Source organism: Engraulis encrasicolus, chromosome 2, assembly GCF_034702125.1.
Source record: "Engraulis encrasicolus isolate BLACKSEA-1 chromosome 2, IST_EnEncr_1.0, whole genome shotgun sequence".
Lineage (NCBI taxonomy): Eukaryota > Metazoa > Chordata > Actinopteri > Clupeiformes > Engraulidae > Engraulis > Engraulis encrasicolus.
Window position 1 is genome coordinate 12,029,357 of NC_085858.1, and position 71,184 is coordinate 12,100,540.

Sequence of the window (71,184 nt, forward strand, 5' to 3'; positions counted from 1 at the left end):
GTTTGGGAAAAGGAATAATGTCTACAAAGACATCTTCATCTGAATACACTCTCAAGACATCTTGCAAACAAACACACACACACACGCACACACATGCATGCACACACACACACACACACACACACACACACACACACACACACACACACACACACACACACACACACACACACACACACACACACACACACACACACACACACACACACACTGTAACAGGTTTCGTAGAAAATCTCTCTCTTTGGGTATTCTGCACATGATTTGAATGGGTAATATAGCACACTTGTATTTGCATTCTCTTAGTGGGATCCAGCCGCAGATGGGTTGAATTCCAACGTAGTCGTGTTCACACAGATACCAACCTTTCCAATGTCATTTTTTCCTTTAAAGGAAAGAGACCACATTTGCCTTCACTTCTTGCCTTACACATGCAGTTACATGTTCCTGCACCTCTCATTCCCACTGACCTTTAAAATAATCGTCTCCCCAAGACACTGACTTTGAAGCCCTGTGGTTCATATCTTGCAGCCCCCAGCAATATACCCAGTACTGTAAATTTACACACACGTTCACACACACGCACACATATTCACACACATACATATGCACACACACGCACATACGCACACACACGCACACACACACAGACACGCATATAAATACGCACACGCATACGCACACGCACACACACATGCACGTACACACACGCACACACCCATATTTTTTGAAACAAAGGACCATTGGATTAAGTGAAGGATTATTGGAAAGACTTTCTCTGACAAGAATTTCTGGCTTCAAAGAAGACAAACATGACCCCATGTGACTTTTTTTTAATGTGGGTGACCTTTATATGAATGCAATATGACTAATGAGAATAAGTGGAGTTAAACAGCTGTTGTTACAGCTGTTGTCTCTGAAATCTGCATATGAAATCTGTACAATACAAATAGTTAGTTATCTCATGCCACAGAATTGAGCTATTGGTCCAGCGACTGCTGAGGTTGCTGGGAGCTGACAATAACATTACATAAAACAAGTCAAGTCAGGTCAAGTCAAATCGGGTCAGCTTGTATTGTCAGTTCTTCACATTGACTAGAAACAAAGCAAGTGAAATAATGTTTTTCACTATACCATGCAAAGACAAAACAGAACTGGGTCAATTTAAGGGCTCAAGCAAAACAAATAACAGTTTGTCCAATACACTGAATTAAAAAAACAAATTAATTGAACGTGCAAACTAATGTGTAAAAGTATTAGCATCATACTGTATGCTTATTTAAAGGTTTCGTTTTGGTCTTTTCTGACTTAATTTAGCCTATGATAGGACAGTGAGAGAGTGACAGGAAACCAGCAGGGAGAGAGAGATGGGGAGGGATTAGCAAAGGACCTGGGCTGGAATCAAACCCAGGTCGCTGGCATAGTAGCCCAGCCTGTGCTCTACCCTTAGAGGGCCACAGCATACTGTAGTATTCTAATGTAATGGCATAGTGTAATATACAAAGGAAGTCATTTATGTGGGTCAGAGGATGCAAGTCACACTACTGTCTCCCATCCTTTCCTGGTCCTCCTGTCCTCTTGTCCTGAGAAAAACAAAACAATGAAGACACCAGGGCAGAGTACCTTTAGGGATGCTTTCCCCCATTCAACATCTTGATTGGAAACAAGAGAATGACCTTCAGAACATGTTTTTGCAAGACATTGACTAAAAACGTTGAACAGTGGGGTGGCACTGTGGCGCGGGGCACTAAGCCCCCTGCATGTGGGCTTGCAGACAGAGTTCCGAGGACTTCGAGTTCTGACTTTGCTCATTTCCCAACCCTAGCCCATTTCTCTGTCCCACTCTCTTTCTGTCATGCTCTCAATGGTCCTATCAGTAATACAGATATATACAGTATATATTTGTCTTTGATGACCAATGACGTCAAGCCTGTTACGTCACAAAGCCGGAGGCCACGGGAAAGAATGGAAGGAAGTAGTTTGAGTTTCAGTCAGTGCGTTTTAATATGCCACCTTGCCTCCTCCACTTGTGCTTGTGGCCTCGCCCCACCTCCTGGCCCCTCCTCCATGGAGAAAACAATAAAGTTTCCCAGCTGTCAGCCTAGCCACAACAACTTTTGAGGGACTGTTTTTCATTCACCATCCCAATTGCAAACGAGAAAAAGACTCTACAATTGAGCTTTTGCAAGATATTGAAATATAATTCTGTTGTCAGTGATGTCATCATGACGAGAAGCGAGTGGAGGAGGCAAGTGGAGGAGGCAAGGTCCCATATTAAGATGCACTCAGTCCGTGTTTTTTGCTTTTGTGGAGGGAGGGGCTGATTGAGCTGTGGGGAGCAAAGAAACTCAACAGAAGAACAATCTCTCGGGGGGAAATGCATTGGCCACGGTGTAGTACGGGGGCGTTGCCTGAGGACACGAGTGGATGGAAAATGAACTCCCTTGCGCATGGTCATTGGTCAGTGGGTGCGATGGATACAATTTCCATACTCCCTTGCGCATGGTCAGTGGGGGCGACACCATGATGGATAATTTGTGGCCAAATTAACGGCAGCTGTTGGTCAGCAGTAATTGCTGGGGGTGATTAAGGACAGCTGACAAACATTCACGATGTCCTATGACGTGTTCCACACTCCGACCCTCGCGGAAGTGTCATTGCATGCTTCCCTGATGCTTCCAATACTGACCGTATAAGAAAAATAAAATTTCCGTACTCCCCTCGCCATCATTTTGTACTACGGTGTTATGACGTGAGTAAGCCCTCTTGTCTCGAGCCTCTTTGGTGGGGAGGAGGAAATGAGATCAAGTGGAGAGGAACCAATTACCTGGCTGATCAGATGTTTATCGTTTTGCTGATTATTGGTTGAAATGCCACCAGGTTATGCTGTTTAAATTGCTTGAGAGCATGTTTACACTGTAGCCCTCCTTGCCAAGCCTTGTTTGCTATCCCACCTCCCACGTGCATGGCAGACAGAACCCCTCCCCCTTTACTTGAGATGGTCCCATATCACATAAAAATACATTATAAAAATCGACTGTCCATGAGAACGTCAAGATTCGAAATTCATCCAAAATAACGCAAAATCGAGTCACATACGCAAAAACGCTATTTTTAGACAACCTAACCCTCACTTAAAGTGGGTTACCTTCGTATTGGTAGAAGCTAGAAACATACAGTCTTATGGACCACATGTGGAAAGCTGAGATGAATACAGAGACCTGTACTGTGTATATAGGTTTAACACAAAATATTCTGTGGCTGTTAAAAAAAAACAAGAAAAAAACTTTTCACTGGGTATCAATGGCTCCAATCCCAGGTAGCCCACCAGCAGCGGTAGATGAAAGAGATTTCAAGCGTGTGACGTCAAATGAAACCCAAGAATTCTCCTTCAGGATGCAAATTCATTGCCTCACTCAACTGCCACCATACTTCTGCCATTGAAGGTCCCATATTTAATCCCTGGAGTCACAGGGTGAGCTTTGGTCCCCTCCATAGCACACAGTGGGTGCACCTGAAATGGGCTCCTAGTAGGTCAGTGGTCTCCATTTATTATTCCCCAACAGCCAAATTATGTGATATATACGACAGTGATTCTTAACCTTTTTTTCTCAAAGCACCCCGTTACCTGTGCCCAAGACAAGCCGCGCACCCCTAATCCAAACCTCTATATGTGCATAGACTCTAAAAAATGATTTAAGTGATTAATTACAATGATTTTTGCTTGAGACATTACCTTTATGTCTTGACATGGGGATCAAAACAGGTTTTAATTTGGTTTTGATTTGGCCTAATTATAATGTTCACTGGTCACAACCTCAACACAAACAAAATTCTGCGCACCCCCTGAAATCTCTGGCGCACCCCCAGGGGGTGCCCGCACCCCAGGTTAAGAACCACTGATATACGATACGATATATACGATAATGAGGCTGAGGGCCAAACACATCATCTGCTCATATGGCTTCAGATAGCACACATCCCGGTATCCGGTATGTTTTCCTTTGTACCAACCTCATGGCGGGCCAAGTGTTTGCCATGCCCGGGCCAGATTTGGCCCACGGGCCGCCATTTGGAGAGCACTGCAGTAAGTCATCTCACTTCACGCACCATATGTCGTGATGGGAGCAAGGCCAGTTATGATTATGGTATTATGAGCTTAGGCAAATACACTTCTTGTATATTATAATTATAAATCATAATAATATTATAAAAACACAGCTATGGCATTATTACAGAGTCTAACATGATAAGATATACTTTATTGTCTGTTTACACTGAAATTCATTTTGTATCCCTGAGCAACTCGTTAAGACAAGACATACAGCATCCACATCACAACTGACAAAAACAGAGGACACTGGCATATATACAGACATGCATACATACAGTACATACAACCTACATAACTTGAATATATTATCAATGTGGAGTGATAACACTATGCAGTCTAACAGTGTTTGTTCAGAGTGCACAGCCTGTGCAGGTGTGTTTATTTGGCACTTAAGTGGCTCTTATCAGGGGCCTGTCGCACCTTTAATTTGGCCTGCCCCAAATTTGGGAAGATTAGATTAGATTAGATTACTTTATTGGTACCCAAGGGTAGATTTGATCTTTCTGCCGGTCGCAGCGTGCGCATGCGCCCTTCGAAGCCAAGGCACAGAAACACAGGAGAGAAATGTTGAACTTTTGCTGCAATGAAGTAGTTGCTGCAAATGCCCCCACCATCAACACAAACCAACTGTTTGGCTGTCATCAACCACCATTTTGTTTAGCAAAATGTCGCGTTGTGTTCAGTGCCATTGGCTGTTTCTGTCTGCACACACACACACACACACACACACACACACACACACACACACACACACACACACACACAGACGCTACCAGATGGATTAGAACTCAAGAGCTGTTGATAGATACAATGACATCAAAACATTAAAAGTGACTCATAACCTTTTCTTTTTATTAGGCCTACTGTAATGACCTGTCTGACCTTCATACCTCTCTCAAGAGAATTGGCATCAGATACAGTCAGATGAGGACATCTTAATGGCACTTGTTGAAATAATCCAGTCACGAAATGTCACTGCGAAGAGTCACAGTGTCAACTTCTGGTTTCTTGTCATTCAGTGGCATTCACTTTTCAAAGAGTAAACAACAGACTGTTTTGGCCTCATCCTAAATAACACATTGCCAATTTTCTGTTCAAGCAAATCAGAATTTTCGGGCCACTCTTTCCTTCACCAATTGAATATAATTCAGTTTCAATTAATATTACTCAAGTTAATTCCGACGTAATCTTCAATAAAGTCACTATACTGAAAAATGTCAGTTACAGAAGAAAATAAAAGCAAAACAAAAAAAGCATCTAAATACAGACTGGTGGTGGTTGATTGACGATAAAAACAGTCAAAGTCTATGAGAAGGTTGGCTATTGATCGGTTTTATTGTACTTATATTTCAAAACAAACATCTTATTTGATGACTCACTAGTCATTTGTGATAAGTGTAGCTGTAACAAGAGAAAACAGGGTGGAAGGGAACAGCCCAGTACACGTGTTGTGAGTATGAGAAGTATCTGTGAGCGTTTTATTCTTTGAAATATGACCATAAAAAGGGAGACATTATCCCATTACAGGTCTTCATGGCATGTTAAGACAGGACAATTATTTCAAATCATTTACTCCTAGAATTACCGGTACATCCAGATGACTAACATGATCAGATACAAGTCTTTTGAATCCTGTTTGAACACAGAGAGAATTCGTGTGATAGTAAGAGAGTAAGCATTAATAAGACTTAGTAAATAATGAACAAATGATGAACAAAACAGTACCAAATGTTTGTTAATGATTTGGAAATGTTATGTTAATATTTAATTTTGTATCAAATATTTACGAATTGCTTGTAAATGAATAAATATACTCTGTTAAAAGGTTTCTAAAAGCTTGAACATATAATTTGTAGATACTGTATATAGCATGAATACAATGTAGTTAATAATAAAACATTTGTTAATGTTTTGTTTATCATTAGTCAATTATTTACTAACTCTTTACATGCAGACATTATTATAAAGTGTTATCACAAATGCTCACTCGATCCTAACCCTTTTGTTTTTGTTCTTGTCATAGGGTGGTTTTCTTTTCTCCTTCATTTTCAAATGTGCTGCCACATCTGTGTGTACTGTACATTTAGCTGAGGCGAGGAATGTAAGATGAATTGGAAGCTGAGGATGACACAACCTTCCCATCAACCAATTCCTCCGTAACGGTGACGAACTTGGTCCTGGTGCTGGATGATGATGATGCGGCCGCGGCAGCACTGTTTGGAAAAGAGTCATATTGATTAGTGTTGCACCGATACCAGTATCGGTGGATCGGTGGATCGGTGCTAAAATGGTGGTATTGGTATCGGCGAGTACCAACAAATAGGGCATCGATACCATTTACAGATGCTTGTATGACACTTAAACAGCCTTGAAATTACTTATTTCATAGAGATATTTAAAAAGTATAAAAAGTTTTGCTGGATTCACTTTGTATTAGTCTTTTTCCTGTTTCACAAAGGTAGGCAGCAGCCTGAAAAAAGCCATGCAATGATTTTACATCCAAGTAGTATGCACTGCAGCCCTTCATATATAGGCCTATACATTTCATATAGGGTGGTATCGGTATGGTATCGGTATCAAACAGGATTTTTAAAAAAGGGGCACAATGTAGGAGTATGCCGCTTGCGTGGTCCCCGTGGCATGTCTGTCTCCAAATCTACACCGTCATGCTTTTTAACTAAGCTCGCGGTGAGAATGGTTTTCATCACAGAATGCCAGCAGTTGATACAAATGTGAATACAGGTATGTATCTGGTGGTATGTAAAGCAAATTTTCCATATGAGAAGTGCTTCCCACGACACTTGTTCGGGTCGCTTTGTCAAAAGTTACACTTGGGTTTCTCTGACAGCCGACTGTCAAAGTGGTCGCGAGAGTCACTGTTCACTTACTATTGACTCAGTGATTAATTCAACTTTTAATTCTACATACTGCCCCTTTTAAATGTGTAAGTTTTTAAAAAACAGTTTTTAATCATCCAGAACATTATTCACCTACCTGAAATTTCCTTCCAGCAGTCTGCTGTACTGTGCGATCTCCATCTCTAGTTTGGTCTTGATGTCCAGGAGGAGCTGGTAGTCAGCGCTCTGGGTCTCCAGGCCTGCGCGCAGCTGAGCCAGCTGGGCCTCAAGGCTGGTCACCTGAGACTGGAAACCGGCCAGCATGGCGGCAAAACGCATCTTTTTCTCAGCCAGCGAGGTCTCCAGGGAAGCTTTCTGTGAACAGGCACAGATAAAGGTGAGATGATTGAATGCGTACCGTACATGTGCTCATATAGCCAATTGTATGTATGTTCTTTTTCTTCCACTCTCTCAATCTTTCTATCTCTCACACTCTTTCTCTAGAACACACATGCAGGCATATAGACACATGCTCACAGTGTAATACCATGACGTGTTTAAAAAAAAAGTAAATCATATGTTTGCCCAATACAGTTATACGCCTGTGTCTATGGACTTACCTGGCCAGTGATGGCCATGAGTTCGATCTGGAGAGTCTGAAGAGTGCTCTTCATGGTGGTCATCTCAGAGCTGCTGACTTGCAGGGTTGCAGTGCTGGTGGTCACCGCCGTCTTCAGGCTTTCCGTCTATTAAAATACAATGGTCCGTCCGCTGCTGATCATTGCGAGCAATACAGGATATTTCATCCAGAGCCATTATTCTAGTGTGATGAAGGAGTTTCTGCATTCTTTATGTAACTGGTATGAAGCAGACACATCCTACGTAACACCAAACGTAAGGCCTACGTAGGCCTACATCAAGGCTCTAAATTAACACCAGCCAACCAGACAAATGCTGGCGAAAATTCAGTTTGGTTGGTAGGAAAGAAAGCTAGCCACTTTGATAGTGAGTGTATGTTTGGCAAGTACAAATAACATTGACTAGCCTAATTGGCTAGAGATGACAAAAGGTGATTTATACAGTAGCCCTGCCAACATCACAACCAGTATTTTCTATATAAGTGGAGCTCATGCAATTTTCCACATGCCAAATAACTCACCTTAGCATGGAACCATGCCTCCAGTTCCTTCCTGTTTTTGGCAGCCACAGCCTCGTAGTGCTCCCGAACTCCAGCCAGGACTGCCATGAGGTCCCCTTGGGGTGCGGCATCCACCTCAACATTCACCTTGTGGCCAATCTGTGCACGCAGGGCAAGCAGGTCCTGGCAAAAAGAAAGGGAAGTCGTCCTTGTCAACATCAACATCAACAGGTCAATCAAAAGTTGAATTCTGTGCCAACAAGACATTTTTCAGCTAAACCTACTGCTAATTATACTGCAGAGTGACACTTCAAAACAGCATCTTACTGTGTTCTCCACCTTACTATGTAAATCATGTAGGCTACTGTATTGTCAACTAGATTTGAAATCTGAATCATTTCTGTGTTTGGTGAAATTTAATTTAAATTGTGTTTCCTGTTATGGTAAAATGATACAGAATAAGATAAAACTTGAAATTCCTTCATTCTCTTCTCCCACTTTCTCTTTCTCTTTCTCTCTCTCTCTCTCTCTCATATATATCTGTGATTGCTCACTCCTGCGTGGTCCTTCTTGAGAACGGCCAGGTCCTCCTGATACCCGGCCATACGTGCTGTCAGATCATTATTGGCACTGACTAGGTCCCCAAGGACTGCTTTGAGGCCCGCAACATCAGCCTCCACCGTCTGACGAATAGAGAGCTCATTCTCATACCTGCAATACAAACACAGCATTCCGCTTACTGTAGTTAAGATCAGTGGTTCTCAAACATTTTTTGAATAAACACCTCATCATAAGCCTCCCTGACCAACACAATTCCCTATTTATTTTTAAATTGAGACAATATATTTATATCCAGTCAAGTGTGTGAAAGCGCTCACTTGAGTTTGAAGTCGTCCAGAGCCAGTTGAGCATTGTCAATGGTCAGGTGAACGCTGCCCTTGATGGTCAGGAGGGCTTGGATCTACACAAACCACCAAATATTTTAACAGAAGTCAAACAGTCAATACCATTTTAGACATAACTCTTAAGACTTAGTATACCTAAGCCCACAAGTAGCCCACCCACCTTTGCCTGCAGTTCAGAAATGACCGTCATATAGGCCCTGTAGTCGTGGGCCTCGACAGTGGTCTTGCTGTCCAGGAACTGTCTGATCTTCAGCTCCAGCCCAGCGTTGGCCTTCTCCAGGGTCGACACCTTCACCAGGTAGGCGGCCAGACGGTCGTTCAGGTTCTGCATGGCGAACTTCCCACTGACAGCAGCTGCTCCACTCAAGGCCAGCAGGCCAAAACCAGCTCCACCGCCAGCAGCCAGGCCAAAACCTGCTCCACCTCCAGCGGCCAGGCCGAAGCCAGCTCCACCTCCAGCGCCACCACCCAAGGTGAGCATGCGGGACGCACCCGAGATGCGGACCCCAGCACCACCTGCTCCTCCGTACACGCTGCCGGCCCTCAGGATGCTGGCGCGAACACTGCCCCCAGACAGGGAAGCGGCAGAGGAGGACCCTTTGCTCACGGATGAGGCGCTGAAGGCAGCCCCAGAACGTCCCAACATGGACATGGACAGAGTGGCCATGGCAAGTACAGTAGGTACAGTGTGCGGCTGAGAGATGCCAGGTGAAGGCTGCGTAAGGAACCCAACCGGGCCACCCTTTTAAGTAGTCGGGCCTGAGCTCTGATGCTCTCCGACCGAAATGAATTTGCATACATTAGACATCCTCATAGGAATGTTTTTAGATTGTTTTCCTAGCAACTATTTCAAGAAAAGGGCATTTTTAATAAGCATTAAGGATACTTGTTTAACGACTGTTTAAGTTAAATGTCATTTCTTAAAGCGGATCAATTTTATCATGTTCCTCAAGGCAGGGATTTAGGTGAGAAGCGTTTACAGGTACTTTACGTAGTGTGACTGTAATAGAGAAAAACAAGTTCACTAATGATGAAGATGAGGAGACTATTAGAAGCAAGTAAGACTATCTGGGGGTGCTAGGGGGACAGTGACAAATTAGAGGCAAATTTAGCAAAATAAAATAAATGAAATTGTATATCAAATAACAGGAAGGCCCCGAGGACGCATCAAGTTTTGGACGTTTGTAAGGTTAATAAGCATGTTATGAGCACGCTATAACGATATAACTACCTGCTTACTAGTGACTATAAGCGCTTATTACAAGAACCTTAATATAAAGCGCTACCTTATTTTCCATTCAACGCTGTGAAGCCAATTTTGAGTCCTTAGCAACGCTTTCTATGGCCTGAACCCTTTGAAAATGGCTGAATTGTGTATTATTGTGATTGTGAATTCCTGTGGTGCTTGTAATTAATACGCTGTAAGCAGGGTGCGATTTGTTGAAGAACCAGAAGGGGGGATATGTTTCAGATTTTAAGCATTATCAATGGAGTTACATACAGCCACTATTAAAATCCTGCAGGAAAAGTGAAGATATCAATACCAGAAGGGGGGACAATCCCTCCCATCCCCCCCTACAAATCACACCCTGGCTGTAAGTCTGGCATAGCCACAATGACTATATAGAATGCCTTAGATTGCATTATTAAATGTATGTAATGTACTTCTGTAATGTACTTGTGAGTATACATTAAGTGTACTTAAATTATAGGCCTATTTTAGTGAGCATACTTACAGTATACTTAATATGAACTACATAGTATGATTATATGTAGCCTACTTAAAATATTCCAATTTAATCCAAAGAAGTATGAATTAGTATACTTACTAGGACACTGCAAGTACATGGTCTGAAGTAGTTTTATTATACAGAAGTATACAGTAGTTACAGTATAAAAATGAACTTGATGTATGTAGACAGTGGTAGGCAGTGCAATGTAGACCTAATTTTACTTTCAACAGGGGCCTTCTATGTAAGGCAGTCGTTAACAGCTAGTTTGAATGGTCATTGACATCGATTAAAAAAATCCCCAAGACAAGGCTCCGGTTCTCACTTTCTTCAGTGGGAACACATGGCTACTGTGGGCATGACTGTGCGAAGGCTGTGACCCACGCGGCGTGGATGTATACAGACTGTGAAAGGCGGCAGAGTGGACCATAGGTATGTACACATATCTACTCACTGAAGATCTGGGAAGAACCTTTATCAGTATGGACCAACAGTGGTGTGATCCTGTAGTTTGTTATATAGTCAGATAATCACCGTCTAGCCAGCAGAAATGCTCCTCCCAGCAAATTACCTGTCTGCAGTGAAAAAACCTGCAGGAGACAGCTTGGCAGAGGATTGCTGGGTCAGGAATGTCTTCAGGGAACTACTGACTTTTGGAATGGTTTAGTACAATATAAATCCTTCCATTTCAATGCTACTGTCAAGATATAAACGCATACCTGCATTGGCATTTACATATGTGACCGAAACACAATCATGCTACTTCACTTCACACTGTATATGCATCCAAGTAGAACAGGCAACATACTGTAAGTAACATAGCAGTGGTGACTGGTGCGTAAATGATTATGGACAGCAGGAATTTACTAATTCAGGCCTACCAGGGTGGTCTAGGACATGCTGCATCAGTAGACCTTTTTGACCAAAAAAAAAACCTCAAAATGGGAAAATGTCAGAAAACGTATGCCATCCCATGGTGATCCCATGGTATAGTAATCTTCAGAAGCTGGGAGAAACTGGGCCATACACCAGCGGTGTCGGAGTGGCTCAGCTGTCTTTTCAACAGTAAGATGAGGGGGCACATGGAGGTGAGGAGGCATCTTGGCATCGAGTACCCATGGAGTGGTAATGGTGCTACAATAAGCTTCCAACGATTGATTTATTTCACAATATCCTGCCTGTGTATTGTTGTGTATTTTATGACCCATATCGCTAAATAAAGTATCATTTGGGCTAATTATAAAATAACACAAAACATTAATAAAATGATAATGGGCTAATTGCCAGTGCACAATGGATAAACTACTATCTGACTTACGTATGTATTTATTATTCATTAATTATTTAGGGAGAATTGCCTATAGTACGACAGAAAATCTCCTCTGAATTTGAATTCAGTCATTTTACACATTAAGACATTATATTAATTACAGATTAATAATTGTAAAAATATTTAAGAAAAATCTTCCTCAGTATCTACGGTGTATGTGTGTACCTGTGTGAAGCATACGTCATCAGCATGTCAGTTTATTATTGTCTGTAGATACTATCGTCTAGCCTGCTGGTGGTGATATTGTATGCCTGGAGGTTTTCTTGCATGAATGTCAAGTGGAATTCTTTTCTTTTATCTACATGAAACCATAGACCTGAGACATTGGGCCTCCCAAAAAGCCTCTAAGCTTAAAGAATAAGATGTGTGAAGCAGAGTGAAATTAGTAGTCGATTCCTTCCTCACAAAATTCAGGATAGGCTATATATTTTTTTATTACATGCGTTAAAATTGTCCCTGTTTTGAGAAATGATTTGTCCATACGTGTAGTCATGTGTTAAGCTCATGTAAGGTTTTCTAGATGCCCTTTTACATTAAATTGTATTGCAATACATTGAGCGGACACTTTTAGCGGCTGTTTCACACCAAAATCCTCTGCCGGGATGGCATGCAAGCAATGAGATTAAAAATAGCGCATCGGTTTTACATACCGTCGAGAGGGTCTACACTGTAACAAATAACTGTTAATTTAGGGCAATTCTGCAACAGCATTCTACTGTTTTTCGAAAAAACAGACAACTACTGTGAAAATACTACTTTTGAGTCACATATTGAGCATAAATAGTAAGTACTGCACAATAGCAGCATTCACCGTTGTGGAAACTAGAGATGCACCGGATCCTGATTTTTAGGATCCTGCCGGATACCGGATCCACTGCTTAAGATCCTGCCGGATCCAGAACCGGATACCGGATCCTACGAAAGGGTTGAAACACATAGCCTACTCACACATGTGGGCCCTTTTTTATCACGTTGGCTCAAACTATTTTGACTGAAAGCCTCGGCTACCGGATCCTGGATCCTGGAACCGGATCCTGTGAAAAACCCTATTATCCTGCCGGATCCGGAACCGGATCTTGGATCCTGTACATCTCTAGTGGAAACAACCAAGTTATTTTAGGCAGCACCATTGAAACCCATTCATCCTCCACTTGTCCGTGATCACCATCAAGCTTCAATACCACCTGAAGAACTTAAGTAATTCTCACTGGTTAAAGATTCTCTGATACTATCAATCATGATGAAACTATTTCTAAAGAAACTACAATACTTAAAAAGTGCTTGATGCAGCAAAGTATGAGTAGCACATGCATTTTGATAGTGATGAAAGTGTGAATGGCTGAAACATTTTAAGAACTTGTAACACTTGCAACAAGCAGTCCCATCTAAACCAATCTGCTAATCAGTGCCTGGCCTCACCTGAGTACTAAGGGCTGTTATGCCATTATTCAATTACGACCCTTCACCTGCAAATCCCTGATGACTCTGGTCACATGGTACCCTTGCACCTGTATATAAATCTGGACTATCAACACTTCAGTTGCTTGCCTGCCTGCTGGCTGGCCTGCATGGCACAGCATAGCACTTGCTTGCCTACAAGCTTGCTTACAGGCTTGCATACTTTCCTCTTTGTGAAAGCTTGCTTTGTGGCACTTGCTGTGTGTGGCATAATTTGTCACATCGCTGCATATAATGTGCCTGCTGCAAGTTAGGCATTGCTTTGAGAGCTAGCTTGTAGTGCTGTTTTTTTGCTGTGCTACTTGGTGCAAATTACGTTTTTACAGACTGACCAATGCTATTTTCATCATTGGCTCATCAAGAGCTGATACATTAAAAAGCCCCCCTCACACACTCCCATTGTCATTGTAACATAGCACTGCGTAGGCCTGCAATGAAATTGTATTCAAGCCCTTCATATTCAAAGGACCACCGCAAACCAGCATCTCAATATAGCATAGTGGCGACATGGTATCATGCTCAAGTCACTTCAGTCATGGTGACCGATGGGACGGTGGGGCGGTAACATGGCCAGGGTATGGGTGGGAGGGAAGTTGCAAGGCTATATTCATGAATGGAACTATGACCCAGTAATTGCCTGCTATCTCACAGTACATCTTCAACTTTTTAACTGTAGTGTACCGTTATCTTACCTATACTACTGTATAAATATTGTAGAGCACTTTCAGTTTAACAATACTAATACTGTGAACGTTCTGTAGAGTACTGTTATTTAACAGTTTCATTGCTGCTGAAAAAATGTTATATACTGTGATACATTAAACAGCAATGAGCTGTATTTGATTTTTGGTGTGAAATAACAGTAGAATTACAGGTAAATATAATTGCCAGTAACTGCCGTTATTTTGCAGGGAAATTTTCTTAGAGTGTACGTCTCATAGTCCTCGCTTTTGCTCAATGACTTAATTTGACTACAATGCACAGCCAGAGAAGCCCAAGACATGGGAGCCCCAGTCCACATGAGCAAACCCTGCTGTAAGCAGAGCTTTTTGAGTGCATGCTTATACACTAAACAAACATACAGTACATATGCTCAAAGTCGTCGAAAGCCGTGGATATGTGTTCTCTGGAATGATAAATCACACCTTTCCATCTGGTAATCTGATGGACGAGACTGGGGTTGGAGGTGGCCAAGGAAATTTTACATTTCAGACTGCATTGTGCTGAGTGTGACATTTGGTATAGGAGGAATTACCTATATTGTGGGGTTGCTTTTTCAGGAGTTGGGCTTGGCCCCTTAGTTCCAGCGAAGGGAACTTTGAATGATTCAGGATACCACAACTTCTTCTTGGCCAATCAGCAGTTAGCTAAGTGTAATTGTGTTTGTCCTGGGCTCAGAGGAGTAAAGGTATGTTTGGTTGCCCTTTTCACCACATCCCTACACTTAGTATCTTACATACTGACTAACACACACAATGCACACACTAATGCACACACAATGTTAGGAGAGTTAACAGGGAGAGAGTTAACTACCTAATAAGTGGAATAATGTGTAATGTAACGATGCTCCCAACTGTGTGGGAACAGTTTGGAGCGGGCCCCCTCCTCTTCCAACATGAATATGTGCAATGGGGGACCCTGTCAAAGTGTGAGAGCAGTGCTTTAATCATCTGTGGCACATAGGCTATTGTAAACACTATGGTGTCTTAGTGTGTGTAGTGCTCACGAAAATACTGATTTGTAATTGCAGTGGTGTTGCAGTGAAAGAACAATCATAGTTTTCACCTGCGTGACTTGTCAAGGCGTGGGGACAGAATGTATGTGGCCCTCCCGGCCCCCAGCTGTTCCCTTTTCTGCAGTCTTGGGGGTCAGTGCCCCCACTCTTTAACTTTCCTTTTGCCCCTTCATTCTCCTAACAGGCCCCGGTGCCACCTATGCATGCACCACCCCAAGCTTGGCCCCATTGACAAGGACCCCATCGGAGGCCTCATGTGGACATGTGGGGGGGTGCCAATCAGGAATGCATCTTACTCTCCTCATGCCATCCTTCACAGTGCGTGTGCGTGTGTGTGCATGTGTGTGCAACCTGGTGTGTCTTGTATTAAACAGTGCCCCCTTGGGGCTGGCATAGTTGGTAACCTACTGTCCTTGATCCTTAATTAAACGGGGGCTACATTATGCACTACTAGTGCACAAAGCAAGGGCCATAAAGACTTTTCCCATAATGGGAATCCAATAGAACACCCTTGGGATGAATAAGAGCGGAGACAGAGGCCTTCTTGACTAACATCAGTGTGTGACCTCACCCATGTGCTTTTGGAAGAATGGTCAAAAATAATAAACACACCCCTCAAAGTTGTGGACTGCCTTCCCAGATGAGTTAAAGCTGCAATAGCAGCAAAAGGTGGACAAATCCTATGGATTATGAATGGGATGGCTGTTCATATGAGTGAAGGCAGGTGAGCAAATATTTTTTGGTAATGTAGTGTTATCTCACATTTACATGCATAGTTTCACTTATCAGCCTATGTAAATCTGAATTTACTGCATAATAGATATCTTTAGCTCTAGAATGGTGTCATCGTATGGGGGTGAGGTCATACAGTAGAATACTTGGAAATTGCTTTGTGGCCGTCATTACATTACGTCATTATCCCTCAATATTCACCAACATCTGAGATATGCCCCAGTCAGAAGGACAGTAAAACATATACAGCTAGCACATGCAATTTAAAGGGAGAGTAGAAAAGTTTTAAAAAAATAAAAAGTTAAAAATAGTTGTTCTTTCCATCCAACCTCTGTACGAGGGATTGGCAGAGGTGTGTTTTTCTTTACACCCCCTTGTATTTTGAATGCTGGTCTCCCTGCGGGCTTTGCTCATGTATGCATACCAACCCTTGTGAAAAAAAAACTGCCTAATATCACAGAATGCCGTGGAATGGACAGAGATCTTTGGGACACAAAATCTGTGTCAGTTTCGTGGATTTTGCCCAAATTCTATGCCCCTGTGGCTGTGAATGAAATATTGTGCTGAATGTTGAACACAAACATAGCCTATAACAAATCTACTACAAAATGTATCAATTTTTTATACAAAATACTGCCTGTATCTACAGTAATACTGTAGTATCACTGTAGTTAAAAAGGGGTGGGTGTTTCTTTTTCAATCTGTTCCATCATACTGCCACTGGTTGGTGCTCAACACTCGTACTTGCTCGTACAGTATTTGCTCAGGATGCCCAAACCGGTTATATCCACCTGCCATGTCATACTGGTGTCAGGCAGAAAACCATGGCATGTGAGTTTATGTCTGGATGTAGCTTCGAATGCATAGACTATAAGGTGTCGACACGAGAAGAAAGGGCTCTTTGAGCTGCATGTGGCTCATAATTCAATTATAGTTAACACAGTTCCCTTTGTGGTTATGTCAATGCCTACAGGAGTACAACACTTGTCACTTTAAGAAAACTGGTAGAATGCAAATGTTACACACCTACCGGCTATTTTCATGGGTTTATTCAAGTACAGTAGATGTTGTGGAAACTGCCAATAGAATGAACTGAGCTGTTATAAGTAGGGATTTTACAGTGCTATAAATGAAAGAGGAGACATGAGTCATTTCTTTTTTCACAATCTAATTAGAAAAAAAGGATCTTAGAGAATTTTTATCAAAAACTAATAGTTGTAACATCAAATCATTACTTGAAAGCCCAAAGGAGATTGGGCTAGCTATTTCAATGACTTTGTCAGTCTATTTGTCTAGTCTGTCTGTATGTCTGTCCATGGGTGCCACGAGGGGGGGTAAGGTGTTACAGATTCTAAGGGCCCGACAGCTCTGACAGGGCCCTGGAAGGATGCTGATGACATAATTTGTCATTTTGGGGGCCCAAAATTTGAATCTTTCATGGGGCCCACAATTTTTATCAGCGCCCCTGTGTCTGTCTGTCGGTCTGGTTATATGTGTGTCCATCTGCAGTGTTTTGGGTTGCCTGTGAGTTGGCAAGGGGTCCAAGGTCCCATCTGATTGGTCTTTTAAATCATTTGGTCGTTCACAATAAAAACACACGGATGTCAGGTTTACTGGTGTGGAGTTTTGTTAACTTTATTATGTCATTCAGGAGCTAAACAGTGGTTTCCTTTTCAGCCTCATTGCAGGAAGTGTTGCTTCATCAGAATCTCCGAAGTGATGATGAAGATGAGGATGACACCACCCTGCCGTCCACCACCTCCTCCACAACAGTGGTATACTTGGTAGACGAGGAGGAGGATGAGGATGACACTGCTGATACACTGTTGGATGAAAGATATTGAGTTGGTTATAGTTCAGAGATTCATGAAGGACTATTGTGTTGTAGTATGTAAGTGTGAAGGTGTGATTGAAAGGCAATACAGAGGTGCAAGTGTGGCTTGAAATGACTGCAGGCAGCTGCCATGATAACCTAGATTAAACTACAAGAATTACACCCGAGAGTGCGACTTGTTTACTAAATTTGAAATGATTCCAGGCTCACATACCCAGGTCATTAGAAACCCTTGGTTCTGAAACCATTTTTGGCATGGATAATCAGACACTAGACAGACAGTTATACTTAATTCATTCCATGGAAAGGACGGAGAGTACACTTTTGGACCCAGACCTACCTGACTCCGCCGTCCAGCAGTCGCTTGTACTCTGCGATCTCCATCTCCAGCCTGGTCTTGATGTCCAGGAGCATCTTGTACTCGTAACTCTGGTTCTCCAGGTCCGCGCGCAGCTGGGAGAGCTGGGCCTCTAGGCTGCTGACCTGCGCTTGGTACCCGACCATGATGCCAGCGTACCGGCTCTGTGTCTCTGCCAGCGTGGCCTCCATGGTTCCTTTCTGGTTTTGGAAATAAAGAAAGAGAGCAAGAATGAGGATGAAGTTAGTGGATGCCCAGGAATAGACAGCAGAAAGATTATCTCCGTTGACAAAAAAAATTGTGCCTGGGTCTGGGTTGATCATGTTATTATTATCTTTTGTAGGGACTTTTAAAAATGAGTGCTATCAAGTTATCAGAGCTCGGGAAATTATATAATTGTAGTGGTGTAGTACTACCAGTTTTCTGAGAAAACATTGTATACCATCTCTATAGCTTCAATGCTGACTACTTGGTGCGTGCTGGTATATGATGCTCACTTCTGAAAGCAAACTTGTTCTGTAATACAGTGTGGCTATGCAGTGTGTCTTGCTGCAGCTAGGCTGGATGTAAATCTATGTTAGAAGCATAAAGCTTAAATGATGATTAGTGATTGTTTGCCGTAGATCACAGCATACTGCATTGTAGGGATGCAAACGATTAATCGATTAATTGACTTTAATCGATCAATGCATTAATCGATTAAAAAATATTCATCGCAATTAATCGACAATTCAACTGACAAGAGACCCAGGTGAAATGGGAATTTTGAAGAGTGTGTGTGAAGAGTGGTGTGAATAGTGGGAATATTTAAATCACCTTGGGATTAAGTAATTGAAATAGAATTAATTTAAATGTGGTATTTTATCTCAATTTTTAATTAATTTTTTTAGATTTAGTAGGTTTTTTTTCGAGAAACATTGAGATTTCGGGGGAAAACGCCACTTATCAATTAATCGTAAGTCGATCGATAAGGCTATCAACTAATGATTAATGAATTAATCGATAATTTGCATCCCTACTGCATTGTCATTGTTGAAATATATATGTAATTGTAAGAAAATTACCATGCTGAGTAGTCCCTGCAGCTCGATCTCTAGGGACTGGAGTGTGGATTTGGTGGTGGTGATCTCTGTTCTCGACGTCTGCAGGACTTCTGTGTGTGTCACCACCTCTTTTTTCAGGGTCTCTGTCTGTAAGATTGCAAAAAAACCAAAAACAAATAGAAAAAAATTAACTCATAAGTCACAATTCAGTTCAGTACAGGGGTCCATGGCGTTTTAGTCACTACAGCTAATGCCACTATTGTGCAGATTAAATGTTAAATGTTTTTTTTTGTTCTTAGTGGATTATCTAAGAAGCATATTCATTCCTGTGCATCAATTAACAATTACAAATTAATTCATGGGTACCCCCCCCAAAAGTCATTGACCCACAGACATTGCTTCCTGTCTAAATGCCACTGCCTCATCTGACAAACATAATTATACTAATTCATTTGCAGAGAAAAAATATCAGTCAGGAGGAGCAGGTAGTCATCTCACCTTTGCCTGGAACCACACTTCCAGATCTTTCCTGTTCTTGGCGGCGACTCCTTCGTAGTGTTCCCGGATCTCGGCCATGACCCTGGTCAGGTCCTCCTGAGGCGCGGCGTCCACCTCCACGTGGACTTGGCCAGTCATCTGGGCACGTGCGCCTACCAGATCCTGAAACATGACATGACATGACATTACATTATATTGCATATTGAAAAGTCAGTGCTCTGGGAGGCACTTAAGATCCTAGAGGACACCACACGTGTTCTCCGTCATGAATTCACTCTGCTTCCCTCAGGCCGACGCTTCAGGACATTAAACTGCAGACTAGTCAAATATTAGAACTCCTTTGTCCCAACTGCCATAAGATTGCTTAATGACAGATAGACACATCATACTCACGCAGTGCAGTGCACAGTTCAGTGTTTCTCTATGTTCTCTATGTTTTTATGTTATGTTGTATGAATGCATGTTGTATATGTCAGTACTGTATTCAATGCAGTGGGTGAAACCCAAGACAAATTTCCCCCTGGGGACAATAAAGTAGGCTACACTCTGACTCTGATTACGTTTAGCTGACGCTTTTCACTAAAGTGACTTACAGTTATTTATGTACAGGATATTGGTCACAGTCCCTGAAGCAATGTGGAGTAAGGAGCCTTGCTATAAAGGGCACTTCAGCTGTGGATGGAGGTAATGTAAGGGTGGGATTTGAACCTGCAACCCTCTGATCTTAAGACCACATCCCTAACCATGAAGCCATGGCTGCCCAATGGAAAAGTAGTCAGTCATATGACGCACTTCAGTACAGGATACCCGCAAATTGTTTGAGTTTGAATACAAGGTTGTTCTTGTAATTGGAAATTATACTGACATTTCTACTAATATACTGTACAGTCTTTATAGACACCACAACTCTACTCAGACAGCTAATAATGGAAAAAGGTCTCAAGGCCTATGTTGCTAAAAAAAACTGCTTTGAATGATTTCACTTCACTTCACATTACTACCCTATTGGAATTCATGCAAAGTGTATGGTGTTATAGGCCTACTGTTGTAGAATTGGGTGGAGTAGGCTGCAGAAAGTGAAAGGCCATACCAGATAATTGTTCTGCAGTATTTGGCACAGCACCTCAGCTAAGTACAGGAGGTGAGGTAATGTAATGCTCTGTAAGCAATGTTAGCAGACAACTACATATTCTCATTTTCAGATGCACTGCAAAAAGTTATAATATGATCTCATAATAATAATAATAATAATAATAATAATAATAATAATAATAATAATAATAATAATGTTTCCTTAACAGTGTCCCACAATGCCTGCTAAAAATGCTGCCATTGCTAAAAGCTAGCTGCTACATCTTGATCTTCTTAGCACATGTGCAGGTAGTGTAGGTAATGCACAGTATACTGTGTAGATCAATAGTAAAGTCTACTTCACCTCCTGGTGGGTCTTGTTGATGTAAGCCAGTTCGTCCTGCAGACCGGTGATCTGCATGGCCATGTCGTTCTTGGCCATGGTCAGGTCATCCAGCACTCTCCTCAGACCCACGATGTCTGCCTCCACTGACTGGCGCATGTTCAGCTCAGCTTCATACCTTTAATCAAGCAATCAAAACAAACAGCCATTACAAACTGTATTAACACTATGACTGGCTTAGCTACAGTATGTGATTGTGTTTTATTTATTTTAACATGTCCAGACAAAAATAGACCTATTCATGCTGTTTAAATGATCTTTGTCTTCAATGTTTTAGTCTCATATAAGATTCTGTATGACCTTTAACATCTTCATCACCAGAAGTCCCATTGGACTTAACATAACTCAATGCTTTTATATTTTATGTTAGGGTGTGAACTTGCTTGACTCTGAAGTCATCCACTGCCAGAGTTGCGTTGTCAATGTTGAGATGCACACTTCCTTTAGTCAGAAGAGCTCCCTGGATCTGAGGGCATCAATAGAACAGCAAAGTCAATAAACAAACTCTGACACATCAACACACGTGCTCATTACTGTCATTTTCAGCATATAGGCTATGTAGGCACTGTACATTTAAAGTGACATACTTGTCATACAATCTCATACTACTGTTGGATCACCATTATGACACCATGTATATAATGTACGTATGTATATCATTATGTATATCATTGTATATCATGTATGTATATCATTATAACTGTAAAGGCAATGCAGAAATAATGAATGCATACTGTATGAGAAACTTTGCATATTCTCCATCAGCCATGCATAAACATGTAATACATACATAATGCATGCATTTAAGAAACATTATATATTCTGAGTCATGCATTGCTTGTTGACATTGATTCCCTTCTGGTATTTACCTTAGCTCTGAGATCCCCGATGACTGCAAAGTGGCCTTTGAAGTCGTGAGCTGCAGGAGTGGTCTTCTTCTCCAGGAACTGCCTGATCTTCATCTCAAACTCTGCGTTGGCCCTCTCCAGGGTCTGCACCTTCACCAGGTAGGAGGCCAAACGGTCATTGAGGTTCTGCATGCAGAACTTCTCATTGCCAATGACGCCCCCCTGTGAGGCAAACGACATGCCGTATCCTCCGCCGCCGCCGGAGGAGAAGCCGTAGCCGCCACCGCCGCCGCCACCCATGGACAGCATGCGCGAGGAGCCAGAGATGCGGACCCCAGCGCCGCCTGCACCCCCGTATACGCTTCCGGCCCTCATGACGCTCATGCGGGCGCTGCCCCCGGACATGGAGAGGCCCGAGGAGCCCATGGATGCTCCACCACCCATGGACATCCCCCCGCCCATGGAGCTCCCTGAGGACATGGACACGCGGCTGTAGGACATGGTGGCCATTGCGAAAGGCTGATGCAGATGCTGGCTGGTCTCTGGCAGGCGAGAACTGAGTGCCGCCCAGCCATCGCACCCTTGTTTTTATAAGGTGCCAGTGCGGAAGAAAGACACACCAACTCTTTCAAAAAATCTGGGTAGATGTCAAATAGGTGTGAGGGAGGAAATTAAATGATAGTTTACTGACTGCATCAGAGTGAACTAGCCCGACGGGTCAAGGCATGTTTGAGAGTGGTTGAAGCCAAGCTTTGTTACTGTAATACTTTGACATTTCACTGTAATTACAAACAAAAAAAGTGAAGGTCAACCACGCCCTTGGGCATTGTGTGTAAGTCTGCATGCTGGAGGTAAAATAAGGTCAAAAGCCTGCAACCGTGCAAAAAGTCTTGCTCATAAACCAAATATTTTCCTATCTGATGTTCACAGTGAAAGCATGTACCGGTATGCACCACACACACACACACAGACTCACAACCTAGCTCACTCAGACACCTCACATAAGTCTATTATTTTGTAATGAAATATGCTGTACGTCTGCAGGTGATGGTTTCTGATGTGTGTTTTGGTTCTGCATACATATGGTTATCTGCCTTCTTGCAAATATGCCCTCCAAAAACATCTGCATACCTTTGCTCCAACATACTATATTACATGTACTACTTTAAACATACAGTCCATTCCAAAAGTTTTGGAACAGAAAGGCAACTTTCCCTGTTTTTGTTGTTGACTGAAGACTGTCTTCAATTTCCTGCTAAAATTATATGTGATGTATGAAACAACTCAGGGGTCCGTGTATCATCCGATCATTCAATTATTCCATTAAATTTGGCAAACTGAAAAACAAAAAAAATATGCAATATTTCGTTTTCCTGTTTTTTAGTATGAGCAAAACATTGGGGATTGATGTTTGTTTTCATTTTTCAACCTAAAACAGAACAAATAATAAACAGGGAAACCAAAACGAAATTCCAACAGTAATTTCCGTTTTTTTTGCTTTCTTTATTCTTCACGGTACATTAGCCTTCCCATGGTCTCGTGGAGGCGCTAGAGCCTCGTGATGTCACAAGGCGTCATTTCAATTGGGATGTTGAATGAAGAAATGTCCACCAACATTGTTCTGCCTAGGCTGGCAGGGTGGAAACTGTTTTCTCCACGGAAGCGTCTGCGAAGGGCCATTCCACAAGCGCAAGTCGAGGAAGAGAGTTTAGATAATGGCGTGTATTACAGGCTGCACTCTGTCTCTCACGGCACGTCAGTCCGTGTGTGACCTCGGGCACAAACGCGAGATGCAAGTTGACCATGGTGCCATTTGGGGCAAATTGCGCGCAGTCTGGGTTGACAGACAGCACATGTAACATGTAACTCACCCGACTCGCTTGGGTAGGTTAGTGGTCAGAGCGAGGGACAGTAGCCTATCATCTTAATGGAAGACACTTCAGGTCCACGCTTAAATGGACATGCGTAACGCATCCAAAACCAGGGAGGTGTTCCATGGTGTTATGACAGATAGAGGTAGCCTAGAGGTTGGTCGGATGGAGACGTCTAGCACCTTTCAAAAATGTTAACCTACAGTAGCTTAAGTAGTAGCCTTATGCTGATGTGGCATGCAGAAATAGCAACCAGATACGCCTAAACTGTGGAGGAGACCTCACTGGCAGTTCCCAGGAATAGGCTATCAGTAGACAGTACCACGCAGTTGAAGAAACGTTTCTTCCGATTCACGCACCAATGGTCAAAACCGGTCAAAACATTCCACCTGTAATAATAATAAAATGATCTAGTGGAAGAAGCCTTAGCCCATTGGATAGTCACAATTATTAATGAGGTTATGGGCTAGACATACTGGACCAGACACAGTACAGTGCGTAAAAGGAGTTAGGCTATCTTTACCACCCACAGGCACCAACATAATTGGGATACCAGTAGGACAGAAAGATGTTCTGTGGAGTAGGAGCATCAGCAGGCTGATTATACTTTATAGGCCTCGGGGAAATGCGTAAAGCAGCGCGTTAGGCGAGCAATAGAAAAGCACCACGGGAAATGGGACCAATAATCGTAAATTAGAGTTGTTATTTCGTTTTGGTTTTCTCGTTTATTACTTGTTCTGTTTTGAGTTGGGAAAAGGAAAATCAACATAACTCCCCATTTTTTGGCCATATGGAAAAACGGGAAAACAAAACATGGAGTCGTTATTTCGTTTTCCATTTGCCAGATTGAATGGAATAATTGAATGATCGGATGATACACGGACCCTCAGGGCATATCATCATTTCTTTGAGCTCACCAAATTTCTCAGGTAAGCAAAAGTATTACAACATCTGACTTTTAAGTGTTTCTTGATGGAGCCCATTCTCGTGAAAATGAACTACAAGCTTCGTGGTGCCGCTACGATATAGCCTCATTTTTCGTAGTTGGGCAACGCGCGCTGTCGTCGAGAGTGGTTGAGAGAGAGGGTGTGAGAGAGAGTGAGAGATAGAGACCACCCGAGCAGAGTGTGTGCATTCCGGGAGGGGAGCGCTGTCGTTGTGTCAGCTTCATGCCATGTCTCCCTTCCTCCAACATTATCCCTAACCTTAACCCTAAACCTAACCTTAACCCTAACCCTAACCTTAACCCTAACCCTAAACTTAACCCTAATCTTGTTTGAAATGTTTGATTAAAGTCGTTTCCAGTTAGCCTTCAGTCGCGCTTGATTGTTGAAGTCCGTCCGCATTATTCTTCCCCCCAGAACCAAACTACCCCAATTGTCAGTTCCCCCTTTCGTCGCCCAACCACGAGAAACGAGGCTATACGTAAAGGCACCACAAGGCTTAAAGTTGATTTTGTCTGTTTTTCTCGTAAAGACTTCACTTATGGCACGAGTTACTGTTGCTTGATGACCAGCTGTTGAATACAAGGATTACTGAGTGTAAAATCTAATGCATGACTTTTTGGCCTAGATTTTGCGCTAGGAAGGAAAATTAATCAAATCTGTTGGACAGTGGCCTAACGGTAGGGCACCAGTTTACTATGATCAGTTCCTGCCTGGGTCATTTCTGGATCCTTCCCCCTTTCTCTCTTCCTGCTCATTTCCTGTTACTATCCTGTATCAAACAAAGCAACAAAAACTTTTAAAAATCTGTTGGACAAACATTGGCCATAGTTAATACAACTATTTATGTCTTTGGTGATTTAAATTTCTTATTGAGTGGTTGTCAGGTTTCAGCCTTTCTTGGCCATGTCTGAACATCTGCACTCTCAATGTTGGTTTCAGTTCTGGAATATGACAGCACTGCTGGGTAATGGTTTTCCAATTTCTGGTTTAATCTTTAATTCTTCTCAATCTTTGGCAGTTACTTTGTGAACAGGTTTCTTGCCACCCTGTTTGCTTTGTAACGCATTTGACAGTTCTGTGATCTTGTGACCAATATTTTGGGAATTTCAAGACAGCCACACCCCTTCGGAAGACTTAAAAAATGATAGTTTTCAGAGTATATAATATTTCTTTAGTGACCCATCAACAAAGTTGCCAAATTATGTACACCTGATTTAAGGTGTTGGGTTCCTTAGATCACATCATATCTCCTTACACAAATGTGCATTACCTGGAGTACTTAAATCCAATAGCTTTTCATGCCTATACATACATACTTTGGAGTTGGAAAATGTGCTTTAAAGAGACTAAACGATTAAATGTTGCCTAATAATTCTGCACACAGTGTATGGTATGGGGGTTACCTGGCCAAATCAATCACTTGACCTTAAGTGTAAGCTTGTAAGCCCATTGGGAAACTCCAACTCCCATTGTCATTGTCATTGTGACACAGCACTCCACAGCACACAAGTGAACACTGCACACAACGAAATTGCATTTATGCCTCACCCGTGCAAGGGGGCAGCCATTAGTGGCGCCGCATGGGGAGCAGTGCAGTGGGACGGTACCATGCTCCGGGTACCTCAGTCATGGAGGAGGATGGGGGAGAGCACTGGTTGATTACTCCCCCCACCAACCTGGCGGGTCGGGAGTCGAACCGGCAACCTCTGGGATGCAAGTCTGACGCCCTAACCGCTCACCCATGACTGCCCTTAACCTATGTAACCTATGTACAAAGTATGCATTTCACATCCTGAAGAAGAAAGTGAAGGGAGAAACACCATCAAAACAAACATGAACTGAAAGCGGGTACAGCAAAAGCCTGCAATAGCATCAACAATACACCATTTGGTGATGTCCATGGGTAACAGGCTTGAGGAAGTTATTACAAACAAGGGTTATGCTACCAAGCATTCCTTTTTATTATCGCCAAGGAGGTTATGTTTTCGGTCGCGTTGGTTTGTCTGTCTGTCTGTCTGTCTGTCTGTCTGTCTGTCTGTCTGTCTGTCAACAGGATAAATCAAAAACTCATACACAGATTTGGATGAAACTTTGTGGACTTGCTGGAAATGACCAAAGGTACAAGTGAGTACATTTTGGCGGTGATCCGGATCACGAACCGGAATCAGGATTCTTTTAAAGATTCTTCACCATTGCTAGCTTAGAAATCTAGACGCCCTTAGTGGCCGCAAATTGAATTGTGGAGGATTTTTTTTCCAAAGATTCTTCATTATTGCTAGCTTAGAAATCTAGACACCCTTAATGACCGCATATCGAATTGCGGGACAGGGTGAACACCACAAAAAGAAGGCAGAAAGACTTCAAATAAAAATAGGGTGTAACATAGTCAAATGTTCTATCAAACAGTTTCCTTGTCGGAGGTCTGCACTGTCTGAGTGCATTTCTAGTTTCCTTTAAGATTATCTGTTCCAATATTTCCGTCGACCTGAAAAAAATGCTGTGGTGTAATGCAAATGGTGATGAATCCAAAACGATTTAACAAATCTAGATCGAAATGCCAGGAAATGGAAGCTGACATTCTGAACTTTTGTTTCATTGTCATCTTTTGGTCTTAAATCCAAATGTCTTCAATGGACAAGACTTTTGGAGGGCACTGTATGTAGGTTTTAGGGGACACAGAGAAATCCAAAGACATTGTAATTTCAGAACAGTTTGTTACCTCCACCAAGGAGGTTATGTTATCGGTCGAAATTCCAGTTTCTAACTCCACAAAAAGAGGGCAGAATGACTCGTAAACAATAGGGTGTAAAACATAGTCAAATGCTCTATCAAGCAGCTTCCTTGGCAGAGGTCTGAACTCTCTGAGTGGAATGGAGCGAAGAGTAGTTGGGTTGCTTCACAACGAGACCTTCTGTGCAGGACTGGATTAATGTACAGGATAGATATGTTATTCGTCAATGGCCTACGTTCCTATTGGAATTTATAGGCCTAAGTAAGTAAGTAGATATGGTTGCAGCCTAAGGGCCCCCACCTGCCAGGGGCCCTGTGATTGGTCAAAAGTAAAAAATTGTAGAATTGTGACAAGACGCAATATTGAAAAACTCATCTGTCGTGTTGAGTACAGTTGTAAATCCTGACAATAGTCCTCTTCACAGTTGAACAGACATGTTATCCTTAATCCTTACTGACACTATGTAATGTTGTCGCAACATATGCTGTAGGGGTTGCGGGGGCAGAGCAACCTGTAGCCTAGGGGTTCAGGGCCATCTTAATCCGGCCCTGTCTGGGTTACCAAACTGGGACTCTGACTGCTACAGCTAACAAGCTACACTTGGTGGTGTGACGGAGCAATCCAGGGCTGAACTAAAGAATTTTTGTCTAAAACCAGCCACACAGATTCCCCTGCAATACTACTATCAGTGTTGGGAGGTAATGCATTACAAAGATAATGAATTACTGTAATGCATTACTTTTTGCTGTAATTCATTAATGTAATGCATTACTTGGCAAAAAACTGTAATATTACTTAGTTACAATGCTTAATAACTTAAGTTACAATGCATTACAATGACCTGGATTTTTGTGCTATTCAGAGTGGTGGATCTGGAAGAAGCTACTCCTGAACCTGGTAGTTTTTAGTCTATATGCTGCCAAAAACACCTCCTGCACGGGAGGTGAAATAAGCATGACTCATGAGCTTAATTGACTATAATAAATTGCCAGATCCATATTTAGGCTTACAGTTTTTTTGGCGAACTAAAGTAATGCAAAAGTAGTGTAATGCCTTACATTTTAAATATAGTAATATTGTAGTGTAAGAGATTATTTTGAAAATACCGTAATATGTAATCAGTAATGCATTACAATTTTTGAGTAACTTTCCCAACACTGACTACTATATATAATGATGGGTTGACTCCATTGTCAAAATTAACTATGGACTAATGGGACACCACGTTTAAACTGAGGGGGAAAAACTAAATGAAGGCATTGGCCCCTGAGGAATGTCAGGCCATGGGGAAAATGCCCTGTATGGCAGATTGCCAGTCAAGCACTGGAGCAATCATAGTGATGGTGTACGTGCACAAACTAGTTCCTTTCATCCTTTCCTCATGCTTTTAATAAAGTTCGCCTGCTGTCAGCCTAGCCACGACAACTTTTGGGAAACTTTTCCCTATTCAACATCCCAATTGCAAATGAGAAAAAGACCTTTCAATTGCGCTTTTACAAGATATTGAATTAAACTTCTGTCATCGATGATGTCATCACAAGGCCATAAGCACAAGGGAGGACAAGAGTTAGGATAATGGAAAGGAACCATGGTGTCCCTCACATGACAGTCACCCCCTGCACCCGTTTCTGGCCACTCAGACGAGTCTGTTCAATTACAGATTCCATGCCATCCCCTGCCGGACAGACAGACTGCGTAAGTGCTTTGTCCCCAGGGCCATTCAGCTCTTCAACACCACACCGAAGAATAAGAAGGATGCACTGGAGGAGATCATCATTGGTGACTGGACTACAAGAACCAACGCAACCCTTCTCAGACTCTCTCTACAGGATTTTACCTGGGGTGAATTCACTTTTGTTGCACGTTGGCAAATGTTTTTTGTGAGTGAACAACAAATTTAAGCGGTTATATACTGTATGCTGTTAACAGGTCACCAATCATTTTGTAGAAATTAAATTTCTTTAATGCTGTCCTATAAAAAGATATACTTTCAAATCTGTGAGAGGTGTACTCACTTCTGTGACATACTGTACAGGTTTGTGTGTTTTAATATATGTTAGGCAGTGGTTTTTAATCTAGTTTTGTGACAATATAACTTACATTGTTTAAACCTTCAATGTGATCTCGGTGGACATAACAATAAACAGTGAGTGTTCTGAAGAATTGTTTTGTTTTGAACGGAGCCAATCAGACATCCCATTTCCAGACGCATACATGTTTTGTTCTACTGTAAACCTCTGCCTCATGTGCCCTTTTTCAGGTCAAAAGAGGGCTCTTGTAAGAGACGGAGTGAGGGTGAATCCAAAACCAGTAAAACAAGTCCCAATCTGTGGCAAGTTTTTTTGTGGCTTAGTAGAAATATTTGACATTTGAAGATAATCCCTGCTTTGGGGTGGGAAAGGCTTGAGGCTCCAGCGTAGCATTCCAAAGCGTCATTCAAGAACCATAAAACAATCAAAAGACAGAAGCAGAAGCCATACTGCATCTCAACTCTATCATCAGCTGATGAAAAGTCAGAATGAGTCTAATGGCCCACAAGCATATGGGACCAGGGCTGCACTGAAATCAGAAAGATTTTTGAATGGCCACCCACATACCCAAATACAGATAACAGCATCGACCCCTGAGGACTGTCGGTCTACTGGGAAATGCCCTGTTCGCCTCTACCTTGCATAGGAAATAAAGCCCTCGTCCTGCTTTATTCTATGATACCAACAAAGACATTTTGATATACAGAATTTGAGTGCCAGTTGCATTTGGGCCTTCCTTTTATTTTCACTTAGCAAGTGCCAGTGTGTACAACTGAATAGAATATCTGCATCAGGGCTTGACTCTGGCATCTGCCCACTGGCCAAATGCTGGTAAAACTTGGCAGCGGCTAGTAATAATTTCACTGTCACTAGCCAATTTGGCTGGCAGCTTATTCATTGGTACTGTATGACATATCAGCATATATTCTGTTGTTTGCCCCTTGTGTATCAATTGTTTGTATTTAAGTTCTGGAAAAAGCTCAATAACTCAATAACTAAGTTTATATTTGCTTGCTATACCTCCTTGAAGAAAGTTATACACTCATCTGGCTTTAGCACCTCATCTTCTGAGTATAGACGTACACTGAGCAAGTGCCAGTGTGTACTGAATAGAATATTTGCATATGATATGTAATGCTTCCTTAACCTTATAATGTAGACGCAGGAGGTGGCCTACACTAGAGGTGTAAGTGGCATTGGCATGGGATTCAACAGACATTGTAATTACAGTGACGGATGGTGAATTTGGCTTCAGCTTGAAAGCGGTGCTTTAGTCTTGATGACATTTTGATTGTTCTCAGAATTGTGCTCTGCCACACCCACCAAAACTATTGACATTTGTGACCAATAATAACAGCCATTGTACATCCCGTGATTAAATGTGCAGTATATGACTGAATTTATATAGGCCTATCGATAGAAGACTATCAGTGTATAAAAAACTTGGAGTATGATGCAAATCTTTGCAATCCAATGACAAAGTCTGAATGTGTGCTTGGGTGGGAGACGTGACACCTTGTTTTTTCGTAACATTGGTTAAAAACCAACAAAACTGTTATTTTTCCTCTTAAAACAAATGTCAATAAAGAAGATGTGGTACATTATGTTTCATATTAGTCTTAGATGAGAAGAAACATTTTTGTTAAGATTTATGTAAAGGTTTATATGTCAAATATCCTGCGGTGTGACTGTAACATTAATGAAACCTGAAATATAATATATATATAAATTAACCAACAACATTTTGAATAATATATAAAGCATTTGGCATGATTGCATAAATATTAACTTTATATTAAGATATGTGAATGTGAAAAAACTCAAGACAGTAATATTAACTACAAGTTCAATTTCGTAACACAAATTGCGTCCTGTGGGGTGACATGTATGTCAATGTTTGTGAATGGGCAGCTGCAAGGCCAACTACAAGGGTCTTAAAGACTGGCTCCTAACCAGTCAGTACCTCAGTTATTGGAGAGTGCTGTGGAAGTTTAAGGTGACTATTAACCTCTTAATATGTCTTCATATTGCAATGTTTCTGTCACGCAATGCTTAGGTTCATTTTATGGTGTCCTGTGGTGTGACTGCTCTTATAGAAGGAAAAAAAGTTTTTTTTATATAAATGAAAACATATATTAAGATTAAACACAATATCATTATCAAGTTAGCATGAGCTCAGATGTCAGTCATGTATACAAAAGGATTAAAATGGCCATAATGCAGTGAATTTCCTGTGATGCGACTTCATTTTCCTGCGGTGTGACATGCCTATGCAATGTGTTGATGCAGGACACATTTTCCCAAAAATGGCAAAAATTAGGCGAAATTCCACGGACCACTAAGTGCTTTATTTTTTCTATTTTTTTCCAATTTTTTCCATCATTTTTTTTCAGGAATTGGAAAAACTTTTTTTTTTTTGCGTTACGCCATTAAACGTCAACCACCTGTTTACAGCCATGCAGAACTAACCTCAAGTGTTTTGTTATATTTTTGGAAATCGCTGTGTTTAGGTGCAGCATTGCCCCATTGTGTGTGTGTGACAGGAAGGGGTGTAATTCCCAGCATTTATGCCATATGCAGTGCCAGTAGAAACTAGCATAGTTTCAGTGTTAGGGGTGGAGATAGGATCAGCCGCTCCCTTTAACTGGTTCCAAGTGTCTGCTTTAAATGTCTCTAATCCCCTCCGGGCTTGGCTTGCTGCAACAAGATGTGTGACCTGTGTTACAGATGATTTTTTAAATGCAGATTTTTAAAGATGTTGCATAGACCAAATTGCATATGATATAATACATGCAGGGCAGTCAACAGGGGATGGACAAACGGATCAATTGTTCCAGACCCAGGAGGGGCCCAGAATTGGGGGCCATTCAAGAGCATTTTGTCCCGGGCATGGCCAAAGCTGTCGGTGACCCTGAATGTACATTGAGCTATGTGAAGGAAATGTGAGGGCTGGTTGTTATACAAAATAAAAGACTGATAGTGATTTTGCCTTTTTGTTCTCAGCAATCATAGCTTCAGACCTAAACCAAGCTTCCCATCTCAACCAAACTTTGGTTTGTGACATGAGGTATATATGTGATGATGATACAGTACACTGTTCAGTGTATGTATCTTTTGAGCCAACCAGGCTTCAGTAAATGAAACACACTCAGCTGTTTGTATCCACGTCCTTTGTATACTGTTTTGCTTCATGCCATACCTTTATATTTCCATATTTGTGTTTGCTGTATACATAGACAAAAAAACCACACACTGTATTCTTAGAATGCATGTCCTTTTTATTGTCGCAAACACTGAGGGAGGCTCTCAGTGCACAGGACATTTCACAGCAATAGGGATGTGGTGTTGTGTCTGTCTCCCGTCAGACGTGCTTGTTGTTGTCGTGGCCTCCACTGAGACTGGAACAGACGTTTGACTGGTTGGCTCGCAGGGCAGTCAGACCATCTGCCAGGCCTCACAGGCGTTGAGGTGCAGTGGGGGGTGGCTTCTAGTGAAGGTAGGTCGCAGAGGAGTTAGAAGAGGAGGACACCACCTTCCCGTCAACCACCTCCTCTACAACTGTGATGACCTTTGTGGTGGTGGTGGTGGAGGTGGAGGAGGAGGCTGAGGACAGGCCACTGCAGACAGAGGACAGGAAGAGCATATTAATAAAGCTGGCTATTATGACTGCAACAATATCACTATCATTTTTATTTTGTTGTTGTTCAGATTTGTTGTTGTTTGACTTTCTTTATTGTTTCATGTCATGGTCTAACAACTGTTTGGTTGCAGCTGGCATCAGATTTGCTTGACTGGACTGATTGCAGCTAGATTCAGATGTGCTTGCCAGACTGTCTGGACTGCTTGCACCTACCTTAACTTCAGATTCGCTTGACTGTTTGGCTTGCATCTAGACAGTTAGCTTGAGATATGCTATAGCTTGCTTGCTTACCCTCCTACTGCGCTCGAGACGGTCTGGCTGCTGGAGATAACTGCTGCGCCGCCTGCGACCACGCCGCCGTCCATCAGCCTTCTGTACTCTGCGATCTCCATCTCCAGCCTGGTCTTGATGTCCAGGAGCATGGAGTACTCGCCGCCCTGCCTCTCCAGGTCGCCGCGCAGCTGCACCAGCTGGCCCTCCAGGCTGCTCACCTGCATCTGGAAACCGGACAGCATGCCGGAGTAGCGCGACTGCGTCTCGGACAGCGTGGCTTCCAACGACGCTTTCTGCGTGGGACAAAAGAGAGAGACAGAGAGAGAGACAGACAGATAGAGAGAGAGAGAATGGTGGGAAGAAGAGAGATGTGTGGCATTAGACTTGCAGGAGCACTGGTCATTGTTTTGGCTTAATGTGTTAGGCTACGACACGACCCTTGTTATAAGTTTGTTGTTATGAGAATGGCAATGACCAAGACGTAATGTGCTATTAAACAGTCGTTGTAATCTCGTAGTAGCGAAGTTCTATGCTAGTAAAGCTTTTTCAAGGAATAGGGCGATCCACTGGTGCACAGTAGGCCACTTGCTAATATTTGGGGTGAACAAAATGGCCAGCAACATCACAGAGACTGTGTTGATCCAAGGCGATTGAACCATGTTATCGTTTTAACAATTATATTTATGAGTGAAGTGACTGTGTGTTAGGGGTGACGTTAGACTCCACCGAACTATCCATTATTTATCATATGACCATAACTCAGAGCATGACTTTTTCATTTGACACCTGACATTTCACCTCTTGTCACAAAGCAGGTGAGCAGTGCTGGCTGGCATGTTGTTGCATGAAAGGCCCGAGGGCTATTATGTGTTCTGGAGCTGAGACGTGACCGGGGCCACTGACAGATTTGGCTGGGCCCAGGACAAAGTCCTCTGAAAGGGCTCCCCACCCAATATATAGAATGTTATCAGAACCCAATTCTGGGCCCCCCTCTGTGCCTGGGCCCAGGACAACTGTCCCCCTTTGTCCCCACCCCCCTTGTCGGCCTCCCTGGGTGTGACCTCACCATGCTCATGAGCGACTGGAGTTCGATTTCCAGAGACTGCATGGTGCTCTTGACTGTGTTGATCTCTGTCCTGCTGGTCTGCAGAGTTTCTGTGCTGGTGATGACCTCCTTGGATATCGTCTCCGACTAGATGGTAGCAACACAAAAAAGTGGCACACAGCATGCAAGGAAGTACTTTAGAGAACCATTCATTATGTGAACATAAATACAAACTGATGTATTACAGCATAACCGTCAGTGAAAGCGCAGCAAGTGAAAGTTCAGTCTTTCTGAGTGTCTGTGAAATTTATGCTTGCCTGCACAAGTTATGGTTAGGTGTGTGTGTGTGTGTGTGTGTGTGTGTGTGTGTGTGTGTGTGTGTGTGTGTGTGTGTGTGTGTGTGTGTGTGTGTGTGTGTGTGTGTGTGTGTGTGTGTGTGTGTGTGTGTGTGTCTGCGTGTGCGTGTGCGTGTGCGTGTGCGTGTGCATGTGTGTGTTAGCACACACTGAATGTGCTTGTGCATGTTAGCTACCTTGGCCTGGAACCAGCCCTCCAGTTCCCGCGCGTTCTTGGCGGAGACTGCCTCGTAGTGTTCACGGATGTCGGTCATGATCTTGGTCAGGTCCTCCTGAGGTGCGGCGTCCACCTCCACGTGGACCTGTCCGGTCATCTGTGCGCGCAGAGCCAGCAGCTCCTGGTAGAAAATGAAAACAGACAGTCTATTTAATTCTAACTCTCTACAGTTGCCCCTGTGTACCGCAATGGTGACAAAGACAAATCATCTCAAGAGTTAGCTGGAAATCAGTGAGGTGGCTGATGAGACCAAAGCTGCGGGCCATGCTTGGCGTTGGATCTAAAAGAAGCAGTTGATCTAGTCACCAACTTTATAAGATGAAGGTTTCAACTTGTTTGTGACCTAGGGCTTATGCATGACAGGTTTGGCTTAGATATCCAACCGGCATAGCTTTTCTCAGCTGAGAGTGAAACCAAGCTGCTGCATCGTCAGTTTTAGCTGTGGATAATTCAACAGTACATAGTAGGGCCATTCAAGAGGGTTACATTTGACTCGGTACGGTAAGTATTACATTAACAATGCAAAATGCACTGTATATTTTAGTACTTGTTTTCCAACTGGAAGACAACGTGTTGAATTAACACTGTAACATTTGCTGTATTTATTGTCCTTGTCTATTGTAAGATCCTCAAACCAAGATAACATTACACTACTACACTTAGCTGACGCCTTTTATCCAAAGACACTCACAGCTATTTAGGTACAGGGTATTGGAGCCTGGAGGCCTGGAGCAATGTGGGGTTAGGTGCCTTGCTCAAGGGCACTTCAAACAGGGTGGGACTTGAACCCGGCTGCAACCCTCTGATCTAAAGACCAGTGCTCTAACAATTGTGCCATGGCTGCCCCTCAGATACTGTGCCTTATTTCATTCTTTGGTTCCTGTAAAAAGTTAGTCCCACCTCCTCGTGGTTCTTCTTGAGGAACACCAGCTCCTCCTGCAGGCCAGCGATCTGCATGGTGAGGTCGCCCTTGGTGTAGTTCAGCTCGTCCAGTACCCTCTTCAGCCCGGCGATGTCAGCCTCCACTGACTGCCTCATGGTCAGCTCTGTCTCGTATCTTAGTATGGGGAGACACGTTCACATAATGGTTCATGATCTAGTCTTGTGTGCAGTAGCTTTCTGTGCACGAATGCTGACACACTTCAGTTTCCTAATCAGAGTGTTGACATGTATCTGCAGAAACCTTGCAACAGTGTTCAGTACTTTACTTTAGGTCTGAGGAGGGCAAACTCACTTGACTCTGAAGTCATCCATGGCCAGGCTGGCGTTGTCGATGGACAGGTGCACAGAGCCCTTCAGCTGAATGGCACCCTGGATCTGGAAACGAGCCAACATAAAGGTTTTAAAGCCTTGTATAGAAAAACTAGGTTGACAATTGCACAAAACCAGATCTGTAGGTGTTATGCATACTTGCAGGTATCTAATGCAGCTAGCCCTATGAAACATATCTTGTCTGCATATCTTGTTCGCTTGGTTCATGTTCTGTACATGGCATGCACCAAAAAGTAAAGCTATTCATAGGCATTCATTTTAATCATTATTATTATGAAATTCTGTAGGGCACAGATGAGTTTAAGTATCAGTACATGTAGAAGTTATGGGCTGAATCTCAAATCGTGCACTTGTGCACTTCAGTGTCCATGTTTCAGTGTGTATGCCGTATTAGTTACGCACTGAAACATAGTGCCTGAAGTGCACAAGTGCGCCATTTGAGATCCAGCCATGGTGTCAGCATTGAACATGTCTGCCAGTGGATGCTGACCTACACATCTCTGCAGAGGGGCACATTCATCTGTACTCTGCTGCCCTCTGCTGCAAGTGGAGGATATGACAGGCTTGAGGAGCTCACCTTGGCCTGCAGGTCGCCGATGCTGGTCATGAAGACCCCATAGTCGTGGGAAGAAGGGGCGGTCCTGCTCTCCAGGAACATTCTGATCTTCAGCTCCAGATCGGCGTTGGCCTTCTCCAGGATCGACACCTTCATCAGGTAGGAGGACAGACGCTCGTTCAGGTTCTGCATGGTGAACTTCTCGTTTCCAATGACGCCGCCGTCGCCGCCACCACTGATGGCCATGCTGAAGCCGCCGCCACCGGCACCGCCGCCGAACCCAGCTCCGCCGCCGAATCCCCCGCCGAACCCAGCTCCGGCTCCGAGGCTGGAGGCGCTGGAGATGCGCACACCGGAACCGCCCGCGCCGCCGTACACGCTGCCGGCTCTCATGCCCATGCGGGCACCGCCGAAGCCAGCGCCCCCTGCTGACATGGACATGCGGGAGGAGCCCATGGAGAATCCGCCTGAGGAGCGGCTAGCCAGGAGCGTTGCCATGGTGAGGAGGAGACTGACGGTGACTGGCGAGGGTACTCTGACTCCTGCGAGAGAGGGAGAGAACTGAGTGCCGAGCTGGAGTGGAGAGGGGCTTTTTATCCTCGACTCCCTGACGCTCTCGGCACTGCGCTCAGTCACCTGACACCTGCTCACTCTCCCCCCTTCTCCCACCTGCCCATCCCATCCCAGTCCTGGCTCACCTGCATACCTGCATCCCGCCTGACAGCACACAAGCGTGTGATTCTGCCATAAGGCAACCCCACCCCCCCTTCATCATTATGTAAGGTCCCCACAGAGAGCGTTGGCAACAGCACAATGGCCATCAATCACTCAGGTGCAGCTCTCGATACAGTGGAGACGATAGAGGATCATCAAAAGGGAACAGTTAAGACAGATCGGACAGCTGCAGGCTTTGATGAAATGCCCTCGAGGCATCTGTGACTGTCACTTGCTTTAGGTGTTTTGTGTATGAATTACATGCATCAATGTGCCTTTCGTCAAGTCACGACACAACACCTATATGTGCAGGGCCGCTGACAGCTTTGGCTGGGACCGGGACAAAGACAACTGAAAGGGTCGCAAACCCAAACCAAAACATACAATGTAATTAAGATCCAACTCAGGGCCCCCTCTCTCCCTGACCCCTTTGTCCCCCCCCCCTGCCAGCTTCCCTGCCTATGTGGCACACATCTTGTGCTTATAGTACACACAGTACACACTGTGAGAACATTCATCCTGCATTCGCTGAATAGGATCTACCTAACGCCAATGGGTTGAATTCCAACCTAGTCATGTTTGCACAGGCAGCATGCCCCCCGCAATACCCAGCCACCTTTCCAACATGTCAGTTCTTTCCTTTAAAGGTCAAAAGACCGCAGTTATCCCCCCTTTCTTTCCTGGCACTTGCAGTTACATGTTGCTGGTGCTTGTAGTTGCGCCTCTCGTTCACACTGACCTTTAAAATAATCATCACCCCAAGACACAGAATTTGAGGAGGTGTGGTTCCTAACTTGCGGCCCCCTGCAAAATACCCAGTATGACACTGCGATGCTGGTTGAAACCCTACTCGTTATACACAATTATCATCACTGAATATGTTTTTTAATCTGTGCACAGTTAACATAACTCTAAAACATACCTTTCACATGTTTACAGGTTTGGAAATATGCACAGCATTTACAGTCTGATTATCCTTTGCTGGACATGATATCTGAAATCAAAATGATTTTGTGCACATTTACATTATTGCTCTACTTTGCAAACAATATGACAATGGACATGCACGCACACATGCACACACACACGCGCACACACACACACACACACACACACACACACACACACACACACACACACACACACACACACACACACACACACACACACACACACACACACACACACACACACACACACACAAACACACACACAGGAGATTTTTTAATACAGTAATGACTTAATTTCATGGTGATATAATTTAGTGTGGCGTTTGCTTTTGTGCATGTGGGTTTAGGGATGACACAAGGAATACATTTACTGAATGCATCATAGCATCATGACAGCCGTTGCAGAGCTAGAGGCAAGACTCGTTCCTGACTGTGGCCCTCGGAAAAAAAAATTGTGCAAAGGCAGTTGATTACTCTGCTAAACTGCTATAGTAATACAGCACCATAGTTGCGAACTACATAAGCTACTCTGTTGTTTTTAATGCAATTTCCCATTGGCAACTATGCAAGTTGTTGACTGGCTAGCCACTACGCTTTCGAGAATCGCACCCCAGATTTGTAAATATTTGTTTTTGCTTTAGACAGTGATGGCACTGACTTAGCGGACTGAATTGGTGTTTATTCCTATAATCGGGCATTATTACACCACTCAATTATGTAGTCGGATGCCAGGTAAATGTCACACCAATCCTTCTCTGGCCACTAACAATGCCGTTCTTTTGCCACCGCTTGCTGGTGCATGTTTGGAGCCAAGTCTATGGAGAAACCTTATCTTCATGACCTTTACATTTCACCACCTCAAAGACATGGCTCTTAAAGAGTGTGGGATTCGGAAATTACATGTTAAGGACTGTTGAAATCCACAGCAGCCATTTTTTGTCTCTTCACGTGGTTGATCTATGCAAAGAGTTGTGCAAGTGGGGTGCTGAATGTGATGCAAAGTTTTAATTTGTGTCAAGGAAAATAACTTTATTTAATTAACATAATTTATGCATTGCTGTATTTCCAGACAAAGTCTAAGAAGTGAGTGGAAATATTTCTGCATACTATAACTGTGTTATACAGTGCAGTAGCCATATCTTAGCTATGTATATTTTTAAAGAGTGAGAGCAATTTAGCAATCTACCTACTGTTGTAGTTATAGCATGGAGAGCATTATTCTCATGCGTGCATTTGCATAACGTGCCAAGCGCTGTGCAGGTTCAAACACATTGGCTTGGTTTCATGCCTCCAGGGTATCTGGCAATGCTGTGACAAGTCTTGAATGTAGGGCTGAGTTGCAAGTCTTTGGAGTGCTTGTTAAAAAAAATATGTGTCAAGTGTACAATATGCAAAATATGTACAATGGAAACCTGGCAGCTTTTTATTCATTTGTTGCATGACAAACTGAATCAGTCACCCGACTATTTACACCAAAAGATGAATATGCATATGAAAGTTCAGAAAGTCAACTTTTATTTCCTGGTATTTAACCCTTGTGTTGTGGTTAGAACGCAGTATACACCTGTAGTGTTCGCAGGTCTATTTTGACCTGTGATGGAAACTCAGCCATAAAATACCTAAAAAGACTAGCACTCATCAAATATTGTTTTCCATCTCATACCTAACTTAGAATGTATTCATATAAATGGACATACTGTTTCATGTATTCATCTTTTTGGCTTCACAGACCTTTTATCTCACAATAAGCAACCCCTTTTTGACCACCAAAACTATCAAAACCTATATAAATTCACTCAGTATACTTCCTTCAGTGATACAAGTAGTATATGTTATCCATGTCTTACAGCTGATATGGGAGTGCAACTACCCCCCCCCCCCAAAAAAATAAATAAAATAAAATAATAATAATTAAAAAAAAAAAATGATAAGATTAAAAATGATCAACAATAGAGACATCTGTGGTGTTCAGGTCCAAATGGACCCAAAGAGATTTATGTCTTTATACGGTATACTGCAGCCACCACGCCTGGCAGGAGTTGAGTACTGCTCGCTCTGTGTGAGCTAGCATAGCAGTCACTCCCTTCAGACGTCTTTCATTGAGGACAGAGCTGCACGGCATGGACCTTTCAACTTCATTGGGTTTTCATGTGGGCACCCCACTTCACTGCTTTTTCGTCAACAAGCCCACGACACCTCAGTGTGTTTTGAGACAACTTTAGTTGTGATATTGCGCTATATAAATACAGGTTGTATTGTATTGTATAGTACTGTATTGTATTGTATTGTATTGTATTGTATTGTATTGTATTGTATTGTATTGTATTGTATTGTATTGTATTGTATTGTATTGTATTGTATTGTATTGTATTGACAGCAGAATCAGCGTCTTGGAACTGCTACCTCTGTCGATCAGGAACCTACCATGCAACTCTACTCCCTTCCTCTCTGCCCGCCTGGCTTTGCCAACGTTCACTCCGTTTCAGCCACAGCCACCTGGATGACTGCTCTGCTTGCTTGGAAATGCTGTTCACTAGGCTTTTGCAGGTTGGACCTCTAACCCCAAGACTTACAGTAGGATGTAGACAACATGTCAAAGAAATGACTTTAATTATTTTTTTCAGTGTACAAAATGAATATTAAAAATGTGTGTGTGTGTGTGTGTGTGTGTGTGTGTGTGTGTGTGTGTGTGTGTGTGTGTGTGTGTGTGTGTGTGTGTGTGTGTGTGTGTGTGTGTGTGTGTGTGTGCACTGGCGTGCACAGAAATTTTGGGGGGCAGGTCCTGGGGTGATGGTGGGGGGCATGTGGAACTGGCGGCTGCAATAACGGTTCGGTGATTTTTTTTTTTTTTTAAATCACATTTTAATAAACATGCCACAGTACGCTAAACAAAACATTTCAATTTTTTTAAATGATGAATATTATGTTGGAAAGTTAAAAGAATTAGATTACCATGCCTACTGCATAATAGAGTTCTTCAGCGGAAGCGGAAGCATGTAGTAGATTGTAGTCTTTCATGTTAGCATTTAAGGACGTCCTGGTTCCTATCGGCTTCCGGCCTCCATTGGGAATGAATAGGGGTAAATTTCAAATAAGCTCCGAGTGCAAGCACGCGCTTAGCGAACCCCCGCAAACTGTCGAGGGTGTTAAAAATAGGCTGTAGGTATGACATGGTTGATCATTTTGTGTCAAACTTCGACATAAATACGATGTTGCGTCCATATGCTAAACCCGGAAGCTTTTGGCGACTACAGAAGCGGCGCCTGTATCTAACGGCATGTACGTGCGGAAGGTTGTACCCATGGCAACCAAAGGAAAGTATGTAGTTCGGAAGTTTTAATGATCAGAAAGGGGTTAGCAATATTGAATTATAATCGTCATGATTTAACATGTGAATACACCAACATGATGATACGATCCGTTCCACTAATGAGAAAGGGATGCGGGGACACGCTAATGTTCGTTGTTGCCGTGCAACTTATATTTTTGCCAAACCTGAATCTCTATGGCGTTTTGCAATGTAAAAAATCGCCATGGAACCGGTAGTCCAAACGCCGCATACAAGTTGACGTCAACGCTGAAGAGCTCTATTTACCGCATGGACTAAAAAGTGTACTGTCGCTTTAAATGCGTGTCTCCAGCGCAGTGATCAGGAAGCGATTCATTCTAACAGATTCCTTACTTGGAAAACTCTGCATCTCCGGTCATTTTTCCTCCATTAGTACCGATTTTAATTAGTCCATGTGTGTTTTCAAACTGTTAAAACGAATATTAAAGCTTAACTCGCATTTCAAGACGTTGTCAGAAGGATTATTACACGGCCGGGTATTGTGAGTGAAAACTGCTACTTTGGGTCGGAGGTTTTATCCGTGTAGGCTACACTTTTCTGGAGGTGTCAAGCACAATCCTCTATATAGCCTACCTGTTTCCCCCCGAATAAGACATTGCTGTGTGCACCCTGCTTTTATTGCTGTGCTGTGCAGAAGGCTATAAGTGGCAGATTTGCTGGAATTTACGCACAACCTTTTTTTTCTCCCTGGCCGTGACCGCTGTTCTGTTCCATGCCGTCGGTCACAAATGTGATTTGGTGCGTTGCATATTTCATCAGGAGGCCAACGTTTCCCAAACATACATGAATCCTCTTGCTGTTTCCCAAACGTTCTGTTAATCTTTAGACCTGGAACTGTTTGAGCAACTTCTGGATTCATTAGGCTAATATAATGGTTTTTGCAATCATGTTACTCGTGTTAATTGTTGACATAACTTTGGCTACCTCTTCTGCGGTAGATTTGATAGGGCCTAAATGCAAAATTTGCAAAGTCTCATTATGAAAGCCAGGGCTCTCTTTAGATCACTTCCAAAGTCACACGCAACTTTCAACATCATAAATAGGCTATTGACTGTTACCTGGCTGGAGGGGAGAACGGCATGTGGGGCTGCCCGCCACACTGCTGCCTGTGCAACGCGCTTCCGAATCTGTCAGGTCAAGCGCGCTCACGTTGACAAAGACAATGTGTGCTGTTGGAGGGGGCACGAGGCATTTTGGGGCATTATTATCACGCGATTTTAATTGACAATTATGTCTAAATGATGATGGGAACATCGAATACAGCGCTAACCCTACATTTAAGGAATAAAATAATTAAAAATAAAAATAAAAAACGAACTTTCAAAAGGGCACTTTTGTCTGTTAAAGGCAACTTGGTGTTGCCCAAGCAACACCACGTGTCTATCTGTGCACGCCTATGTGTGTTTGTGTGTGCATGCGTGCCCGGACGGGTAAATGTCAGGGCTGACGGGTACATTTCTCAACCCGCCAGTCACTTTGACTGGTAAAAATGGGTAGTGACTGGTAGATTTTAAAATCTAACTGCCACAGTGACTGGTGGGAAAACAATAAGTTCCACCCCTGGTGTGTGCATGCGTATATGCGTGTGTGTGTTACATGCATAAAGCACAGTATGCACTTCTTGCATACAGTGTTGTTGATCTATTCTTATTATATGGGCAGGAATGACACCTGTTTCTCTTGCTCGTATAAATCCCTGGCCTGGTTCCTGTTGCTGAATGTTGACTTTTCAATATTTCTATGATTTTAGTCCGCTAAACACTGGAAGTAACGATTTTGTCAGACACTTATCCCGTCAATCTAATGCAAGGAAATGGGAAATGAACACCTCAATGAACATGAGAAAATCACACAATTCATTTGAATCCACAAAGCTATGGACCTGGTTAACAGCTCATTGGCACATCCGCTCTACGGAAAGTGCAAGACTATGAGTGCATTCCAATATGCACACTCCCATACTCCACTTGTGCTTGTGGCCTCGCCCCACCTCCTGGCACCGCCTCTGTGGAGAAAACAATAACGTTTCCCAGCTGTCAGCCTAGCCACAACAACTTTTGGGGGACTGTTTTTCATTCACTATCCCAATTGCAAATGAGAAAATGACATTATAATTGTGCTTTTGCAAGATAATTATATCCCCGAAACGCGGAGCGTCGGGGATGTAATGGTTTTGCGTGCGCCGCCGCCGCGTCAGCCGCCGCCGCGTCCGCCGCGTCCGCCGCGTCCGCCGCCGCGTAAGGTCTTTCGTGTTAACGCGATAACTTTTGAACGGATGTTTGGATTTGTCCCAGATTTTTTGGGTGAATGCTCTAGGGCAGGTTCATGAACTGATTCGAGTTTGGAGGTCAACACTTTCAAGATGGCTGAATTCAAGATGGCCGAATTTTTGTTTGGTCCATAACTTCTGACCGGGTGGATGGATTTGTCCCAGATTTGGTGTGTGAATGCTCTAGGGTAGGTTCATGAACTGCTTCGAGTTGGGAGGTCAACACTTTCAAGATGGCTGAATTCAAGATGGCCGAATTTTTGTTTGGTCCATAACTTCTGACCGGGTGGATGGATTTGTCCCAGATTTGGTGTGTGAATGCTCTAGGGTAGGTTCATGAACTGATTCGAGTTTGGAAGACAACACTTTCAAAATGGCGGAATTTTCATTTGGCCCATAACTTCTGACTGGGTGGATTGATTTGCCCGGTAACACCTTATTTTAATGGTTCACCATTTCGGTGAATCTACCATATTAGGTACAGTGTAATAACCAATGTAGCAACCCATGTAATACTAGTGTAATACCAGTGTAACAATATGCAATATCAGGTACAGTGTAATAACGAGTGTAACAGTATGCAATACCATGTAATATAGTGTAATATCAGTGTAACAATATGCAATACCATGTAATACCACTTACGCACAAACACATGATGTAAGTAAAAAATTACATTGTATTAAATATTGTTACACTGGTTATTACACTGTACCTAATGTGGTATATCCACTGAACCATTAAAACAGTATTACCATTTGCCCCATTTTTTGCTTCATTTTCACAATAGTCGTTTGGTTTTAAGCCTATGCACGTCATGTCACGTCTGTATGTATCATATACGTTTACGAAATGGTGGACGGGAGTGGTAGGAATGATGGGGGACTGGAAGCGTTGCGTTTCGGGGATATACCTTAAGCAGTCGAAGGCGACTGCACAGGCAGTCTAGTTAATTAATTTTATGTCATCAGTGACATCATCATGAGGTCACAAGCAGGCAAGTGAACAAGGGAGGACAGAAGTCCGTAAATTGGAATTCACCCCAGTTCTGCATGTTTGGGTGCCATCATTGGCAGCCATTATGGATTTTCTAATAATTTTTTAGGACAAAATGACAAATACAAAAATATATACAAACTATGTATAATACAATGCAGAAATGCATCCCCTGACCATGAAAACATATGAGTAGACAGCAGAATTACTGCTGCATCCCCTTCACAACAGGAGATATATGACACATTGTAGTTAAGGGGACTGCCCGGCCGAGACATATATGCACAACAATAGTGTGTGGGTTATCTTACTGATACTTGTTTTTTTACATTTACTCTTTTAGTGGTGCATCATGGTCCAGACCCTGTGTACTATGATGCTGATCAAGTTGAAGCCAGAGAAGGGTTCAGATTTAAATTCAATACAATTTACCAATACGATTTGTGAACATTTTGAAAGAAATTATTTTTTAGTTTTTAAATTAATATTAAAATATTGCACTAATGATTAAAGACAACCTTGAATGTGTTCATGCTTTTTTAGAGAGAGAGAGAGAGAGAGAGAGAGAGAGAGAGAGAGAGAGAGAGAGAGAGAGAGAGAGAGAGAGAGAGAGAGAGAGAGAGCTGGGACGCTGATAAGATGCACTGCCAGAACAGAAGTTACATAACATTATAAATGTACTCTTTAATCATAAATCACACCATGCACATTCCTGATGAAGCTCAGGGGCTTACAAGCCTGGGCAAAGCTGAAAGTCTGTGCCACAGATCTGTCATGGCCCAAACTACCAGGTGGGAACTCACTACTAATTATGCTGTTTGACAAGGTCGTACATGCAGAAGCGGCATGTTTGGTCACTAAACATTTAAATAACTATTTCCATTCTATTGTGTTTATGAGTGTTTTTTTCTATTTGTGATATTTAAAAAGGGAAATGGCCTGTGTACAGTACACTTACACTACATATACTGTACCCAATGTTACTATTAACTGGTAAAATTGTTTTCAAACTGGGTCTGTTACCTTCTGTTGTATTGGGTTTCTTCAGATGAGTAAAAGGCTTGATATAGGCCCAATATCAGAATTAATGATTTATTGTAAAAGCAGGTTTATAAAAAGAAACAAGACACTTAAAGGAGGGAAAGCCTAAAAGCTTGTTCAGAGTCTACATTGAAATGTCAAAGTCTCTCTCCTGGAATAGCAGCAATACTATGCTGTTCTTTTGGTTCCTCATTCTGTCACCCACAACTGAGGCATCAGGAGCCTAAGATACTCCTGCTAAGTTTGTGTGTGTGTGTGCCTGCATGTGTGCGTGTGCATGTGATTGTGTGTGGAAGAGTACAGTATGTCTGGAGGGACTTAAGTGAGAGTGTGTGTAGTAGGCTATGTATGTATATGTGTGTGCAACTGTGTAATGAGATTAGTTATCGACAATACATCAGTCATTGTCAATACATAAAATATCTGTATGGCATGTCCCTCCATGTCATCACAAAACACTCCACTCCACGCCAAAAAACAGAGTCGCCCACTGAAATTTGACCTAATTTAAAGAATTAATTAAGGATACAGAAATACAAGGATGTTTCTTTTGTCATAGAGACTAGACTACCGAACCGAACAGTGCTGTACCGAAAGGTAGATTGACAAGCAACTCTGTTCATGTTTTTACATTATGCTGCCACTACATGTCTCATACACGCTGGGAGAGAATGCGAAAAAACAGGTGTAGAGGCTTGTTTTTTGTGAGACTTTGAGAAAAGTGCTACTTCTTACACTAAAAGTAGCAGTTGAATGTATTTTCCTTTTATATATACTGTGCCAAAAATGTACCGTACCGTGACCCTAAAAACAAGGTATGTACCGAACCGTGATTTTTGTATACCGTTACACCCTTAATAGAGACACTTTCGTGCCACATGTAATCAAATGAATGAATTAAAACACAATATTAATTTATCAGGCTGTTCTTGTCATTGCACCAATCATAAATCACTCTACACAGCAATCAAAGGTTTCAAAGTGCAGGCCGTTCTCAAATGATGATGATTCATGGCAAGTAGGTGTTGTAGCCACCAAGTGGCGCTGTGGGACTATCCAATGCAAACTGCTGAGCTCTTCAAATGAACTGCTCTATTTCTGTTTGCTTGAACTTTGCACAAAAACACCACAGGGTGGCAATGTGGATTAGGCACCGGATGAATATACAGTGTGTCACAAGTGACCCTCACATTTCTGCAGATTTGTAAGTACCGTATATCTTTTCCTGGGACAACATTTAAGAAATTTCACTTTGATGAAAAGTAGCAAGTGTTCAATTTATATAATTCCATTTATTGTTCACTCAAAATAATTCAAAATACAGTCATTAATGTTGAAATGTATGTTGAAATGTATGTTTCCTTTTCGTGATATTCAGCTTCATGACATTGATGCCATTCATGCATCTCTAAACCATGGCAGTCCCATTACTGCTTGATGGTAAGCATGGGCCTCTTTTCTTTGTACTACTCACTTGGTTACAACCGCACATGCTTCACACCATCTAAAACAAATTTGTTTGTCTTGCTGTCATCAGAGGTGGAACGTAACTAAGTATTTTTACTTCGTTACTGTACTTAAGTAGTTTTTTCTGGAATTTGTACTTACTTGAGTAAAAATAAAAATGCAGACTTTTACTTTTACTCAATTACATTTTTTGACAATTACTTGTACTTTCTACTCCTTACATTTCTAGGAGAAGACTTTGTTACTAGTTACATTTATCCTAGGTTTTCCTGTTGTGTTTCGTGGATATTTCAGTAGCCTCAGATGCGGGCAGGGAGGCGGGACCAAGCCCCTCTTCCAAATTGACACCCAGACAGAAAATATACTTTTAAAAACATTAACAGGACTCCATAGTCATGTTCAAATAGAACCGAAAACCGTTGCAGACACTTTTTCCTATTGGATCAAGTAGGTAGACATGGAGAAAGACAGCCATTGCGTGAGTAGGCCTACTTGTACTTTTGTACTGAAAAGTACATTTAAAAGTTAGTACTTAGGACTTTTACTTAAGTACGTTTTTGGGAAACAACTTTTACTTTCACTTGAGTATTTTTTTCGCAGGGTACTTCTACTTTTACTTAAGTACACAACTTCAGTACTTCTTCCACCTCTGCTGTCATCAGATAATTCCACATCGTTCCAGCAATCCTCAGTCTGTTTGTCTCTCATGAGACCAAGGTAAACAAATTTGCTTTAGATGGCACATGTCAAGCATGATGGTAATCAAGAAGTGAGTAGTCTGAAATTGCTAACGAAATTAGAAATGCCATTCTGTTGTTAAAAAAATGAAAATTGGTTTGGGGATTTGTCCATGTTGGTAAGACACAGACACTGAATCTCGGGCTGCATCCGAAACCTGCACTGCCTCCTTACCCTTAGCTACCACTCGGACGGGGCCCTGACCAGTAGCTTCTATGTGGAAAGCCAGCCACCAGTAAGCATGAATCAGATGTACAACAGCACCGTCATTTACATAACATAACATTTGAAAATTTGATGAAAATTGGCACAACTCGATACTCATGCAGATCTACTCTGACGCCTTCATGGTCATATTGAAATAGTTGGACAAAAGTTAATCAGTTCATGTATATCACTACACAAGATTTAGTGAGAATCTGCACACCTGTTATCTCAGAACAACAAACAACAAACACAATCTGTGAGGGCTGATAGGGGCCATAAAATTGCAGGCATTTTGAGTCAAGACCAGCCCACCAGGTAAGTTATGGTGAGATCATGATATTAGGACAGAGATGAACACTGTACAAGGGCAAAACACTTTCACGTAATGTTTGGCCAAAGAGCAGTGAATTTGAGACCCTGCTTTAACATTAATGATGATGTGTCAGTTCCTGCCATTTGCTTTTACTCAGCTCTTTTGCATGAATGTAGCCTACCATCATTTTTTTATTCAATTATACCAAAAAGGTTGCATCATATAATATGTTTAATATCTCTTTTTATGCCCCTGCTCGAGCTCTCAGGTCCACTGATGCCAAGCTGCTAAGGACCCCCACCCCCCCGCAGAAGAAGATCGGCGACGCCGCGTTTGCCTGCTATGCGCCCAAGAGATGGAACGCCCTCCCCATCGAGATCCGATCAGCCACCTCCGTCGACTCCTTTAAGAAGCAGCTGAAGACCCACCTCTTCATCCTTGCCAACTCCTAGCTGCCAAGGCGTCATAGTGTCCCAGCCGCCGCAGCGCCCTTACTACTCGCAATCCAGCCCTGGCAGGGGGCTCCCCTAGGTGGCCGCTGGTCTCTGCCTGAGGTTTCTTCCTGACTACAGGGGGTCTTTTTTCTCAGACCTCACTGAGCTTTTTTTCCCCCTCACAAACTATGAATCAAGCGAAAGGGAGTTTTTCCTCACCCCTGATGCCACCAGGGGCCGCACCTGAGCGCCCAATCTCTGTGTGACTATCTATGACTTATGATAGGCCCAGCCACTATGGACCTTACACATCTAAGAATCCTGGTCCTAACCTACGTTGACCTTATGACTCTACATTCTCTGTCTATCTCTTCTTCCTCTGCCTTCCTGCTTTTTCTGCCTCTCCTCTATACCTCTCCTTTTAAATCTATCTCTAACAATGTTTTTTCCCATTTGTTAAGCACTTTGAGTTACATGCCTTGTATGACACAGTGCTATACAAATACAATTATTATTATTATTATTAATATGTACTACCACAGGTGGGATTGGTAAATGCAGGTCTTGGCAAATGAAGCACCAGGTGTGGGAGGCTATAGGCACCGAGGGAGACCCCAGTGCATAGAGATTGAGTTGAAAAAGTCATTGCTGCTAGCCATTCAAACGGAAGCTACTAGGCAGGGAAAGGTTTGGCTGTTGCTTGTCGTTGTCGTTGTCTTCACAGACTTATGAAGGAAAGCGCAGGACGTAGGCCTAACATTACACAGACAACAAAAGTGAGCTACATAAATTCATCAAAAAAATTAAACCACTCGGCACATCATTTCCAACGACACACAGAGTTCATTCAATGCATGGAATGAAACTATGGGCCTACAAAAAGGGGTCTACATTTCAATAACTCTGGATTGATTTCCACAGAACCCTAGCCTGACAAACCAGACTAAATGTGAGATTGGACATTTAATTTAGTCTGGCCCCGATGAATGATACATCCGAAGATTGTTGATTAGAACAACCTGTTGTCTTTCAAACCGTACCTGTGCCTATAGGCCCCCCATACTCAAATAGCGGCCTAATTCGAGGGCCACATCTATTTGTGGCCCTCGAATAATTTTGAAAAATTAAAACAAAAAAAAAAACAAAAAATTTTTTTTTTTTTTTTGGTCCGATCGCGCTGCCGGCTCTTATTTTGAAATCGCGCCATAGACGCTAGGAAGATGCGTGCCGTGTCTCCGCCCCCTCAATCAGTTTCTCCAGAGAAATTAGAACAGAGGGGAGAAGGCTCAGTCTCATTGGTTCCCATTGTAGCCAGTTAGCTTTGCATGCATTCTGCAGTAACGAGCGTAGGCCAGTCCTTCATGTGGGAAAATGTATGGAATGGAAAGGGGAACCCATGCTAAATACATTGCTACTGCCATTTCCAGTCACAAATATTATCAACAAAACATTCCTGGACTCTATTATGAATTTCTGCTCCATTATTGATTAGCCAGTAGTAGTCAAGGCTGGTCTGTAGGCTTAGCAGTTTCCATGTCATTGGCTATTGCATGAATAACCTGCAGGTGTCCATTGGAACTTTATTTTAAACACTGTGCGGTTTTAGGTTCAGAGGTGACATCCATTACTGTAGGTTCAGAGACAGCATATGGCGAAGGTCACAAACATGTTCTACAGAACACAGAGAATCTTGTCAACCAAAAAAATGGATATATCTGGAGATCCAAATAGGGCACCTTAAAGGGTATGCCACTATTTTGGGCCTTAATACAGTTAAAATCGTTGGCCAGGGTTTATAAAGGTGGTAAAGTGTCTTATTTTTCATGTAAGCCGTTGTCTTGCTTTAAGACAAGTTAAAAGAGGGAATATGTCGCTAAGCTAGTGAAAGTCAATGCATCCGAGTAGCATGCTACAATGCTACATGGATCCATTGACTTTCACTAGCTTAGCGACATATTCCCTCTTTTAACTTGCCTTACAGCAAGACAACGATTAACATTAAAAATAAGACACTTTACCACCTTTATAAACCCCAGCCAACGATTTTAACTGTATTATGCCCCAAAATAGTGGCATACCCCTTTAAGGGAAATTACAATTAAGGACTATGTACCTTGTTTGGTCTAGCACTGTAAGAGAGCATGATGAGAGAGATTATTATTCTTTGAGAAGGTTTCAGGAAACGGTCCGGGGCACTCTTACAGCGCTGAAGATCAAGTTACTGAGTGGCACAGTGGAGACACCCAGGGGGATGAGACCGAAAAATTGTCTATCTACGCCTGAAGTTACTAATAGGCAGGTTTCTTGTAATCATGTTACTACTTGCAAGACTAACGGGAATAAAGAGGCCTATAGTCTTACAGGTGCCTGAAATCAAATCAAGCAAGGACAATAATGTTGTATATTAAAACTGGGTATAAAGATAGGCTAAGTTTCGAATTTGTGTGGGTAGCCTACTTAATGAACCAGAGTATTTCAAGGGAAATTAAGGGAAAATAGACAACATACGCTACATAGAAGGGGCAAAATTAAGTCAGACAAAAAAACTTGGGACGTGACCATTGCATGGGCATAACTAAAAGGTAGTGACATGATTTATGAAGAAATACAAATATCCTACAAAGCCATTTAATGCCATTATAGGTCTACAGAGTCCTTCATAGACGAACAGGGTCCTACAAGTGTGCGTTCAGTATAGTGACAGCTTTATGGTAGAAGCTGTTCTTCACTCTATTGGTTCTGGCTGGTAATGCCTTGTATCGCCTGCCAGAGGGCAACAGCGATAATAGATGAAATCCATAGTGTGAGTTTTCTTGGCTCTTGTCCGACCTGTTAAGTTTTGCACACTACTAGGTATGGGAGAGCACGTGTTGGCCCTGCCTTCAGAAGGCATGGCTTTATGAATCATTCTGCCTGTCCTCACCACTAACAAATTCCTTCAAACATGATTCATGAATCTCTGAATACTCAGTATAGTCTATAATCGTTGGTGGATCAATGAACGGGCCAACCGGGCCCAGGCCCTGGCATTGCCATAATGTTTATGACACATACTACATCACTGCGTTACGACACTGTTATGACACATTATGTCACATGTACGATACCGGTGTCATGTAAAGTGTTACTGAAACTTTAACTGAAGGGAGGGGTGAAATTAGTATTTTATTTCAATCAATCGCTAACATTTGGTTGTGACGCTTAGTGGTGGGAAGGTGAACTTCATTGACCTTTGAAATGTGCGTCCCCACTTCCTGATATCCCTCCACCCCAGATCGCTGACAAGACTAAAGCACTAAAGTTTTAGTCTTAAAGGGACACTGTGTGAGATTTTTAGTTGTTTATTTCCAGAATTCATGCTGCCAATTCACTAATGTTACCTTTTTCATGAATGCTTACCACCAGCATCAAATTCTAAGTATTCATTTTGACTGGAAAAATTGCACTTTTCGTATATGAAAAGGGGGATCTTCTCCATGGTCCGCCATTTTGAATTTCCAAAAATAGCCATTTTTAGCTGCAAAAATGACTGCAATTGGACCATACTAGAAAATATGTTGTTTATTACTCAGTAAACTTTCATGTAAATATCAAATTTGGCAATAGGCAGCCCAGTTTCAATGAGCAGCATAGTTGCAGTTGCATAGTTGCAATATATTTAATTGCAAATGAAAGGTAAAGGAAAGATGTAACATGCCATTCCTGAAATTATGTTTACATTTTTTTGTCAAACACTTTCCACCGAGACGCCTCTGCATCCTTCTTCACATTTACAACTTTTTCCATGTGACATTTCACAAATGCACCACATAGAGGCTGTCTCGTAGGTACTCTCATACATTGTTCCTGTCTCATACAGTATTTTCCCCACAGTCAGTTTTATTAATGAGTTTTATTCATTTTATTCATAATGTTTTATTAATAAGACTCCACCCAGCCATCGGTTCCTCTCCTCATTCAGCATGGGGCCGGAAGCTCTGGTCTTACTTCCCATTACTGGTTGTCGTGGAGGAAGAACTGACAACCTCTCCATCCACTATTTCTTCAGTAACTATGACGACCTTTCGTGAGGCATTTGAGGTGGTTTTTGAGTGCATGCTGCAATGAAAGGATGAAAAAAAGGGATTTGATTAGAAAATACAATTGTACTTCTTCACTCTGTGCCATATAAGACAGCATCACATGGTTTGTGCTATCAACATTTTTATTTTGCTTTTATCCGAGATGAAGGTGTTTGCAATATTGCTATTGTTACTTTCTTATATATATTTTTATATATTTTTATTTTATTACAAAGTTTGTGGTGTGTTGGTGGTCGGAGGGCTCAACGCAGTCTCACCCCAAGTAGTCAATTTCTGACTACCTTGGACCAGACGGCAATTTTTGACGTCTTGGGTATTCCTTCCACGTCACATTTTGACTATGTGGCCTAACCCTAAACCTATTCCTAAACCTAACCTCAATGACGTTATGCTGCCACAAGGGGGCGCCTTTGAGGACATAGTCAAAATGTGACGTGGAAGGAATACCCAAGACGTCAAAAATTGCAGTCTTGGGGTGTCAAAAATTGAGTAGTCAAAAATTGACTACTTGGGGTGAGACTGTGTAGGAGGGCTTGGTTGTTGATATAACAGTGCTACGACCCAACACCATTGCATGATAACTTACTCTAGGTCTCCCTCCAGCAGTCTCCTGTACTCGGAGATCTCCAGCTCCAGCCTGGTCTTGGTGTCCAGCAGCCTCTGGTAGTCGCTCCTCTGGCGCTCCACGTCGGCCCTCATGTGGGCCAGCTGGTCCTCCAGGCTCAGCACCTGGTCCTGGAGACCCCCCAGCATCACCGAGTAGCGGGACTGAACTTCGTGCAGCGTCCCTTCCAAAGACAATTTCTACAGATAGCAAAAACAGACAGAGAGACAAATGAACAGCCAGGCATGACCAGTGTTGGGCAAGTTACTTAAAAACAGTAATGCATTACTGATTACATGTTACTGTGTTTTCAAAATAATCCCTTACACTATTACTATATTTAAAATGTACCTGTAAGGCATTACACTACTTTTGCATTACTTCAATACTCTGGCCAAAATAACTTATTATGGATCTTGCAATTTACAGTGTAAATCAAGCTCATGAGTCATGACTTCCATCCAGGAGGTGTTTCGGCAGCATGCAGACTAAGAAGTAGCAGGTTCAGGAATGGCTTCTTTCTGACCCATCACACTGAACACCATTAAAATCCAAGTAACAGTAAAAACCTATTGTAACTTAAGTTATTTGCATTTGTAACTAGTAGAAATTACAGATTTCCCCATTGTAATGCCTTACATTACTTAGTTACATGGAAAAGTAATGCATTATAGTAATTCATTACTTTTGCAACTATTTACTCCCAACACTGGACATGACAGACATGATAAAAGGCCTAGCCAGGGCAAGGAATGCATGGGATAGATTGAGTACTTGAATGTTGATGTGCAAGTTAGTGTACACTCACCATGCTTTGCTGAGCTTGCATCTCAATCTCAAGACCTTGGACGGTGCGTCGAACCTCTGTTATCTCTGACCTTGAGGACTGGATGGTTTCTGTTTTAACTGCCACCTCCTTGGTCAGTGCTGCGGACTGTGAGAATAGAAATCGTCAAAAGTAGATGTAAGCAAGACTCACAAAATGACTGATTTTCTAATGTGCAATGACACACTATTCGATAAAACAGACTGAAATGATTTATCAAAGTAATTTATCCACGATCAGATTAATCTAAATCAGAAAGAATAATATTTTTAATTCCGCTCAACCAGTATTCTAATTACTCTCCATAACCATAACACGCTCTTTTTAAGCAACAACCAGAACTATTTTATTTACCATAATTATGTGATGTATTCACTTTGCTCTTTAGCAACCCTTGTGGAATATGTTGTCCTCAAACTGTGCCCTCAAGCAAATCTACTCAGCAAAAATGTTCTGAATGTACAATGCGTTCAGGCAGAGTACAGGCATAGATAATAATTCCTAAACAACAATTGCTAATACTGACTGAGTTAAAATGTTACCTTTTTCTGGAACCAGGACTCAAGGTCCTTCTTGTTGTTAGCGTTAACTGTCTCATAATGTCTACGGATCTCCTCCATGGCAACCGTCAGGTCCTCCTGTGGTGCTGCATCAACCTCCACGTGCACCTGGCCACTCACCTGGGCCTTTATCTCTATCAGGTCCTGAGAGAAGAAAGCACAGCCTCAGCAATGACAACAGTTATTTGGGTAGCACTTCCGCTATAAATAGGTAACAAATAGCACTTCCGCTATAAATAGTTAACAAATAGTAAACTAATAGTGAACTAATGGTTTACTGTACATTTCATAATTTATAGTTTAATGCATTTGAATGATTTTGTAAGTGTTTAGTATGTAACTACAAATATACAGTAAACCATTAGTTAACTATTAGCAAAGTCTTAAAAATCTAGCTTCAAGATACAGGCAGGGAGGTTGCAGCACCATAAAAAAGACATAAGAAGACAACACCAACAAACAAATCAGGTAAAAGTAACGTACAATGCATTACCACAGAGAAATACAAAATACAAGGATAGATGTTGGGTATATTTATGAAGCTGTGCAGTACATCACAACAGCCTCCCTGGCTATAAGAGAGCTCATGTTTGGCCTTACCTCCTCGTGGGCCTGTTTTAGGTTGAAGATCTCGTTTTGCATTTGCTCGATCTGCATCTCCAGATCTGATCTGGTTAACGTCAGGTTGTCCAGTAACTTCCTCAGCCCGGTAATGTCGGCCTCCACACACTGCCTAAGGGCCACCTCATTCTCGTACCTAGACCATCACAAAAGTGGTTTAAAACTTAATGACAGTATACAGAGCATTTCAGTACCATGTTATTGTTTCTCAAATGGCCTTCTAGTTGTGCTAGTAAGACAAATAACTTCAACCTTTTACAACTAACTTCAACCTTTTCAACCCATTACTTCTAAACCCCGGCTTTGGAAATTACACATGAAACATAATATGAGACATGGAATGCCAAACCACTACTTGAAAGTGTGCTGCAGAACATGTCTGAGCCTGCGCTATGTGGGGGGCACCAAAATGCAGCCCCCCTAAGGTATTTTCCATTGTGTCTACCCTCAACCATAAGCACTTTCTCTAAGGCACCTTTGCATATTTGTGGTTGGGTATATAGTCTGGTGCATTAACCGCTGACATCGAAAAAGTTCCACTTTCGTATCATCAGGCCTTTCTGGCAGGTACATATAAGACTCCTTCTGTTCACCCTTATGAAACCATTATTAATGCTGTGCTGCTGTACTGATGTAATTTAAGGATTCTCAATATCCAAATTAGTGGAGATGCCTAAAGTAGTATAGAGATAATATCGGAAGTCTGAAGTACAGTACGTGAAAAGAGAAAATGTGACAACTTTCCCACAAGCTATGGGTGGCTTTAATACATTCAAATGTATGACCTTTCATGTAAAAGTGGTTTGACTAGTTTACCTGACGTTTACCGTTGCATAGAAAGCATTCTCAACAATGTGGCATTACAGTACTTAAAACCCAATTTGTCTTCTGTTCACTAGATTGACAACCATAATCATAATAACAAGGGGATGTTCAAGTTCTTACTTGACTTTAAAATCCTCCAATGCAAGTTTGGCGTTATCGATGCTGAGAAAGATTGATCCATTCAATCTTGAAGACTCACGAATCTGTAACAGTTGAAGCAATATTAGTAGTCCTCTTAAAACTAAATATGAACCAACTACAATACGACCAACTTTAGAGATTATGTGACTTTAAAAAAAAAGTCCACCAACATTCACATTGTGCTGAATGAAAGGCTAAATAGGAATACCAAGATAAGATTTTAAGGCAAGGTTTACATTTCTGTTGAACACTGCACTGAACAGCTGTTTATGAGGGCAAATGAGCTGTCTTTTCATAACACTGTCGAGATCAAAATAAAGTGTTACAAGGGCCTTAAGACACGCCGTTATACATTTGCTGTTGCCAGAATGGCAATGAGCCAGTCGTGGTGCATCACTAAAGGGCCTGTGTTATGTCATAATATTGAAGTACTATGGTACTTAACTTTACAGTGACTATTACAGCGTGCCACTGGAGTTACAGCGTGCATTAAGGGGCTACGGCTGTTGGCATCAGCTAAGACAAAAACAGAAAAGCTGGCCTCCTTTTGTCTGATCAGAGATGTATGGTACCCTTGGCAGACAACAACAAAGGAAAATTGCAGCACAACAGGCCTGGAGAAATGTGCAATATGTCCATCAATAAACAAGGCCTACATCCCAAGCAAATATTCACTACTGTACTGTAGCTATACATAGGTGAATGCTGTCAGCTGTTTGTCTACTTGTAGTGTTAGTAACAATGTTGTATTCTTCCATGTTTAAGTTACCCATGCTAAAGGCTACAACATAATGTTGAGGTGCTTCCTTTGAATATATACAGACTGTATGCTAACAATGTGTAATGTACAAGGTCTGCTTGACTTGTAGGGTCAAAGGGCATATAACTGCCTGAACGCAGTGAGTGTTTTTTTAAAGAAACAATTGAACGTGGTGGGTTAACAGACTTACCCGTTCATGGAGGTCATTGATTAATGCAAATTGTTCATCAAAATCCCGCGAGACAGGAGACGCTTTGCTGTCCAGGAACTGCTTGATCTTCAGCTCCAGCTCGGCGTTGGCCTTCTCCAGGGAGCGCACCTTCTTCAGGTAGGTGGCCAGACGGTCGTTCAGGTTCTGCATGGTGCCCTTCTCATTGGTGGTCACATCGACTGCATCCATGAGGTCAAAGCCACCGCGGCTTTGTGCCAGCGTCATGGGTCCCCCAGTGGAGATCCGTACCCCCGACCCGCCAGCGCCCCCGTACACGCTGCCAGCCCTGATGCTGGTCAGCCGCGAGGTGCGGCTGGTCCCCAGGGTGCTCCCACTGCTCAGGGTGCTGCTCCCTGAGGTGGAGGATACTCGGAAGCTACGGTTAGTGAAGGAACTGGCCATGTTTGTGGACACTTTCTTGGCAGCTGGGAAGATGTTGAGTGAGTGAAACTCAGGAGAGTGCCAGCGATGCTTTTAAGCAGAAAATGAGTGGGGTGGGGGAGAGCTTAAAAGGGTAATTACTACCTTAGACGGAGAGCTGAGGCATCCCCAAAACACCACCACCGTGGCCTGGAGCAAATACCTCTGTGGAACAAAACCTGTCGCAACACAAGCTGTGTGACAGAGGTGAGGAACTCGGGTCAGCCAAACAATGTAAGGAATCTCCAGGCAGGAACATATATCGCCATGACTGTCACTGAAGCTGTGCAGGGCTGTCGGTGGATGACACAAGGAAACACTCATAGACAAGGAATGTACTAAGCCGCAGTGGTTCCCAAACTTCATCCCATTTTCTAAATGCAAAAACATATTTTTGCTAAGCTTTAATGTAATCACAGGAAATGTAAACATGTATTATTCATTGAAGTGAATATTGTTACTAACAATGCATGGAAAGGTTATAAAAGCATATATTCAAGGTTTTATGTAAACAGTCCCTTCTGTCTGCGGCTCCCGTCCAGTACGTCCGTGGCCCCCAGTTTGGGAATCACTGTATCAAGGGGTCAGCATCAAGACTGGCTGGTTTCTGAAACCTTGTCTTGAGGCAATGGTCAAAAAAAGGTCAAAACTGGAATCATGGTGAAATGTTGAACCATTTCATTTGTGTAATTTAAGGTACAATCTGTAACTATTTCCTCTTTATCTCTCCAAAATGACATACATTTATTAGCCGTGATGGTTTTCGTCAGAATAACCGTGAGGTTACATTCTATGGCATCCCTGATCGAGGCGTAAGACTTATCATAAGGTCCATAGTTAGACTAGTGGAGTGAAAAGGTTAAAGATTTAAAAATATATATATATCATCAAAGGAAGCCCCAGGTTAAAACAAAGCCCATACGGTAAATGCCAGACACTGTGGTTTAAAAATAGCAAAACTTCCAGAACAGTTAGCTTTTAGTAGGACGCATTTCTGTACGTTTACGTTTACATAACATGTTGGACGGAAGTGGGGCAAGTGTGGCAACAGTGACAGAAGATGAGAATGGAGGGGAATAATAGCTATCAAAGCTATCAAAGTTCTGAATGCTTTTGGTGGCAGTTCCGCCATGGAGGTTGTAGTAAGACCAGAGCCGATTAGAATAGAGAATCTTTGGTAAGACAACAAGAAGAGGATAACATCTCAGCCGCACAGGCCATGGTAGAAGAGATAAAGAGATATAGCCTGCAAGACAAGGACATACTTATGGCAAAGTCCGCATGCATCTCACAGCTGGTCCTGAAGTTTGTTTGTTTGTTTGTTTGTTTGTTTTTTGGGGGGGGGGGGGGGGTGCATGGAATTTTTAAAAGTCTGATGGCGGTGGGAAACTGTAGTTGTAGTTAGTGAGCTACCCAGAGCCCCAGAGCCCTAAAGCGCCTTCCGGATGGTAGCTTGGTGAAGAGCTTAATTGTGAAGAGGCGAGGGTGTGAATGATATTTAAGGATGTTAATTGCTCTGTTCGTGCAGCATGTATGGTGGATCTCCTCCAGTGTGGGAAGTTGTCAACTAATAATTCTCTATGCTGTTTTAATGATGCGTTGTAACATTTTCTTGTTGTCATAAGTGCAGCTGCGGTACCAAGATATAATGCTGTAATCACTGATTCAATGGTACACCGGTAGAAACTGGTGAGTAGATCTCGTGGTAGCTGGGCCTTCTTTAGTGTCTGCAGGAAGTGTAGCCTTTGGGCCCCCTTTTTGGCTATTGCACAGGTGTTGGTGGTCCATGGCAGGTGCTGGCTGAAATGCACTGCCAGGAATCTGAAACTCTGCATCACCTCCGCTGACTCCCCTCCAATGCTGGTGGGTTGGTCACCTCCTTCGTTTTCTTGGAGTTGAGGGCCAGGTTGTTGTCCTCCCTGTAGGCCGTGTCGTTGATGTTAGAGATCAGGCCAATCATGGTAGCGTCATCAGCAAATGTAATGTTTGTGTTCGTGCTGTGCTTAGGAAGAGGGAGTATAGAAGAGGGCTTAGCACACATCCCTGCAGCATGCCTGTATTTAGGGTGATGGGTCTAGAGGGAAGTTTGCCCATGCGTACAGACTGAGGTCTGTTACTAAGGAAGTCCAGTATCAATCTGCAGACATGGGAAGTGCAGCCGATGTTGTACAGCTTAGTGGGGAGGGGTTCGGCTCCCGATAACGATGCTTTGTAGCCTTACGTGCATCATTTACGAGTGATTCTACAAACTTTCTTAGATTTTCTGCGCCTTTTTCCCAAGACCATCTTACATGAACGCACGTGCACAGCCTCTACAATAGTTCGTAGAGTTGCTCTTAAAGGTACACTGTGCAGGATTTTCAGTTGTTCATTTCCAGAATTCATGCTACCCATTCACTAATGTTACCTTTTCATGAATATTTATCACCACCATCAAATTTTAAGTATTCATTATGACTGGAAAAATTGCACTTTTCATACATGAAAAGGGGGATCTTCTCCATGGTCCGCCATTTTGAATTTCCAGAAATAGCCATTTTTCACAAATGACTGTACTTGGGCCATACTACAAAATATTAGTTTATTACTTAGTAAACTTTAATGAAAAGATCAAATTTGGCAAAAGGCAACCCAGTTTCAAAGAGCAGCATTGCAGTACCTTTTTGACCATTTCCTGCACAGTGTATCTTTAAGGGCCGCTGTCCACATTTTTGGTGCTGAAGTACTGATGTTTGCCCTCGATGTTAGGCCCTCTTGTCACTAAGGTTGCAACCATGCTCAAATCATTTCGTAATAGGGTCACGAAAATAAATCTATTAATTCATGATACAGGGTTGGTGAATGAGTGAAGAGTTTGCATCCGGCTCGGCTGACATCTACTTTGAATGGAGATGAAAACTTTTTGCAATGATATTGCAAATTGAAATGATATCACATGGACTTTGTAGAAGTGACCGTGCCGTTGGGCTGTTAGAACGTTTCCGCCTCGTCCATTATTTCCCTTGATATCGGGACACTTTATTCCTTACATACAGTTATGTTTACATAATTACTACACTCTATGTAATGTCATAGTGGTGTAATTCAAATGCTAGTTAAGTCTATTACAGCGTTCCAATGGTGGAATGGTCTGTAATAACACAGTGGTGCTTTGCTTTGCAGTGTTGCCAATAAATCCAACGGAAGTCGCTATTGACCCTGTAAAGTCTGTAAAAGTTGTAAAATGGTGTTAGGTATAACGTCAAAGCATCATGCATGACGCGTTATTCTCAAGAAAACATGTCTACAGTACATGGCTACGGTCATAATGCGGGTAGTGCTAGGTCATTTGTTAGGCTCCTTACATAGTCAGTGCAAGCTAATGCGCATTGACGTTAAATCAATTTATCAGGATAGGCTATGCATTTTGCTACACATTAATGCATGATGGCGGCCGATGCGTAGCCTTGCAACACACGTTTGCATGGACTATGTGAGATCACTTTGAGATCTGCTAAAAATATAACTCATCAAAGTGGTTTGACCTTCACTGGTATTCCATAACAAGATTTGAAAGGAACAGACCTTTTGATTTTCACATATTTTCAGAATTTCCCAGCATTATTCATGAATATGCATATCATTCTCAGTGTTTTCAGTACTTTTTGGATCAAAAAATATTAGCATAGCTTAGCATAATCACTGGAAGTAACTGGTTACTTTAGCATCAAGCCACAAGTGGTCACTGGCCATTTAACATTCTGGTGAATTTTACATTCATTTTAAAGTGGTTTATAAATACATTTGATGATGTTTTATTTTGTACCATAGATTTGCATTACTATGTTTAATTTGGCTATACTGTTAAACGAGGCAATGCAAACACATACACGAAAATTATTTGCACATTCATGAATAATGCTCGGAAATACTGCAAATGTGTGAAAATCAAAAAAGGGTGGTCTGTTCTTTTAAGTCTTGTTCATTGATACAACTCCACCACCGGAAAAAGAAAGTGGACATGTTTGTAGTTATTTTGCTACATTCAATGTTGTGTTGTGTTTTTAGGTGCCCAAAGACAATAGACAATCTTCATCAAATGGCGAAAGTGGTGTGAAGGGTGGCGCTTCTGATTAAAATCCTAAGTATCTAAGTAAAATAGTTTGAGCATGAACTACACGTAAGTGTCAAATGAAACACGACAGAAGAAACGTTTTGCAACATAACTTGTTATGGAGTCCCAGTGAAGACCAGAAAAGGGCCTTAATCTTCTTAATAGTCAAATATCCTTTAAGATAATTAAAAAAAAATGTCATGGGTCCTAGCTAGGACTTCTAGCAAGTCTATCACAGAGGTGCAGCTTTTTAGCTACAAATTTATTGTGCTGCATATTAATGGCCCAGAGCTCAACCAAGGTCAACTACTCAACCTAAGTAATCATGGAAGACCACGTAGAGCCCTAAACTCAACATAATTCAATGTGTGATGGGGATGACATGAAATCACTGGTATTGAGAAAATATACGTCCACAGATGACGTGTCAGCCTAAGCTAGACAAACCCAACAAAATATTTTTGCCTGGCAAGTTTGTCTAGCTTTGAGGGGTCCTTTGATCGGGACCGAGTCCAACCCAGCTCGGTCTCGGTCAGCTTGTTTGTTCCGGACCAGAGTTTGGTGGTCCGTATTCAGACCATCTCAAAAAGTCAGAACCAACGAAAATCTGGTCTGTTTGTTCGTTTGGTCCGGACCAAACATGGTAGAACAAGGTTAAAGGGGTATGCCACTATTTTGGGGCTTAATACAGTTAAAATCGTTGGCTGGGGTTTATAAAGGTGGTAAAGTGTCTTATTTTTCATGTTAAGCGTTGTCTTGCTTTAAGACAAGTTAAAAGAGGGAATATGTCGCTAAGCTAGTGAAAGTCAATGTATCCGTGTAGCATTGTAGCATGCTACACGGATCCATTGACTTTCACTAGCTTAGCGACATATTCCCTCTTTTAACCTGTCTTAAAGCAAGACAACGGCTTACATGAAAAATAAGACACTTTACCACCTTTATAAACCCCAGCCAACGATTTTAACTGTATTAAGCCCCAAAATAGTGGCATACCCCTTTAAGTGATAAACCAGACTTAATTAACAGGAAGTGGTAAACCTGCAGGGATCATTTAGTTAAAGGGACAGTTTGGTCAATTTCAACATGCAGTTGTAATGCTCACACTACCCTGGACTTGTCAGTGCCTGAGATTTTTTTTTCTTCTTCTTCAGCCGTTTCCGAGATCCTGGTCATTGTAATGGGGGCAGCTCTTTGTTTACATTTCAAAAAAACATTTTTATTTATTCCCAAAAACATCCAAAAGGTTATAAAACATCAGCAGACAACTAGCAAACAGCAGCACCTTTTGGGAAAATATTTGGAGTTGGCCTATGTTTCATTTTTTAAAAATGTAAACAAACGCTGCCCCCATTAGAATTGCTCATATCTTGGAAAGGGCTGAGCCGAAAAATGTGGCATCACCAGGTACTGACAAGTCAAGGGTAGCGTGAGCAATACAACAGCACATTGAAATTGACTGAACTGGTCCTTTAAGAAAGTGAGGACTTCAGGCTCCTCTATTAGATGATTTACCTCTACCACAAAGCTAACTTGAACTGGTTTACTACTGATCTAGCTTCTTAGTATACCCCCTAGGCTAGCCTAGTCCTTGCAAGTAGTGTTACCAGATTGGGCGGTGACCCTTCTTGGCATGGCCATCTGCGGGTAAAAATGATCAAAAACGGCCATTGGGCAGGTTTTTCTGCAGTTTTATGGCCATAGAAATCAATACAAATTGTTGAAATTGGGCGGAATTAAGTGTACCATTTGTGCAGGAAATGGCAACACTGCTTGTAAGATTGCCACAACAGAAACCAGCCCGAAACCACCAATCACACTGTGTTTTTTCCCCCCCTTCTCTTTGAATCTTTGGGGCGGCTAGCATTGGCCAAGGCAGTGCAGAATTCAATTTGATCCAAGTGAACCCCTTAATAGTGAGTAGTGAAACGTATTCACATAGATAATTGATTATGGCTTATGTAATGTGTTTATATTTTACTATTGTGGAAATAATCATTTGAAAATAATTCTATAATGTACACATATGCCTCTTTTCCACTGCCTTTTTTCTGGTAGGCCTACAGCTCGACACAGCGTGACTTGGCCGCCACTTTTTGCTCTTCGATTGAGCTGTGTCGTGCCCAATCAGAAAGCAAAAAGTGGTGGCCGAGTCATGCAGTGTCAAGCTATAGGCCTACCAGAAAAACGGCAGTGGAAAAGAGGCAATACTGTACACTTTACACAATAAGCGGTTGTATTTTTCTCATTCCTTCTTCTTTGTATTTCTTTCTCCTGTCAATGTTTTTTATCAGGATTTTGCTAATCAACCAGCCAGCTAACCAAATGAATAGCAATATAAAAACAAACACACATACAACTGTTTAGGAATGAACACCACTGGGCACTTTTTTATTGTTTCTTTTTTCTCTCTCTCTCAGGCTGTATTTCTTCTCTGTGTTTGATCTTGAGTGTGTGTAGTGCCATGCTGTTGCAGTGCGCTGGTGGCACTCAGTGGGTTGCACTCATGGACTGGGAGGAGCTGGAGGAGCTCACCACCTTGCCGTCCACCACCTCCTCTACGATGGTCACCACCTTGCGTGTTGTGGTCGAGGAGGAGTGGCTGATGGGGAACACAGAGACACAGGTGTTAACCGACGATCATTTCAGACATCAATTAACATTTTTACTGTCGGTTCAACTATTGGACTGATTGGACACATGGCTCTGTCAAGGTTCTAGAAAGTAACAGAAAGACCAGTTTCTGTCTCAAAAATGTTCCTCAGACTCACCTGTCGATCTCCCCGTCCAGCAGTCTCCTGTACTCTGCGATCTCCATCTCCAGCCTGGTCTTGATGTCCAAGAGCATCTTGTACTCATGGCCCTGGCGTTCTAGGTCGGCACGGAGCTGCATCAGCTGCTCCTCAAGGCTGCTGACCTGGCCCTGGTAGCCTGCGAGCATGGACGAGTAGCGGGACTGTGTGTCTGCGAGTGTGCCCTCCAACGACGCTTTCTGGAGAGAGGAAACACGCACGGGTCACGGATCAAAATTTCAGCATTGGTTCAGCGTTAGCCCATTACATGACTGATTGTGAATGTGGCTATATACAAACTTGGTATGGCAACAAGCAAGGCTCCATCTTTAGGATTGTGTCCTTTTCGATGATTGAGTGTAATATAAAATCTGATGTTATTCCGCATGTAGATATAGTGGATGTATGCAAGGTTATTTTACTGGAAGCTTACCATGCTGAGTTGGGATTGCAGTTCGATCTCCAGCCCTTGGAGTGTGCGTTTGACCTCGGTGATTTCCGACCGTGATGTCTGCAGAACCTCTGTGCTGACGGCGACTTCTTTGTTCAGAGCCTCTGTCTGTTTTTTCGAAAGTACAAAAAATATTATCCAATTGCAACTTATTTCACAACATGGGGAAGTCTTGAATGTGCATGTGTATGTACATTTAATACTCCACATAATATATAGCTATGTGTATCAAGGAACATGGACTATACCTTGCTCGTGAACCAGGACTCAAGATCCCTGCGGTTCTTGGCGGCGACGGTTTCGTAGTGTTCACGGATCTCGGCCATGACCTTGGTCAGATCCTCCTGAGGTGCGGCGTCCACCTCCACGTGCACCTGGCCACTCATCTGTGCGCGCATAGCCAGGAGCTCCTGAGAGGAAAGACATTGCATTGAAATCATTAGTTATATCATTTACCAATCTCCTTACAATGTGTCGTACTGTATGTTTGTAACATTACTATTAACATACTTCAAAAAGTGTTGACTGTGACTGCTAATAGAAGCTTGAATAGCTCCAGCTTGTACCAGGTTTACTTATCTACTCATGGCTAATCTTGATCTTAAAGATGACTGAGAAGTGAAGTTCATAATTTTCATTATTAGAAATCTCTATCACTTTTACTTTTATTGTGGTGGCTATTGACATATACTCCTCTTCATGTGAGAAGCACTGTAATGATCCTGTGAATTCAAATCGGGCCCTTGTGAGATGCTTTTACAAGAAGTTCGTACTGTACCTCCTCGTGGTTCTTCTTGAGGAAGATGAGTTCCTCCCTCAGGCCTTCGATCTGCATCTCCAGGTCTGAGCGGGCCATGGTCAGCTCATCCAGGACTCTTCTCAGGTTGGCGATGTCGGCCTCCACGGACGTCCTCATGGCGAGCTCGTTCTCATACCTGATCACAACCAAAACATCATCCAGTCAAGTCATGAATGTCTTTCTTCACGCCTTGCCAATTTTGAGGATCATCTGTGTCATTGATTGGTTTGGAATAGAGTGTTGCAGTATGTTACCAGGATCCAGACCACACACAGTATAAATCTACCAAGAAAATATGTACATGTCTGCTGGCATGTGAAATCAGCTGAGGTTGGGCAATCCTTTTTTTTGGCACGTTTGGGAAGAGAGTGCCGTTTCCAATTACTAGTCTGTTGTAAATCAAAGTGTCAAACTATGCAATGGAATGTGCCTTGGATTCATAGACTTACTTGACCCTGAAGTCGTCAGCTGCAAGCTTGGCGTTGTCGATGCTGAGGTAGATACCTCCGTTGACACGGGTGGCATCCTGGATCTACAGAGCAACAAAAGGAGCAATGAGAACAGAAGTGTTAAAGATGCCAATAGAAACAGGAAGGTTGGCTTTTATGTATTTGATGCTTGTGGCTGTACTACATGTATCAACATGTGTGAATGAGAACCACATGCATTTAAAACACTGAAATGTGAGGGGTGTGGATATAACCCTAGCAGAGGCTATTACCACGCTACAGTGGTTCTTCTACGTGTGTAGCAACATCTAGTAAAATGTAATTTCTATTATTCTGATTTGTAAAAAGCATGCAAAGAATAAGAATCTGTTGTATTGTTATTTGTATGTGTGAAGCACTCAATGCCATGTTTAAGCCAATGCCTACCTTGCCCTGCAGATCGCTGATGGTCACATGGAAGGCGGAGAAGTCACGGGAAGAGGGTGATGTCTTGCTGTCCAGGAACTGTCTGATCTTCAGCTCCAGCTCGGCGTTGGCCTTCTCCAGGGAGCGCACCTTGTCCAGGTAGGTGGCCAGACGGTCGTTCAGGTTCTGCATGGTGGCCTTCTCGTTGGCCGAGTAGTCAATGGCATCGTTCAACTGGAAGCCACCGCCATAGCCTCCACCGTAGCCGCCACCGCCGGCGGAGAAGGTGTTGGATGCGCTGGAGATGCGTACCCCAGAGCCTCCCGCCCCACCGTACACGCTACCGGCACGCATGGCGGTGATGCGGCCGCCGCCGGCGCCACCGCCGTACATGCCGGAGGACATGGAGATGCGTGAGCCGCCGCCCAGGCCTCCGCCGGCCCTCATGGAGCCCCCGGAGGATGACACGTAGCTGCGGCTGCTGTAAGAAGTCATCTTTTCTGTCTTGCGGTGTACGTGTGTGTGTGAGAGAGAGTTGCTCTGCCCTGACCGCTGAGAGAGGAGGGAGTGAGTGAGTGAAGAGGAGAGCGCTCCTGTGTGCCTTTTATGTGCGTGTGCTCTGATAGGGGAAAGAGGCAGGGAGGGACTCCCTGTGTAGGGCCAGGTGGGTGTGGTGCGAGGGGTGTGGGGCTGGCATGGACTGCACTGGTAAGGTGGAGGAGGTGCACACTTTGTTCTCACTTATGTGCATATTAGACACACACAGTACGACAATATGTGCTTATACCTATTATTCAGTGGTAACAACACACACACACGCACACACACACACACACACACACACACACACACACACACACACACACACACACACACACACACACACACGTGCGCGCGCACACGCACACTCTCTATCAACACATACTCTTCACAGAAGGCACATGAGAAATAGGTGTGGCAAAATTCTATGTAAATCATGATTGACTTGTCTGACAAGATCTTTTGCAAACTCATATACCGTACACACACAGAGGGCAGAGGTAGCTGGACAGAAAAGTCCATATTTACTGTACATGTACAGTAAAGTCCTTGGGCATTACTGTATCAAAGTACGTTGTGTGCTGAGAATACAAGCTTATGTGAAGGGCCACCCAGCCCTGCCTATTAACCTCACCATTGGGCACTTTATGGCACAATGACTCACTGAATGTGTCATACGTGCTATTATGTGACAATCATGAAATTCTCATTGTACCGGGCTATTAGTTTAATTAGTTGATAAGCATGTTTGTGTCTGCAATTAATTTAGATGAAAATCAAACAGCATGTAAACATGCATCATCAGACGCATGATCCCTTTCACTTCACTGCCAGAGCAGAAAATGTAGAATAAAAATATATTTAGCAGAGTATTTAATCAGTCCATGTCTTGCAGAGGTATACTCACATTCTGTTCATAGGTACTATGTTGTTTCCTTCTTTGAACTAAGCTAACCTTCACTGTTTACATAGCATTACTTAAGATGCCTGCCAATTGTGTGTGTGTTAATGTTCCTGAGAAATCGATTTTCCCAGGCGTCGTTTTCTGCTTTCTAAGGGAGGGGAAGGAATGCACATTGACAATTGCGCTAGATTAAAGCGTAAAAGGCGTGCTGATGCCCTCGTGATCTTTAGCCGTTCACAGCGTTTGCTCAGTTCACTGAATAAACAACGTCGCACCATTAGAAAAGAGCCTGTGTTCTGCAATGGGTAGAAAGGCCAGGGAGCTAAAGAGACACATTGTCCCTTTTCATAAACATTCATCTAGGCCTACATATATGAATTGTATTTTAGTAAATCATGACGGTTTTGAATTGACATTAAAACCTAATGCAAGATGTCCAAATGTGCAGATATTTACATGTGCACCCACATTCGAAAGATTTAATATGCACAGTATAGCAAATCTACTGAAAACATTAATGCACATTACTTTTTTTTACCAAAGCAACCTAGTTATTTAGGTATATGCATTAGCTCCAGTTCCTGGAGAAAAGTGGGGTTAGGTGCCTCCCTGAAGAGCACTTATAGATGAGGGTATAGGGCAGAGAACCCATATGCATTCTACTGTTTTGGTACAAGATTTGAACCTGGCTGCAACCTTCTGATCAAAAGTACAAACCCTACTCATTAGGCCACAGCCAATAGCTTGTAGGTTAATGGTATCTGTGTTGTTGATAGGGCATATAATATGTATATGCAGTGCTGCTTTTAAAGATGCACTGTGTAACATTGTATTAGTTTATTTTCAGAATTCATGCTGCCAATTCAAAATGTTATCTTTTCCATGAAGACTTACCACCACCAAAATCTAATGATCAAAAAAGATAAATATGTTAGAATACATTCAAAATGGAGGGCAGATATTTGTGATCAATAATAAAATCAATACACTATTCTCTGGCATTATTGTTGTGCTCTAAAAAGAATGTAGTTGACAGAAGGAGTGCTGTTGAAAGTATTTGAAATAAGTCATTACTAAAATTATTAAGGACAAAAAAAACTTTTGAAGGGAGAGGTCTCTGGGCAGACATCTATGAGCTGAATATCTGACACAGTTTGAGTGGTATTTCACTTCTGTCTATCCTATCTATCAAGTATTTGCCTAAGCCTGGTGGCCCCAAGAAGGGAGCAGAGTTGACACTGACGTGCTAAAAGCCCATTCTAAAACCACTAGCTCAGCCACAGCGGTGAGGCAATGAGGTAGCCTAGGCGCTATCTATATTCCTCTTGTTCCTTTTTAATAGAGAGTACAGACTTGCATGGGCATCAGACTAGTTATTACGCCAATTACACCACTCTAAGTTTTATGAATTCTTTGCAGCAATCTTAGCAACCAGCCTATTATTTCGCTGGTTATGTATGTATGTGTCACCTCACATACCAAGTACCATTACTAAAAGTTGTATCTTTTATTCAGTTTCTTCACTGAGCTAAGTATTGCTTTGGTGAAACCACTACTTATTGCACAATTTTATTGACTATGTACGAATGCATTATATTATCGCATTATGTTGATCTGTAGAGTATTATATTATTCTGTGAAGACATCATGGCCCCTATTATAAATGTACTGTCACCAGAATGGCAATTCTATTACTAAATGCTCTGTGTAATGTCATAGTGTGCTATAGTAGTATTAGTAAGTAATTAAAAAGTAGATCTTTTCAATGAATACTAGAGCGTTCTTTGGCCACAGTCCAGACACTCACTTTTTGGGGGACATTTTTAGACAGGCCAGCTGATGATGGACACAGGAAATTAGTGGGAGACAGAGAGCGATGGGGTGGGATTGGGATATGAGCCTGGGGGGGGGGGGGGGTTGGGGGTGGTTGAACATTGGGTTCTGGGCGTCCTTGGGAAAGTAATGACTGCATTTTGAAATATTTTGCATGAACAATACATTGAAACAGTTAGAAAAGCCACGAAAACATAAACTTACAAATCTGCATAAATGTGAGGTGTGCTCTCATTTCTGTGGTATTCTGTAGGTCCAAGACTAAACACAGAACTGTAAGTGTAAAGAGACGTTAACTGAACGTGTAATTGGGCAAAGTATATAGGCTACCACATGTGCACACATGTTGGACCTTCTGTCAAACTTGATCTTGGGGCGATTTGTTTCTATGTCTGCAACACCTTAGCATGCTGTCTCACCC

The 71,184-nt window shown here is 42.5% G+C and overlaps 5 protein-coding genes across 5 annotated transcripts; all 5 read right to left on the minus strand.

Annotated features, from left to right (window-relative positions):
* Positions 1 to 6,141: 6,141 nt before the first annotated feature.
* LOC134468242 (keratin, type I cytoskeletal 50 kDa-like) lies at positions 6,142 to 13,457 on the minus strand. The gene is made up of 8 exons (XM_063222188.1): positions 13,236 to 13,457; positions 9,152 to 9,588; positions 8,965 to 9,047; positions 8,641 to 8,797; positions 8,108 to 8,269; positions 7,569 to 7,694; positions 7,106 to 7,323; positions 6,142 to 6,324 (listed from the first exon to the last, which is right to left on the minus strand). The coding sequence occupies exons 1-8, from the start codon at positions 13,288 to 13,290 to the stop codon at positions 6,195 to 6,197; spliced, it is 1,368 nt and encodes a 455-aa protein (XP_063078258.1). The 5' UTR covers positions 13,291 to 13,457; the 3' UTR covers positions 6,142 to 6,194.
* A 4,128-nt stretch (positions 13,458 to 17,585) lies between these two features.
* On the minus strand, positions 17,586 to 22,598 carry LOC134468231 (keratin, type I cytoskeletal 13-like). The gene is made up of 7 exons (XM_063222177.1): positions 22,053 to 22,598; positions 21,567 to 21,649; positions 21,145 to 21,301; positions 19,710 to 19,871; positions 19,233 to 19,358; positions 18,151 to 18,368; positions 17,586 to 17,799 (listed from the first exon to the last, which is right to left on the minus strand). The coding sequence occupies exons 1-7, from the start codon at positions 22,539 to 22,541 to the stop codon at positions 17,679 to 17,681; spliced, it is 1,356 nt and encodes a 451-aa protein (XP_063078247.1). The 5' UTR covers positions 22,542 to 22,598; the 3' UTR covers positions 17,586 to 17,678.
* A 10,269-nt stretch (positions 22,599 to 32,867) lies between these two features.
* On the minus strand, positions 32,868 to 43,251 carry LOC134468253 (keratin, type I cytoskeletal 13-like). Its single transcript, XM_063222199.1, has 8 exons — positions 43,041 to 43,251; positions 36,991 to 37,511; positions 36,376 to 36,458; positions 36,042 to 36,198; positions 35,101 to 35,262; positions 34,590 to 34,715; positions 33,542 to 33,816; positions 32,868 to 33,227 (listed from the first exon to the last, which is right to left on the minus strand). The coding sequence occupies exons 1-8, from the start codon at positions 43,234 to 43,236 to the stop codon at positions 33,098 to 33,100; spliced, it is 1,650 nt and encodes a 549-aa protein (XP_063078269.1). The 5' UTR covers positions 43,237 to 43,251; the 3' UTR covers positions 32,868 to 33,097.
* Positions 43,252 to 53,269: 10,018 nt separating this feature from the next.
* On the minus strand, positions 53,270 to 59,522 carry LOC134468271 (keratin, type I cytoskeletal 13-like). The gene is made up of 7 exons (XM_063222217.1): positions 58,057 to 59,522; positions 57,086 to 57,168; positions 56,120 to 56,276; positions 55,502 to 55,663; positions 54,942 to 55,067; positions 54,116 to 54,333; positions 53,270 to 53,545 (listed from the first exon to the last, which is right to left on the minus strand). The coding sequence occupies exons 1-7, from the start codon at positions 58,477 to 58,479 to the stop codon at positions 53,431 to 53,433; spliced, it is 1,284 nt and encodes a 427-aa protein (XP_063078287.1). The 5' UTR covers positions 58,480 to 59,522; the 3' UTR covers positions 53,270 to 53,430.
* Positions 59,523 to 64,952: 5,430 nt separating this feature from the next.
* Positions 64,953 to 68,071, minus strand: LOC134468261 (keratin, type I cytoskeletal 13-like). Its single transcript, XM_063222207.1, has 7 exons — positions 67,508 to 68,071; positions 67,082 to 67,164; positions 66,612 to 66,768; positions 66,082 to 66,243; positions 65,816 to 65,941; positions 65,362 to 65,582; positions 64,953 to 65,192 (listed from the first exon to the last, which is right to left on the minus strand). The coding sequence occupies exons 1-7, from the start codon at positions 67,979 to 67,981 to the stop codon at positions 65,081 to 65,083; spliced, it is 1,335 nt and encodes a 444-aa protein (XP_063078277.1). The 5' UTR covers positions 67,982 to 68,071; the 3' UTR covers positions 64,953 to 65,080.
* Positions 68,072 to 71,184: the final 3,113 nt, after the last annotated feature.

Coding starts and splice junctions, on each gene's coding strand:
- LOC134468242 (XM_063222188.1), bottom strand. CDS start 13,290: ATGATTGATAGTATCAGAGAATCTTTAACCAGTGAGAATTACTTAAGT. Junction 8,270..8,640: donor TCAAGAAGGACCACGCAGGA/GTGAGCAATCAC, acceptor TCTTTTTGCCAG/GACCTGCTTGCCCTGCGTGC. Junction 7,324..7,568: donor TCATGGCCATCACTGGCCAG/GTAAGTCCATAG, acceptor GCCTGTTCACAG/AAAGCTTCCCTGGAGACCTC.
- LOC134468231 (XM_063222177.1), bottom strand. CDS start 22,541: ATGGCCACCATGTCCTACAGCCGCGTGTCCATGTCCTCAGGGAGCTCC. Junction 19,872..21,144: donor TCAACAAGACCCACCAGGAG/GTGAAGTAGACT, acceptor GTCATGTTTCAG/GATCTGGTAGGCGCACGTGC. Junction 19,359..19,709: donor AAGTGTGGTTCCAGGCAAAG/GTGAGATGACTA, acceptor GCAATCTTACAG/ACAGAGACCCTGAAAAAAGA.
- LOC134468253 (XM_063222199.1), bottom strand. CDS start 43,236: ATGTTCCCATCATCATTTAGACATAATTGTCAATTAAAATCGCGTGAT. Junction 34,716..35,100: donor AGGGCTGGTTCCAGGCCAAG/GTAGCTAACATG, acceptor GCTACCATCTAG/TCGGAGACGATATCCAAGGA. Junction 33,228..33,541: donor GTCTCGAGCGCAGTAGGAGG/GTAAGCAAGCAA, acceptor CTCTGTCTGCAG/TGGCCTGTCCTCAGCCTCCT.
- LOC134468271 (XM_063222217.1), bottom strand. CDS start 58,479: ATGGCCAGTTCCTTCACTAACCGTAGCTTCCGAGTATCCTCCACCTCA. Junction 55,664..56,119: donor TAAAACAGGCCCACGAGGAG/GTAAGGCCAAAC, acceptor TTCTTCTCTCAG/GACCTGATAGAGATAAAGGC. Junction 53,546..54,115: donor CTGCTGGAGGGAGACCTAGA/GTAAGTTATCAT, acceptor CTTTCATTGCAG/CATGCACTCAAAAACCACCT.
- LOC134468261 (XM_063222207.1), bottom strand. CDS start 67,981: ATGACTTCTTACAGCAGCCGCAGCTACGTGTCATCCTCCGGGGGCTCC. Junction 66,244..66,611: donor TCAAGAAGAACCACGAGGAG/GTACAGTACGAA, acceptor CTTTCCTCTCAG/GAGCTCCTGGCTATGCGCGC. Junction 65,942..66,081: donor AGTCCTGGTTCACGAGCAAG/GTATAGTCCATG, acceptor TCGAAAAAACAG/ACAGAGGCTCTGAACAAAGA.